General features: G+C 38.8%; 1 protein-coding gene and 1 pseudogene across 1 annotated transcript; both read right to left on the bottom strand.

Annotated features, from left to right (window-relative positions):
• Positions 1-36,340: 36,340 nt before the first annotated feature.
• LOC107789852 (uncharacterized) lies at positions 36,341-42,248 on the bottom strand (annotated as a pseudogene).
• A 21,640-nt stretch (positions 42,249-63,888) lies between these two features.
• LOC107762191 (CBL-interacting serine/threonine-protein kinase 11-like) lies at positions 63,889-65,615 on the bottom strand. Its single transcript, XM_016580528.2, has one exon. It carries the CDS (start codon positions 65,420-65,422, stop codon positions 64,178-64,180), a length of 1,245 nt encoding a protein of 414 aa, XP_016436014.2. The 5' UTR covers positions 65,423-65,615; the 3' UTR covers positions 63,889-64,177.
• Between the last annotated feature and the right edge of the window lie 6,474 nt (positions 65,616-72,089).

Genomic DNA, 72,089 nt, shown 5'->3' with positions numbered 1-72,089 from the left:
TGTCCATGCCATTATAAAATAACGATAAACAATACAATTTATCCAAACATTATATATATCAAAATAATACAATATAATATAATATTATACGATATGATATATTATAAAACGATACCTAGCAATCATCCATACAAGCTATTAGAGGTAGTACCGTAGTAGTAGTTGTTAAACTTGGTTCCCTTTCTCCATCAAACTTAGAAAATAACAATGACACGTTTTGGTTTCACATTCAACCAGTCAACTATTGTCTTAAATAATTTTGTATTCCATGTTAACAGTAACAACTTTTGTAGTTGGTTAATATCAAGTAAAAATTACGCGACACGACAAACATATACACTATATTTATTATTCATAATTATATTTTTAGAAAATTATCATTTGTAGCTATATTTGAATTTTATAAAAAATTCCTTCTAGTACTGACATAAGATATTACTCCCTCCATTCAAATTTATGTGAATCTATTTGACTAGGCATAGAGCTTAAGAAAAAATGAAGACTTTGGAAATTTATGGTCTTAAACAAGTCAAAAAGGGGCCCCAGAGTATTTGTATGATTATAAAAGTTTCTCGTTAAGGATAGAATTGTAAGTTTAAACTAAATTGTTTTCAAATTTAGAAAGGGGTCATTCTTTTTTAAACGGACTAAAAAGGAAATAGGTTCACGTAAACTAGAACAGATGGAGTAATTGTTTTGAGCTGACACAAAAGAGCAACAAGCTTTCTTACTTCAATTAGTTAAAGTACCCACTTTGTAAGTGAATATCTTGAGCTCGACTCTCAATGAGAGCATTTTATTTCTTAATTTTTTATATTTTGGTATTTCGCCTTGTCGATATAGATTGTATTCTTTGTACACACCCTTGTATTTCGCTTTGGTTATATTTGTTGCGCTGAACAATAGCTATGAATGGTATTAGGCAAATTATAGTTTAATTGAAATTTGGCTATGTGAACGGAATACCATGAAGAACTTTAAATAAGCTATTTTATGTATAATTGTTTAAATAGTTTTTGGCCAAAAGGTATGCAGCGGCTTTATTTTCAGATATCCAATTAATATTCTTTTCATAATGAATTATCTTAATTTAAAGCTCGGATGTGAGAAATAGTGGAGTCGTTTGTCTACTCAAAATATAAATGGAAGATACTCTTCAAGTCTTAAGTTGGCACGTCCATGCAACATGCCTCCCTGTTTTATTCTTTCTTTTCCTATTCTTTTTCTTTTTTTTTTTGTTGGGGTAAGGGAACGAATTTTTTTTATTTTTTTATTTTGGTTGGGGCAGGAGAAAAGAAGAAATATATTTGTATTAATGTTTATGCTAATTAATGAATACATAAAATGTAGCTCTATATATAGAGAGAGAGTTGTTACTAAATCGAAATTAATTAATAAAATATTTACTTTAATTTATTATTTAACCATAATAAACTAATTTAACTTTATAAACATTAAATGCTAATAATTTTTTTATTGAAAGAAAAAAACTCGTCCACTACCCAAAATCACCACACACGTAGGGGCGGCGGCTAACAAAAGTGATATGGTTGGATCTTAGTGGGATCCGACTTATTTATGGTTTGAATATTAGTTAGTGCTAAATGTAAGGAAAATGAAAATAGTGGTCCACTTTGCTTACCATTTGTAAAACCCGATTGACAATTTTCGGGGCAAAGAGAAGCAAGTAGGGAGCATAATATTAAATTGTGTCCGATGTTTGTTTGCGAGTGACAAGCTCTATACGATTGTACTTTGGGCATTAACTGCTTTTCCTTTATACTCCTTCCACTTTAACCTTGAATGTGGAAGATTGTTGGAATTGGGATTTTAGAGAAAGAGACTCTAACCACTCTCTATAACTAGGACTAACATACTCACATACACTCCCAGGTAGGACCTCATTATCATCCAATGCCACCGGAACCCTCCAGATAAGCCCTCTACCACAGGGGATCTAGTGATATAGGATTTAATCCTCCCCCCCCCCCAAACAATCCTTCAAGGAGGCACTAGAGGACAGGAGACTAGCTTCCACAAGCAGTCGCAGCCCTGATTATCTCCCAAATGACACATTACCGGAACCACCAATGGTTAACGATCACATTGCTCTAACTGAAGAAGATAAAGCAAGATTGCACCACCCCTGGCGTTTCTCGGTCATTGTTAAACAATTCGCTAGATGGATCCTGCACCTCATCCTCAAAGCTAAACTGAACAAGTTGTGGAAACCAGAGGAAAATCTCATCCTAATTGACCTAGGATAGGATTTCTTCACTATTAAATTCAATTTAGAAGAAAGCATGACCAAGGCTCTTCATGGTGGGCAATGGTTCATTTTTGGGCAATTCTCAACAATGCGCAAATGGGAACCAAACTTCGTCCCTCGCACAACTATCCTTACCTCCACTGCTATTTGGATACGATTCCCCCAACTACCAATGGAATTTTAGACTATGATATCTTAGAAAGAATAGGGGCAAGAGCTGGTAGACTCCTTAAAGTGAACTCCTACACCTCATCCATCTTAAAAGGTAGGTATGCTAGATTTTGCATATAAGTTCCACTGGAATCACCAGTCATCAAGTTTGTCATAATTGGATCCTACACACAACTAATTGTTTATGAAGGCGAAGGCATCATGTATATAGGTTGTGGGATAATTATTTATACCAACAGCAGATGCAACTACCAAACAATTCCACTCACTAACCAATCGACTGAACCCCCATTGAACCAACTAAAAAAGGATGAAGATGAGTGGTGAACGGTAAGATTCCACAAAAACAATAAAGGACAACAACTGACCACCAACTCACATGCCAAGAACCAAACACAGATGATAAAGGAATCCAGGTAAAAATATTTAATGGTGCAATAGGTAAGTTCCTAAACACCTAAATTTTTCATTACCGTGGGAAACCCACGCCTTCTATAGAAAAGGGAATGAAGAACCAACAAGGTAAATAAAAGTTTGACAATTTGCACACCCCCTCCTCTAATTTTTGACTTAGCCCACTAACACATACCAAAATAAAAAAGATTTTAACCCCTATCCTACCCATAGATTTAACTACCCGCCCCAAGAAAGAGAGACCCACTGTTGATACCCAATTTTTTCATAATATTTTTCAAAACTATGCTTGGGCATCAATTAGTATTTTTCATACAATTTTTGCAATTTTTAAAATATTTTAACTAATTTCTCCCAACATTTATTTTATGAAAAAATCATTAAATTGCATCACAAAATAGTTTTAATAATTTTGTGATTTAATTTTATCATTTACATTTGTACTAAGTTTAAATTGTTGCACAAATAACTACATTTACATTTTTAGGATGCAATTGCAATTACTTTGCAATTATAGCCTATACATGCATTATAACATTATTTTGCTGAAAAATAGTCTTTTATATTTTTAAAATATTAAGCAATTACTTTAAAACATTCCTATGCATTAAAATCATTTTTTTATAATTTATTAGCCATTTTTAAAATTGTTTTAGCAATTAATTCTATATTTAACAAATAGCCCCTTTTCATTTAAAATTTAGCTTATCAACTAGCCCAATTTTAACCCTTTTGAACCAGCGCAAAAACCCCAGGCCCAATACCCATCTGCCCCAACCCAATACCCGACCAAATCCTTGCCGTTGATCATTTTGATCAATGGTCCAGGTTCCCCCTTTCCATAATTAAACTCACCTATACCCCAAAACCCTAATTCATTTCCCACCTTATACCGCCATCACCTAATCATCTCTGCTCTCAAATGCTCTCAACATAAACCCTAATCTCCAAACGTCGTCACTCATCTATGGACATCTCCGATGACCTCACACCACCTCTCAGGCCTCCAATGGCCTCTCTCACGTTATTCTTGCCATCTCCAAGGCCCTCAAGGGGCCATAGCTAGTGACTTGCATCTGTAGTTCCTCTCTCACCTATTTCAGGCCATTCCAGTGTGATTACGAGTGAGATCGTCCTATATTGGCTACGATCTATGATTTTCTAAGCAGGTTCCTTCACCTCTCTATGGTTCTCTTCGAAACCCTAATTTCTTTTCTAAACCTCTTAGATCTGTACAGATCTAAGATGATTTGGGTTTGTTTCATATGAGTTTTACAACGGCCTTAAGATTCTTTGCAAGAATCGTACGATTTTTCAAGTGATTTTCATCTTTTCCTAAAACTAGAGTTTCCAAAATTTCTTTTTAAAAAGTGTTTGATGATTTTCTGTGTTTAACCTTCTGCTTCTCATATATTTTGATTGATTTTATGAGTCTACTACAACCTTAACTTGCTTACACTGAAAACCCTAATATTGGGATTCTTCGCTTGTTTTCTGAGTACTGGTACATTTGGTTATGTTCCTGCTTTGAGTTCTTGTGATTTCTCGTGATTTTCTTTTCCTAGTATGCTTCTACTGAATTTCTTAGTTCAATCCTTTCACTAATTCTATATGCTTGTGTTTGTCCGACTATTCATGTTCCACCTTATTTTATATGCCAAATATGCTGACTCTTTTATAAACTTTCTGAACCCCTGATTATTCTGAATCCCTTATTTCCTGGTTTAATTTGAATATTTTCCCTTAAACTTTTGATTCTTACCTCTCTATTCGATTTGACTGAATTTCTTGCCTTAATTATTTTTCCCTTACCTTGTTTGTATTCCGCTGATTATTACTGATTTGTTTCCTTAATTAAACTACTGTTCATTTACCCCTAATTACCTATTTTATACTTAAACCTTACTTGATTCTTTTCCTTAAATACTTAGAATGATTTTACCATTGATTTAATTGTTCCATGATTAAGGGAAGAACTTGTTGATTTACATGTGACTTCCATGATTTGCTACTTGATTGATCCCTTACCTTATATGTTAAGTTTTTGATTACTATATAACCCCCCCCCCCCCCCTTATTTTAAGTTTAAAAAAAAACACGATTTCATCTACACTACTATACTCCCAAAAACTCTCTACTATCTTCTGTTCCTTGCAATTCTTACTAGTTCAGCCAGTTGTAAGCCAAGGTTGGCTACTGGCATCATCTCTTCTCTGTATTCTGTATAATCTCCTTAACTGTTATGTTCTGATTCAATTCACATTCCAAACTATGTGTTTCCTATGTTGCTGCAGTTCATCAATTTGTGATTTCTAGTTCTATGTGCTATTCTACTTAATATGCACTCAGTCTGCCTAGATTATTGTATCACAAAGCATGTTGTTGATACCGAATTTTTTCCTGTATATTTTTATATGCAAAATACTTCCAAAATAGTAGGTATATGTATATATAAGTATGTCCCAAGGTTTACTATTTTTCTCTTAATTTTTATAGATTTTTAAATCTATTTATTGCCCTATTTTATCAAGAAAAACTCAATAATTATTCCCAAAATTATCATTTTTGGTGATTCACTTATTGGATTCTCATATTTATATTAAAATATAGCTGAAATAATATTTTCATATTTTTACAAATTTGTTTAGTATTTTTAAAGCTAAACTGCGTATAATTGCGATATTAGCCTATTTTAAGATTTAATTGTTTTCATAATTATAAAATTGACTAAATTATTTTTAATTTGATAATTACTTATTATTAATCATTCTAGTACCTTTAATTTATTTCCAGAATTATTTTACTATTTTTTATAAAATAAATAAGGGAAAATGGCTATTTAAATGTTAGCCCCGTTTATTTCAATTTTAGCCTTATTTGAACCTCCAATTGAGCCCAATTTTAAACCCAATTACCCTGGCCTAATCCCTGTTTGAACTGACCCAAACCCAACACTGTTAAACCGCCCCACCTACTCAATTAATCCAGGCCGTTGATCAAAACGATCAACGGCCACCAAATACCCTTTCCTTTTTTAATCCCGACCTATTACCTAACCCTAACCATTTCACAACCCCAGCTGCCTCTAAAACCCTGCACTCTCTCAAACTCTCTCGATTCTTCTCAGAACCCTAGCTGCCTCTCACCGCTTCCACCGTGAAAGCCACTGGAATCCATGGCTTCCAGGGCTATGGGAGTCTTATACCTACCTCCTATTGCTCTTACACGCCTGATATCTGAAGATTCAAGGCCTGACCTCGAAGGTTTGCACCCAGACCTCTGCCGATTCAAGGTTCCAGAGTCATCGTCGGCCTAGCTCCGGTGTACCATGGTGTTTTGAGCCTGGTTCTGACCTCTCCAACTCAGATCGGTGACGTTTTTAAAGCCTTTCTCATTTCTAGGGTTCTTCTGAAACCCTAAACCTTCGAGGTTTTCTCCCGTCTCTTTAGATCTGTTGTGTATCTATGCTCTCTTTGAGTTTTCAAACGATCTCCCTAACTTTTCTTTCGAAAATTACTTTTCAAAGTCTTTCTTTTACGATTTAGGGTTTTCTGAAAATGCTTAAGTGTTTCTCTAACTTTCTTTTCCTTTTATTTTGTATGTATTTGCCTCTACTGTGTTCTATGTTTTCCTTCTACCATGTATGTTCTTCTACTGTGCTTTCTATATTCCGTTCTTGTATGTTCTTCTATTGTGCTTTCTATACTATGCTCTTATATGCTTTTCTACTATGTCCTACTATTTTCTTCTAATATGTTCTGGTATGTTTCACCTACTGTATTCTTCTACCGTGTTCTTAAGTGTTCTTACTATTTTTCTTCTATTGAACTTTGTTTAAGTTTCTTTTAAAAGGATCTTCTTAAGCATGCTTTCTTCTACTGTTCTTATCAGTCTTTTCTCATCATGTTTCGAATTAGTTTCTTTACTTTGTTTGCCTTGAACCCCTCTACTGTATTTACATGCTATTCATGAGTTCTGTTGCTCTAAGAAGCATGTTAGAAGTTTCAGTTCTTTTCTGAAACCTCTAAACATATTTCAATTCGACTACTTGCCTCCTCATCTCTGCACTTGATTCAAGGTGGAAACCCTAGAATTTGGGGGTTCTGCCGAGGTTTGATTGAACTAGGATTTTATTTTAGAACCCTTAACTCCTCCAGACTAACTTTGAGTCTCTGAACTGAGTTTGGACATCTTTGTTTTCATACAATGCTGAACTTTCTGCTAAACTCTTCTACACTGGTTTTTTCTACTGATTTACACGACAGTCTTCTTTCATGCTCACATGCTCCTTATATATGATGAATTTTCCTCTAAATGGTTTTCAAATTTGCAATTAGTGTAAACTTCCTTCTGAATATGGCTCGATTGATTTCTTTCCATTGTTTGCTGATTCTCCCTGTTACTCGGCCTAAGTTAAAATCCTTCTTCATCTTTTCTGACTCGATTCATTCATGCAAAATCTCGGACTCTTTTGATTTACTGTTTGTTAATTGATTTGCTTACCTTATTTGCACAAACTGTGTATTTCAAAACCTTGTCCTTAAATAACTTTTTATGTATTTGCCCCTGATTGCATGATGTACACAAAGTGCTTACTCAATTTCTTTCCTTAAATAGTTTTCACCTGTTTGAATCTGAATCCCTTAATTAAGGGAAGCCTTATGTAATTGATTGACAATCAGTTCCTTAACTATTTTTCTTGCCTTATTTCTGCCTAATTTTTTACACTATAAAAGGCACGACCCTCTTCACACACTACAACATCAGAATCCTTCTAAACTCACACTATCTCTTAATAATATTCTCTTCTTGACTGCACTGTGGCCTGTTTTACAAGACTTACTGCTTTCCTCTACTTGTTTCCCTGAAAACTGGTATGTCCTGATTTAATTCTTAGCACCACAACAATGCGTAATTACTACTTTTGTTCATCTGCTATTTCTGTATATCTCAGCACTTAAATTAGCATGTTGATTTCCTTATGTGTGTTTAGTTATGAACCCTCATTCCTCTATCACCCCTATGTGTTTTGAGTGGTGACTTAAGACATGGCAATGTAAGTTGTTGTCCATGAATTAAGTTTGAACCATTGGGGTCTTGACCTCTAAGCAAACAGGCCAGAGGGTGTGCCAGCATATCCCATTGCTGGGTATGCCTTTCAGCCCGCTTTTCTGTTGCCTCTTGCAACTTCCCATTCCCCTATACCCTTATGTGTAATGATGTGAGCTACTTCCCTTTTCTCTTTTCCCCTTTCAGAATCCTACTTCTGTACTTGCACTCTCTCTTAGTCCCTAAGTTCTGCCCTCCTCTTGTGAGCCTTGCCTTGGGACCTCGAGCTCCCTCTGAACTTGGACACCTGAGGGCTGGCCCTTCCACACTGCACCATGGCTTAATCCGTGATACATTTGGGTGTAAGCACTGCCCAGAGTTCATATGAGACTCTTAAGGAACTCTGACACAGCCCAAATAGGAGAAAGGCTTTGAATATGATCTCTTGGAGTTGATTTACTTCATACTTCAGACAGGAAGTCTGAATCAGGCTCTCCTTGGTTGTATTTTTTAATTTCTGATGTATTTTTTTACTTTACTTTTTCTGGGTTATAATAATTTTATAATAAAACTCTCTGGGATAGTTAGTGAAAAAGGGGGGATAACTATGTATGTAAAAGGGGTAGATATCCTGCTCATAGGGAATTTCTTATTTCTGCATATCACATAGATATCCTGCCTATAGGAATTCTGCACTTTCATATGAAGATACTATGCCTATAAGGAATTCTGTACCCATATAGATATCCTGCTCATAGGGAATTTCTGATTTCTGCATATCACATAGATATCCTGCCTATAGGAATTCTGCACTTTCATATGTATATACTATGCCTATAAGGAATTCTACACCCATATAGATATCCTGCTTATAGGTTTCTGAAATTCTGCATTCATATGGATATCCTGCCTATAGTTAAATTTCTGCGTCTCTCATATAGATATCATGCTCATAGTTAACTAGAAATCTGAATCCTTCATATACATCTGTCACTAGGCAAACTTGTTTATAGGGCTTAAATAACTAACTGCATTTAGATATCATGTTCATAGGCTTAAACGAAGTACAACATTTAGATGTCATGTCTATAGGATTCCTGCACTCTTGCTATGTCTGTAAAAAGGTTTAAAATCAACAACACCTAGGAAGCATGCCTATAATAATTAATAACCAAGTCACTTGCCTACAAATCTAAAATCATTGTCTAACGTCTATAGAATTTATGATCTTTTGTCAAAACTCGTCTTTCCTAAATAACTGACAACATTTTTCTAAAATCAGTATACTTCATCTTTTCTGAAATCAGTAGATATCATGCCTATAGGTTTTCGTCTAACACTTAGGCAAGCCATAGGACAGTTTATGAACTGAATCAAACTTTTATCAGCTACAACCAGCAGGCAGGCCTGATTCGGACTTCTTATCTGAACTATGTAATAAATCAATCTGCCTCCACCGTTTAAGTTTTAATCAGACCCTAAACAGTACATGAAAGTCATGCTACATTATGTGCTTTCTTTGGTTTAAAAGAGGTCTGTTTGAGCCCTTATATTTGTTTATATGCTTCCCCAAACTTGTTATATGTGTTTTGTTTGTCTCCTTATTGTTTTATCTTTTGAAACCACAAATAAGCCCAATACGTCCTCCCTCTAGTATTGTAGTCCCAAGTGCCTCTGGGGCTGATAGGATTGGGGTGGGTAATAGCATGCAATAAGTAAACGAGACCATTCCGCGCTTTAATACCTTAACGGGGTGGGAAAGGGTAGACATGGATATGATGACCACGTGATAACATCATGTGTAGCCCCTCACTGAGGAGTGATTACTGGATATTGTGTGGGGTGATCCATATTATTAATAAACCTAGGACCCCCCTTCCCTTTGTTTTCTTTGTTTCTTTTAAATCTTTTTAAACCATTTCTTTTAAGAAAATCAACTCTTTTTAGTTCATTTTTCTTACTTTTGATTATTTGCAACCATTATGTGAAAATCCCCTCTTATTCGAAGCCTTTATTTGCCTATGTGTTATTTGCACTTAAGTCACAACAATAATTTGGTCGGTAACCACACTAGTGGATCCTGAGGGGTGCCTAGCACCTTCCCCTTGGGATAATTTTAAGCCCTTACCCAATCTCTGGTTACTCAAAACAAACACCTCTTAGTGTCCTAATGCACTTTAATCATTAGGTGGCGACTCTTCAATTCAAAACCTAATTCCCGAACGGGAACAAGTTGTCTCCCAAATGCCATAAACCCAATTTCGCGAGAAAAAGGTGGCGTAACACATGTTTTCTATTAAAAGCTATAGCTATTATACTATTTGGCATACCAATCTTGCTTTAAATAATTAGCTCACCATCGTGTCCCAAGTTGCATTGTGCGTTTATGATTTTACCCAGCATGACCAAATCTTGCATGTTCTGTATATGATTAGTGTTTTCTAAAAACCTTGAGTGTCTCATGAAGTGTTTGCCTAGTCCAGTTTGTTCTATCTCACTAATGAGATCCTATTTGTGTCTTAAACCTATGTGTTCTCAAGTTAACTTTGCAACTACAATCTGTGTATTTGTTTGCCACCACTAAGGTGCATTCTAGGTGTTCCCCCTACCCTTTCCCTTGGATGAAGTCTGTGTGTTCTATGACTTGCTCTCTGATTTGTTAAAAGATGTTCTTCATGTTTTATCATATTGTTTCTACTCTAGCTATGTTTTGATTTTCATAAAGTTCCTTCTTTTAGTAAAACCTTCTTTCTATTGTTTACCAAACTCTTTCAAAGTCATATACACTCTCACATTACTCCTAGAATGTTAGGTTCTGCCCCTCTGGCATGTGTACTGCCTTGAGATCCTGGAGATCTCTCTGAACTCTGGCATGTCAGAGCTGGCTTTTCCACACTGCACCTAAATCAATTATTATTTGAGAAAAGGTCTAGGTGTGACCAGTGCCTGGGATCCTTGAGGTCCTTAGGGAACTCTGACACACCTAGACATAATACTATCAATGGAACTTTGGCAATTTGAGGCTGTTGGAGGCTTGGAAGTCACTTGGGGATGCTTCAGGCTCCCTATAGTTAACTTCTTCTTTTTCTTTATTTGTTTATGTAATTCAGTTGGTTTGTAATAATTATTGTAAACAACATTGGGTGATTAGTGAAAAGGGGTGGGTAGTTACATATTTGTTGGGTAAATTGGGTAGATGCCATGCCTATTGGATTGTGTTAATGCATTTGCTATGTTTGCTTTACTTCCACAATATTAGAAACCATGCATATAGGATCTAAATGTCTTTAATAATAGAAACCATGCCTATAAGGATTAAAATCAGCTCTAATAGAAATCATGCCTATAGAACTTAAAATCGGTCTAGTTAAATAAATCAGTTTGATTCATTGTTTGTTCATTCTGAATTGGTTAATTAATCTGTCTGTTGCTTAACAAGTTTTCAAATGTTGTCTTAAGATAATACCGTTAGAAAGCATGTCTATAAGATCTCAAGTTGTCCATTTTAAAAATTGTTCACTGTTTTACTGCTTCCTAATCAATATAGATACCATGCTCTTAGGACACCACTATTATGCATTTAGGCAAGCCTCTAGGGAAATTCAAATTCTGTAACTATAAAACTGTGCTTTGTTATTTAAAACTGTTCAGATTTAACAGGTTTAAATCAGTAGGCGAGCTAAATAGGTTTTTGACACTTCGTCCTAATTCAATACTGCATAATCCCTGCTCACCTAGATATCATGTTCTAGGATTTTCTCTTGAATACCTGACTGTTGTTTGAAGACATGCGTTTATTTGTTATATTTGTGGAGGTGACTGTGAGCATATAATTTGTTCTCTTTAAATGTAGTCCTAATTATTCTTGATTGACGCCGAGACTTTTATCCTTTAAAACCTTAGGAAGGTCTAGAACTGTCCAAAAGTAGAGGTCCTAAATCCCTCCAGGGCCACAAGGAAGGGACGGGTAATGCACGCATAGGAAATACATCAAGGTTATTAGAACGCTTTAGGCTATGACCAAGGGGAGGGAATTGGGTAGTAAGGATATGATGACTACGCGCTAATATCACGTGTAGCCCCTCATTGAGGAGTGTTTACTGGACATTGTGTGGGGTGATCCTGTAGGCCAACCAACCTAAGACCCCTCTTTCCCAATTCCCAATGTTTAAACTGTACTTTTCTCTATATATGCAACTTGTTCAAGTCTTTTCCCTTTGTCTCATTACTTGAGTCCTACAAAACATGCCTTTATTTGCAAGTATGTGTTTAAACTATTTATTTGTTAAAAGGACTAATTCATAAGTATAAGTTCGGCCGGGACCCACCGTTGTAGACCGAGAGGGGTGCCTATCACCTTTCCCTCAAAATTATTTTGAGCCCTTACCCTAAATCTCTAGTAATGCAAACTAGTTTAAGAGTTAATTACTCTAGGTGCCCTAATGCACCATAATCCGTTAGGTGGCAACTCTTCAAATACCCAAATTCCTAAAAGGAAATGAGTTATTACGCCCCATGAATGTCGGAGCCCGAACTTCTCTCTCTCTGCAGAGGGAAAGGAAAAAAGGGGGCGCGACAGCATGGCGACTCTGCTAGGGATACCTTTAGGCTTTTACCATAACGAACTTATCTTTTGTGAATTCGTCCAAGCATACTCCATCCTACATACCCTTTTCCCCTTATTTGAATTTAATTGTCTATTTTCAAGCATTTATTATTTCTTTATTCCTGAAACTGACTTGTTTCCTTGTTTTCTTTTTCTGTAACTGTCTTTTAATTATTTAAATACTGCATTTATTATTCTTACGTGCAAATATTTGACTACATGCTATTTATTGCTGCATAAATTGTGCTCCACATCATATTCCACTCGTGCGTATCAAATCCTATAGCAACACTTGATGAGTGGTTACGCTTTTCCTATTTATTACCCTTAAATTTGGAAAGGCTTATTTGCAGTAAAACTAGTCGATCAGCGGTGCAATCGACAGTTCCGTGCCTTTTCCCCTCAAGTTGTCTGCTTGAGGGTACCAGTCTAGACTCTCATAGTAACCTTACTTCGAATATAATTGTGCATGCATCATGGTCAAACCTAGTCGGATTAATATACTGTCCACATAATAATCATTTAAGACAAGCCTTATCCAAAAGTCCATCGGGGTTTCCATAATCCTAACGGACACAACCAAGTTCTGTGCATTAATTTGGAGAACTAAATGCCAATATGCTAATCATGAGTGTATAAATAGTCGAGTCTGGTGGGGGAAAAGGGCCTAACCCTTTTGTTTTGCAGAAAATGAGGAACGAGGTCCCCATCTTTTGTATGGTTAGCACACCCTCACTCTTGTTAGGCTGGTGGAGGAATCTTCCATCAAGTGACCAAATCAATGAATGGAAAGAGAGGGCTGTCAAATCTAGCAAAAAGCTGGAATATCTGGAATACAATCTGATGGAATTAGAATGAAAAGTGAGGAAGAGAGTCACCGAGTGCCAAAACGCTGAGGGAGACGAAGGAGGACATTTGGCAAAGGCATTCTTGCTGATGAACCTGCGCAAACTAGAGGATTTGATCGACAAGAGAATTCAGCCTGAGGAAGGTCCTTCTGGGACCAAATAGGCTATATTTATTTGCTTTCCTCAAATGCAATAAGGCCAAGTGTCAATAGTGACTTACTTTTCTATTATCTTAGTGTCGTTTTAGAATTCGTCTATTTTTATATTATGAAATGAAGTATTTACTGGCATCTAAAGTTCTCCAAATCTACTTGTCGCTAGGCCTACCTCGGGTACAACGAGGCTCCCCAAATTAGGACACGAATTTACATTTCCGCAATCTGTGTTTAAATACTGCAAACATTTCAGAACCCTCACTGACTTGTTACCTTTGTTTTTCCTTATTTTGATTATTCATATCACATTTGGTTGGTTCGCTCATACTGGCCTCATCAACATATCACACCAGATCTAGAGGCCCACCACCACCTCCTCCTCCAAGCAATACAAAAGGTAGAGGAAAAGCAAAAATGGACGACTTAAGTGGTATCCGAAAGGAGAATATTGAGAACACAGAAACTTCAGATGGCCGTAGTACTCCGGCCCCAAATGATCTAGTCTTGAGATTGGAACAAAAGATATTGGAATTCCAAGGAGAACTTGAGCAGGTTTGCAACTTGGCAAACTTGTCACTCACCTTAAAGGTCCCCGACATCCACCAACAAAACACAAAGAACCCAGTACCTCCCCAAAACACACAAAACCAAAATTCTCCTGCACCAAATCATTACGCAACCCCACCCCAAAATCTCAATCCTTTACCAGTACCAACTCCGTCATAACATCACCATCAGCCAATTCAATACCCACCAACCAGCACTTAGCACACTCCCGAAAACACACCACAACCCATTCCCGATCTCCAAAACTCAACTAATGACCATCATTACACCCAAGTCCCTGGCACCCATCAAAGCAACCCTATATATATAGAAACTGTACCTCACTCTATCCAACTAATCTCCTATAAACCAAAATCCTCCGAGAAGGACCTGCTCATTAAAAACATGGCTGAAGAACTTAAGAAGCTCACAAGCCGAGTTCAAGGTGTTGAAGGCGGTAAAGGAATAGAAGGGTTGAACTATAAAGACCTATGCATACATCCAGATGTAGAACTGCCAGAGGGATACAAACCTCCCAAGTTTGAGATGTTTGACGGCATGGGTGATCCTAGGGTCCATATGAGGACCTATTGCGACAAGCTTGTCGGGGTCGGGAAATACGAAAAGATCCGAATGAAACTCTTTATGATGAGTCTTACTGGGGATGCTTTGTCTTGGTACATCAGCCAAGATCCCAAGAAATGGTCCAATTGGGTAGGTATGGCGTCAGATTTCATGGACCGGTTCAGGTTTAATATAGAGAATGCACCGGATGTTTTCTACATTCATAATCTTAAGAAGAAACCTACTGAGACTTACCGTGAGTATGCTACTCATTGGAGGTCGGAAGCAACCAAGGTCAGGTCATTTTTGGACGAGGAACAAATGAAGAAGTTCTTCACTAGAGCACATGATCCACAATATTACGAAAGGTTGATGGTTATCGAAAATCATAAATTCTCTAATATCATCAAACTCGGGGAAAGAATTGAGGAAAGTATCAAAAGCGAGATGGTAACAAATTTTGAGGCACTACAGACCACAAATAAGGCGTTACAATCAGGCAGCATATCAAAAAAGAGAAACGTTGGGGCAGTAATGGTGGCCCAGGGCCCGAAATCTCCACTTACCTATCAAACACCTCCACCCACATATCAAACGCCTCCACCCATATATCAAACACCTCCACCCATATACCAAGAATCTCCACCTACATATCAACCCTCATCTCCCAGATATTCCCAACTAGCCAGTGTCCATCACACCTACAACTCCCAACCATCCCATTTCCAGTCACCTCCAACTCGTCAAAACTTTCCAAGACCACGACCAAACTTTGACTGCAAGCCACCAGACAATATACTGCCATTGCTGAACCCATCGACCAACTGTATGAAAGGTTGAAAACCTGGGGTTACGTCACTCATGTTCCTACTGTGGCATTAGAAAATCCATCTCAATGGGTCAATCCATACAAAACTTGTGCAAACCACTCCGGTATGAAGGGGCACACCACTGATGAGTGCCGAACATTAAAGGATAAGATCCAGACGCTAATTGACAACAAGGTCATACAGACAAAGGAAGATGCACCCAATATCCGCAACAACCCCCTCCCTGATCATAGAGGTGGTGGAGTACATGTGATAGAGACGAATGAAGAATGGGACCCTGAGGGGTCGATTGGGCTTATTCAAGAAGGCGATGACTTTATGTTACAGTCACGCTTACTCCTATTGTTGTACAGACTCCGTCACCAATCGAGGTCGAGTAGCTGTATTGGTTCCATTTGAGGTTGAGGTAGCTCCACCTACGGCCACCCCCGCTCCATTTGAAGTAGAAGTGATCACATCTTTCACAGTGATAGTGTCAACCACACCTTATTTCGATTCAAAAGCAATACCCTGGGATTACGTTGCCGAAGCTCGGCGAAAAGGGAAGGCAAAGGTAGAGGAATCTGATGCTGCACAAGGAATGACTAGGACTGGAAGAGTCTATACACCTGAACACTTGGGAGGATCAAGTAAGGATGCCACTACCAGGTAGCCTATCATTAAGACGGGTCTAGATGACCTGTGGAGGAAAGTAAAAGTAAAGGAGTATTCCATCATTGACCATTTAAACAAAACCCCAGCTCAGATATCCATCATGTCACTACTACAAAATTCAGAGGCACATAAGAATGCTTTAATGAAGGTGTTGAGCTAGGCTTATGTACCCAATAACATCACCAGCGAAGAAATGGCCAATATGGTAGGGCAAGTACTGGAAATTCATAAGATCATCTTCTACGAAGATGAGCTACCACCTAAAGGATTGAATCATAACTGAGCATTGCATATTACAGTATAATTTGAAGACAAATTCATTGCCAGGGTCTTGGTTGACAGAGGTTCAAGCCTCAATATTTGTCCGTTGGATACTCTGAAAAGGTTGGACAAAGGTCTTCATAAAATATGGGTAGGAAGCATGAACGTGAAAGCTTTCGATGGGTCCTAAAGGGCCACAATCGGGGAAATCAACCTTTGCTTGTAGATGGGGCCAACTTGGTTCGACGTCGAATTTCAGGTGCTCGACATACCGGCCTCATATAATCTTCTGTTGGGCCGACCATGGATCCATGTAGCTGGAGTCGTGCCTTCCATACTACGTCAAACCATGAAGTTTGAATGGAATCGTCAGGAGGTGATCATTCACGGAGATAGAAGTAACCCCATTTACACCAGTCAAACAATCCCGGCTATTGGACATAGAAGAAGGCTAGGAGGGAAAACCTATCATCACATTGAACGTGTCAATGCTGTCGAGAAGGATAAATGGTGGAGCAATAAAATAGAAAGCATATTGGCCTAGTCTGGATACGAACCCGGCAAAGGGTTGGGAAAGAACCTCCAAGGTATCACTAAACTGATACGGCTGAAAGGTCATAGTACCACCTTTTGGCTCGGATATCAGTACATATTGCAAGAATACAATGATTGGTCACCTCCATGGCGCAGACCATATTACCCTCTCGAGCAACCAGTGCCATGCTTAGAACAAGCTTTTCACCTAGCTGATACAATATGGGGGACTGCAGAAGAGGAAGCGCTAGCTGGGTTGAAGAATTTGTTCTTGGAGGATGAAGACATGGAATGCAGTGTTATAATTGAGGAGGAGGAGGAAGAAGGCCTCACTATTCAGACTGTAAAGAAGGGAGCTGTTCTCAGGAATTGGACCGCCATACCGTCCCGGGCCCGCCGAGTCCCTGGGTAGCTTGGCAGATATTACTTCTATAGCCATTATAGGCATTTAATATTTCTAGTAATTTAGTTTTAAGATTTACTTGTTTCAAAATAAATGCTTGATTCATCGAGTTGTACTTGTCTAGATGATTTTTCGGTTTTAATCAAATGCATTTGCTCTTTATTATTCATTACTATTTTTACTTTTTTCCTCTCTACATCGCTATTAATACTTTTCCTGATGAACCAGTGACTGTGACATGTAATGAAGCAATGCAACATGAGGATAGTGATGAAGAAGATGAGATACCCGAGGAAGTTGTCAGGGAAGTTGAAACCTTTGAGAATAAGCCCAAGTCCAATCTGGACGAAACTGAAGTAGTAAATTTGGGGGACGCCGAGACCGTCAAGGAGACTCGCATCAGCATTCACTGGTCACCAACAGATAAGGAAGAATACATCCGTTTTCTAAAGGAATATGAGGATATTTTTGCATGGTCATATGATGACATGACCGGTTTGAACACGTCCATAATGGCTCACAAGTTGCCCTCTAATCCCATATGTCCTCCAATGAAGCGAAAACTTCGAAAATTCAAACCAGACATGAGCCTAAAATTCAAGGAGGAAGTTACCAAGCAGATCAAAGCCAAAGTTCTCAGGGTGGTTGAGTACCCAACCTGGTTAGCTAACATTGTGCCAGTTCCAAAGAAAGATGGGAAAGTCAGAGTATGTGTTGACTATCGGGACTTAAAAAGAGCAAGTCCCAAGGACGACTTCCCACTGCCAAATATACACATCCTGATCGATAATTGCGTCAAGCATGAATTCCAATCTTTTGTAGATTGCTTCGCAGGTTATCACCAGATCTGGATAGACGAAGAAGACATGGAGAAGACAACTTTTATTACACATTGGGGTGTATACTATTACAAGATGGTGCCATTCGGTCTGAAAATGTTGGGGCTACTTACATGAAAGCCATGACAACCATCTTCCATGATATGATACACAAGAAAATAGAGGTGTATGTGAACGACATTATTATCAAATCCAAGAGGGCAGCAGATCACATAGAGGACTTGAGAAAGTTCTTTGACAAGCTAAGGAGGTACAACTTGAAACTAAACCCTGCAAAGTGTGCATTCGGGGTTCCCGCAGGAAAATTATTGGGATTCATTATCAGTCGTCGAGGGATCGAGCTAGCTCCGTCTAAAGTCAAGGTTATTCGGGAATTGCCACCACCTAGGAGCAAAAAGGACGTGATGAGCTTCCTAGGACGTCTCAACTATATCAGTTGCTTCATAGCACAGTCCACAGTCATATGCGAACCTATCTTCAAGATGCTGAGGAAAGATACCGAGACAAGCTGGACCGAGGATTGTCAAAAAGCCTTCGACAAAATCAAGGAGTACATGTCCGTACCACCAGTTCTGGTTCCGCCAGAACTAGGACGACCTTTACTGCTCTATCTATCTGTATTGGATGGAGCCTTCAGATGTGTTTTGGGACAACATGACGAGATAGGAAAAAATGAGTAGGCCATATACTACCTGGGTAAGAAGTTCACACCTTACGAAGCACGATACTCTCTGCTGGAACGCACTTGTTGTGCTTTGACCTGGACAACTCAGAAATTGAGGCACTACTTATGTGCCTACACTACTTACCTCATATCCGGATGGACCCTTTGAAGTATATATTTCAGAAACCTATGCCGACTAGAAAGTTGGCCAAATGGCATATACTGTTAATTGAATTTGATATCGTCTACGTAACTCAAAAGGCGGTCAAAGGAAAAGCATTGGTAGATTACCTTGCTGAAAATCCGGTGGGAGGAGCATACGAACCTTTGAAAACATATTTTGCTAATGAAGAAGTGTTGTTCGTAGGGGAAGACATTACTGAAGCATAAGATGGTTGGAGTATGTTCTTTGACGGAGTTGCAAATTTCAAAAGAGTGGGTATTGGAGCAGTTTTGGTATTAGAAACGGGTCAACATTATCCGGTATCTGCTAAACTCAGATTTCCTTGCACTAACAACATGGCGAAATATGAAGCCTGCATACTAGGGCTCAACATAGCAATTGACATGAACATTCAAAAGTTGTTAGTGATCGGTGATTCAGATTTGCTTGTGCACCATGTACAAGGAGAGTGGGCCACCAAAAATTCCAAGATATTGCCATATCTGTACCATGTGCAGGATATGAGAATAAGGTTCACAAAGTTAGAATTTCAACATGTGCCCAGAATTCAAAATGAGTTTGCCGGTGTATTGGCCACCTTGTCATCTATGATACAACATCAAGATAAGAATTATATTGATCCCATTCCGGTGAGGATCCATAATCATCCGGCATATTGTGCTCATGTTGAAGAAGAAACAGATAGAAAACCTTGGTTCCATGACATCAAGGAGTATTTGTCAAAAGGAGAATATCCGGATCATGCAAACCACACTCAGAAACGCACACTCTGGAGATTGTCCAACCACTTCTTCCACAGTAGAGGAAATCCGTATAGAAGAACTCCTGATTTGGGATTGCTAAGATGTGTCGACGTAAGAAAAGCTTCTAAACTGCTTGAGGATGTGCATGCTGGAACCTGTGGCCCGCACATGAATGGTTTCACCTTGGCTAAGAAGATACTTAGGGCCAGGTACTTTTGGATGACCATGGAGACAGATTGCATCCAGTATGTCCGCAAATGCTTTCAATGCCAAGTGCATGCTAACATGATAAAGGTACCACCAAATGAGCTCAATGTAACAAGCTCACCTTGAACGTTCGCCGCCTGGGGAATGGATGTTATTGGTCCGATTAAGCCCACTACTTCAAACGGACACAGGTTTATTCTGGTAGCTATTGATTACTTCACAAAATGGGTAGAGGCTGCATCCTACAAAGTTGTAACCAAGAAAGTCGTCACAGATTTTGTCAAAGATCCTATTGTTTGCCAATTCGAAGTTCCCGAGTCCATTATTACTAATAATGTCGGCGATCTCAATAGTGATTTGATGAAAGCCATGTGTGAAACTTTCAAAATCAAGCACAAGAATTCCACAGCCTATAGACCTTAGATGAATAGAGCCGTAGAAACCGCCAACAAAAACATCAAGAAGATACTAAGGAAGATGGTAGAGAACTACAAACAATGACACAAGAAGCTACCTTTTGCTTTATTGGGATACCGCACTACGGTTCGCATATCGACCGAGAAAACTCCCTAGATATTGGTTTATGGTACTGAGGCTATCATTCCAGTCGAGGTAGACACATGAAGCTGAACTCAGCGATGCAGAGTGGATAAGGAGTCGCTATGAACAATTGGCCCTTATCGATGGAAAGAGGATGAATGTAGTATGTCACGGCCAACTTTATTAGAACAGAATGTCCAGATCTTTCAACAAAAGGGTCAACCAAGGCAATTTACACCAGGACAGTTGGTGTTGAATAAGATATTCCCACATCAAGATGAAGCCAAAGGAAAATTCTCTCCCAACTGGCAAGGTCAGTACATGGTTCACAGGGTGCTGATAGGAGGAGCACTCATACTTGCAGAAATGGATGGAGAAATCTGGCCAAAATCAATCAATTCAGATGCAGTTAAAAGATAATATGCTTAGATTATTTACATTTCCTCATCTGATGTAATTGAACTACGCTTGGCATGATTCCCATTTAAGAGGGGATACGTAGGCAGCCCTGTGGGTTCGGTCATATCATAATGAAATTTCCATTTCCTCCCAATATCAGAAATTGGGGTAAAATTTTGAGGAGGACCCTCAAAATTCCGGAGCAAGTCCAGCCAACACCGAAATATGTTAGACGGTCAAAAATCGGTTGAGAAACTAGGACAGAATTTTGAGAAGGATTCTCAAAATTCCAAAGAAGGTTCAACAAAGCATATTATCCGCAAGCGGTCAAAGGATCATCTACCAAACTGGGGTAGAATTTTGAGGAGGACCCTCAAAATTCTTACATAAAAAAAGTTGCAGTGTCTCTGAAATATGTTACAGTCACTAGTTCATCTAAAAATCACTTGATATATCAAAACATTTCTAAAATGACTCTATTTTTATCAATAATTGCATATTTTCGAAAACTCTATTTCTGTGACAGTCAAGTGTTACCTAGGTAAACTCGAAAAGGCCTCTAGAACGGAGCAAATCCAGGCTAGCAAACGAAGGCACGAACCAACCTCCCCTCACAAAACTTACAATTTTCTTTGAACGCAGGCACATCTGACGTAACGATAGCATCCGCAAATATATACACGTAACAAATTCGTTATCAGGATATCAAACACCGAATATATCTCCATCTAAGACATATACTACTCTTATTTTGTACTTGCTCTCTGCATGAGGCTAATACTTGCCTCCATATTTGCATGAGGCTAATCCTTGCCTCCATTATTGCATGAGGCTAATCCTTGCCTCCCTATCTTGCATAAGGCTAATCCCTGCCTCCACATTTTCATGAGGCTAATCCTTGCCTCCCTATTTTCATGAGACTAATCCTTGCCTCCATATCTGCATGAGGCTAATCCTTGCCTCCATATTTGCATGAGGCTAATCCCTGCCTCCATACTTGCATGAGGCTAATCCTTGCCTCCACACCTGAATAAGGCTAATCCTTTCCTCCATACTTGCATGAGGCTAATCCTCGCCTCCCTATCTTGCATGAGGTTAATCCCTGCCTTCATATTTTCACGAGGCTAATCCCTGCCTCCCTATTTTCATGAGGCTAATCCTGGCCTCCATATCTGCATAAGGCTAATCTTTGCCTCCATGTTTGCATGAGGCTAATCCCTACCTCCATACTTGCATGAGGCTAATCCCTGCCTCCACACCTGCATGAGGCTAATCCCTGCCTCCCTATCTTGCATAAGGATAATCCCTGCCTCCACATTTGCACGAGGCTAATCCCTGCCTCCCTATTTGCATGACGCTAATCCTTGCCTCCATATTTGCATGAGGCCAATCCTTGCCTTCATTCCTGTATGAGGCTAATCCTTGTCTCCCTATCTTGCATAAGGCTAATTCCTGCCTCCACATTTGCAAGAGGCTAATCCCTGTCTCCCTATTTGCATGAGGCTAATTCTTGCCTCCATATCTGCATGAGGCTAATCCTTGCCTCCATATTTGCATGAGGCTAATCCCCGCCTCCATACTTGCATAAGGCTAATCCCTGCCTCCCCATCTGCATGAGGCTAATCTTTGCCTCCTTATCTTGCATGAGGCTAATCCCTGCCTCCACATTTTCATGAGGCTAATCCTTGCCTCCCTATTTGCATGAGGCTAATCCTTGCCTCTATATCTGCATGACGCTAATCCTTCCTCTATATTTGCATGAGGCTAATCCCTACCTCCATACTTGCATGAGGCTAATCCCTACCTCCACACCTGCATGAGGCTAATATTTGCCCCCATATCTACATGAGGCTAATCCTTGCCTCCATATATGTATGAGGATAATCCCCGTCTCCCTATTTGCATGAGGCTAATCCCTGCCTCCATACCTGCATGAGGCTAATCCTTGCCTCCCTATTTGAGTGAGGCTAAGCCTTTCCTCCCCACATGCATGGGACTAAGCATTGTCCTTATTTGCACAAATATTGCTCTATTTCTAGTACTATCTATTAGCTTTTCAATCGGGTTAAGCTCTGCCCTCCATTTCACAAGACTAAGCCTTGTCTTGTTAACATCATTCTATTGCATATCATTGGCTGAAATATTGTCAATCCATCCAAAGGCGTCATAGTCTAAAAGGCATCATCCTCATAGCTAAAAGATACCATGCCATGGTCTGATGATCCCTCAAATTTGCATATCATTATTCAAAGGCATCATGGTTCAGAGGCACCATTTTTCATGGCCAGAGAACATCATTTCATGGTCTGCGAATCCCTCACTAAATAATTCATGGCCTAGGACGTCATGGTCCAAAGACGTCATCTTTAACCATCCAAAGACAACCTTCACGGTCCAAAAGGGAATCTGCATCATGTTTAAATTTTCGCATAAATACATGTTCGTAGCATTTGTTTCTCTGCATGTAACTAGTAAGCAACCGCTATCCCAACAAGAGCAACCTCACTCCAGTTCCTTCAAATGTTTCAAACCTTAACCGCTCACCATAGCCGCTTCCACATCTCGTGTTCGTTCTTGCAATGACTTAATCGGTATATTCCGCCAATGAATCCAGAACTACACATGGCCTGATTCCTGTAAAACCAGGGATATGTAGGCAACTCGAAAACCAGAGTCTGGCCTATGTCTTTCAAAACATCCCATCCAGTTAAAATTGGCCATCATTTCTTTACCCGAAAAATCTTTCATCCTTCCCGGGTAAAGAGGGGCAGCTGTTGATACCCAATTTTTTCCATAATATTTTTCAAAACTATGTCTGGGCATCAATTAGTATTTTTCATACAATTTCTGCAATTTTTCAAAAATTTTAACTAATTTCTCCAGCATTTATTTAATGAAACAATCATTAAATTGCATCACAAAATAGTTTTAATAATTTTGTGATTTAATTTTATTATTTACATTTGTACTAAGTTTCAATTATTGCACAAATAGCCAAATTTACATTTTTAGGATACAATTGCAATTACTTTGCAATTATAGCCTATGCATGCATTATCACATTATTTTGCCGGAAAATAGTCTTTTATATTTTTAAAATATTAAGTAATTACTTTAAAACATCCCTATGCATTAAAATCATTTTTTATAATTTATTCGCCATTTTTAAAATTATTTTAGTAATTCATTCTGTATTTAACAAATAGCCCCTTTTCATTTAAAATTTAGCCTATCAACTAGCCCAATTTTAACCCGTTTGAACCAGCCCAGAAACCCCAGGCCCAATACCCATCTGCCCCAATCCAATACTCGGCCAAATCCTAGTCGTTGATCGTTTCGATCAACGGTCTAGGTTCCCCCTTCCATAATTAAACTAACCTATAACCCCTCTAACCTAATTCATTTCCCACCTTATAACAACGTCACCTAATCCCCTCTGCTCTCAAATTCTCTCAACCTAAACCCTAATCTCCAAACGTCATCACTCGTCTATGGCCATCTCCGATGACCTCTCACTACCTCTCAGGCCTCCAATGGCCTATCTCACATTATTCTTGCCATCTCCAAGGCCCTCAAGGGCCAAGGCCAGTGACTTGTATATATGGTTCCTTTCTCGCTTGTTTCAGGCCATTCCGGTGTGGTTCCGAGTGAGATCGTCCTATATTGGCTATGATCTATGGTTTTCTAAGCAGGTTCCTTCACCTCTCTATGGTTCTCTTCGAAACCCTAATTTCTTTTCTAAACCTCTTAGATCTTTATAGATCTAAGATGATTTGGGTTTGTTTCATGTGAGTTTTACAACGGCCTTAAGATTCTTTACAAAAATTTTATGATTTTCAAGTGATTTTCATCATTTCCTAAAACTAGGGTTTCCGTAATTTCTTTTTAAAAAGTATTTGATGATTTTCTGTGTATAACCTTCTGCTTCTCGTATATTTTGATTGATTTTATGAGTATGCGACAACCTTAACTTGCTTGTACTGAAAACCCTAATTTTGGGATTCTTCGTTTGTTTTCTAAGTACTGGTACATCTGGTTATGTTCCTGCTTTGGGTTCTTGTGATTTTCTTGTCCTAGTATGCTTCTACTGAATTTCTTAGTTCAATCCTTTCACTAATTCTATATGCTTGTGTTCGTCTGACTATTCATGTTCCACCTTATTTTATATGCTAAACATGCTGACTCTTTCATAAACTTTCTGAATCTCTTATTTCCTAGTTTAATTTGAATACTTTCCCTTAAACTTTTGATTCTTACCTCTCTATTCAATTTGACTAAATTGCTTGCCTTAATTATTTTTCTCTTGCCTTGTTTGTATTCCGCTGATTATTACTGATTTGTTTCCTTAATTAAATTGTTGTTCATTTACCCCTAATTACCTATTCTATACCTAAACCTTACTTGATTCTTTTCCTTAAATACTTAGCATGATTTTACCGTTGATTTAATTGTCCCTTGATTAAAGAAAGAACTTATTGATTTACATGTGACTTCCATGATTTGCTACTTGATTTATCCCTTACCTTATATGTTAAGTTTTTGGTTACTATATAAACCCCCCCCCCCCTTATTTTAAGTTAAAAAAACACGAGTTCATCTACACTACTATACTCCCAAAAGCTCTCTACTATCTTCTGTTCCTTGCAATTCTTATTAGTTCAGCCGGCTGTAAGCCAAGGCTGGCTACTGGCATCATCTCTACTCTGTATTCTGTATACTCTCCTTAACTGGTATGTTCTGATTCAATTCACACTCCAAACTATGTGTTTCATGTGTTGCTGTAGTTCATCAATTTGTAATTTCCAGTTCTATGTGCTATTCAACTTAATATGCACTCAGACTACCTAGATTACTGTATCACAAAGCTTGTTTTCTATTAAAGGCTATAGTTATTATATTGTTTGGCATACCGATCTTGCTTTAAATAATTAGCTCACCATCGTGTCCCAAGTTGCATTGTGTGTTTATGATTTTACCCAGCATGACCAAATCTTGCATGTTCTGTATATGATTAGTGTTTTCTAAAAACCTTGAATGTCTCATGAAGTGTTTGCCTTGTCCAGTTTATTCTATCTCACTAATGAGATCCTATTTGTGTCTTAAACCTATATGTTCTCAACTTAACTTTGCAACTACAATCTGTGTATTTGTTAGCCACCACTAAGGTGCATTCTAGGTGTTCCCTTTACCCTTTCCCTTGGATGAAGTGTGTGTGTTCTATGACTTGCTCTCTGATTTTTTAAAAGATATTTTTCATGTTTTCTCAAACTGTTTCTACTCTAACTATGTTCTGATTTTCATAAAGTTCCTTCTATTAGTAAAACCTTCTTTCTATTGTTTACCAAACTCTTTCAAAGTCATCATATACTCTCACATTACTCCTAGAATGTTAGGTTCTGCCCCTCTGGCATGTGTACTGCCTTGAGATCCTGGAGATCTCTCTGAACTCTAGCATGTCAGAGCTGGCATTTCCACACTACACCTAAATCAATTATTGTTTGAGAAAAGGTCTAGGTGTGAGCACTGCCCGGGATCCTTGAGGTCCTTAAGGAACTCTGACACACCTAGACATAATACTATCAATGGAACTTTGGCAGTTTGAGGCTGTTGGAGGCTTGGAAGTCACTTGGGCATGCTTCAGGCTCCCTATAGTTAACTTCTTCTTTTTCTTTATTTGTTTATGTAATTTAGTTGGTTTGTACTAATTATTGTAAACAACATTGGGGTGATTAGTGAAAAGAGGTGGGTAGTTACATATCTGTTGCGTAAATCGGGTAGATGTCATGCCTATAGGATTGTGTTAATGCATTTGCTATGTTTGCTTTACTTCCACAATATTAGAAACCATGCCTATAGTATCTAAATGTCTTTAATAATAGAAATCATGCCTATAAGGATTAAAATCAGCTTTAATAGAAATCATGCCTATAGTACTTAAAATCAGTCTAGTTAAATAAATCAGTTTGATTCATTGTTTGTTCATTTTGAATTAGTTAATTAATCTGTCCGTTTCTTAACAAGTTTTCAAATACTGCCTTAAGATAATACCATTAGAAAGCATGTCTATAGGATCTCGAGTTATCCGTTTTAAAAATTGTTCACTATTTTACTGCTTCCTAATCAATATAGATACCATGCTCTTAGGACACCACTGTTATGCATTTAGGCAAGCCTCTAGGGCGATTCAAATTCTATAACTATTAAACTATGCTTAGTTATTTAAAACTATTCAGATTTAATAGGTCTAAATCAGTAGGCGAGCTAAATAGGTTTTTAACACTTCGTCCTAATTCAATACTGCATAATCCATGCTCACCTAGATACCATGTTCTAGGATTTTCTCTTAAATACCTGACTGTTGTTTGAAGACGTATGTTTATTTGTTATATTTGTTGAGGTGACTGTGAGCCTATAATTTGTTCTCTTTAAATGAAGTTCTAATTGTTCTTGATTGACACCTAGACTTTTATCCTTTGAAACCTTAGGAAGGTCTAGAACTGTCCAAAAGTAGAGGTCCTAAATCCCTCCAGGGCCACAAGGAAGGGACGGGTAGTGCACATATAGAACATTTATAAAAGTTATTAGAATGCTTTAGGCTATGACCAAGGGGGGAATTGGGTAGTAAGGATATGATGACTACGCGCTAATGTCACGTGTAGCCCCTCATTGAGAAGTGTTTACTGGACAATGTGTGGGGTGATCCAGTAGGCCAACCAACCTAGGACCCCTCTTTCCCAATTTCCAATATTTAAAATGTACTTTTCTCCATATATGCAACTTGTTCAAGTCTTTTCCCTTTGTCTCATTACTTGAGTCCTACAAAACATGCCTTTATTTGCAAGTATGTGTTTAAACTATTTATTTGTTAAAAGGACTAATTCATAAGTATAAGTTCGGTCGATACCCATCGTTGTGGACCGAGAGGGGTGCCTAACACCTTCCCCTCAAGGTTATTTCGAGCCCTTACCCTAAATCTCTGGTAATGCAAACTACTTTAAGAGTTAATGACTCTAGGTGCCCTAACGCACCATAATCCGTTAGGTGGCGACTCTTCAAATACCCAAATTCCCAAAAGGAAATGAGTTATTACCCCCCATGAATGTCGGAGCTCGGACTTCTCTCTCTCCGCAAAGGGAAAGGAAAAAAGGGGGGGGGGGGCGACACCCACTACCCAAACCCAAATTCTAGTTGTGGAGCCCACAAAAGATAATTGGCCCAAAAATAGCCCCCCAGAGGCCACACAAGCAGACACACGCCCACACACGAACATCACACCTTCACTCATCACCCCCTTCCAAACTCCTTCCTTTCCCCTTACTGTCTCTACCAAATCCATTCCTGGGTTTAGCCCAAAATCTTTACCAAATCGGCTAACTACGACAGGTAATCATCATACTACATTAGACGAAGTGACACCTTCCGTCTCATCAAGCAGATCCATGCATTAGAAGAAATCCTCCATCACCAATGCAATCAAGGAAAAGTCCCCTTTTATTATCACTTTGTGCAATAACCTTCCCACCTTAATAGCCCTCAATTTCGATACCAACAATGATTCAACCATCAACGCCAAACTAAGCAAAAATAGAGGAGGAGCCCATACCTCCATTGACACTAGTATCGACACCTCTCCCACCAAATCACACGTCGAGATCGTGGCTAAAGCTCGCTATGTTAGGACAAAGCCAAATCTTCAACCTGAAGATTGACTCAGTCCTAGTAGCTATTAGTGTGCAAGACCCACTCTTCTTAGCCCAATCTAAAATGACAAGTCTGAACCACAGCCTAGAAATCTTTGGCCACCAACTCTGGCTAACTACCCTTCTCCAAGCCCAGTACTTGACCGGGACAAGAAATCTGTTAATAGACGAATTCAACATGATGATGAGCCAAGTGTGTCAGACCATCGGCCCCAACGAAGGGCACAACATTAGTGCTTCATCAGACACTAGACTTCCTCAAGGAGTTAAACGTGGAACTGGAGGAAACACTAGAAAACCTAGAGGTGCAAAAAATAATAGTGATACTATTGGAAAAAAGAGCCAGGTGATAGAGTTCAATGAGCGACTCAGCGAAATGCTTATTGCGCTCTACCCAAAAAAGTTGCCAAGCTACAGCCTCGAACTCTAGATGCCCTCATTTCCAAGCTTAGAACACTCCATAGCACTTCTACGACCATCACTAGAGAGGGAGAGCTAGAGAGCACTGGCCAATGGGAAGGAGAAGGGTGTCAAGAGGAAGACACCACACCAACAGAAGCTTCTAATGAATTTTATCATATGGAATGTCAGGGGTGCCAATAATGCCGAGTTTAGGAGATAGGGCTCCTCCATGGTCAAACTCCACAATCCTTCGGTTTTAGTGATTTTTAAGACCCGTATAGATGACCACAAACATCTTACCAATGAACTGCAGTTTAGTGCCCAGTTCCGATCTCCTACCAATGGACAATCTGGTGGTATAGTGGCCATGTGAATGGATGACATCATCAAGCTTGAATATGTATCCACAACCCCTCAGGATGTTCATGTCATGGTCAAGGTACATTCCCCTCCCAACTTCTGCCTTTTTAGTGCAATATATGCTAGCAATACCTTTAGTGATAGGGTTAAACTCTGGGATTACTTGGTAGGCATAGCATCTGTATTTAAGGGCAGCTGGCTAGTAGGGGTGACTTCAATGAAGTGCTAAAATCTAGGGATAAGTTTGGTGGAAATAACAGTAATGCTAATAAGAGCAAACCACTTTTGGAACTGTATCAATAAGTGTAATTTGATTGACCTAGGATTCAAAGGTAGTAAATACACTTAGAGTAACAAAAGATACTCTAGAAGACATAGACTCATCCTGGAGAGATTAGATAGATACTTAGCCACTAGTGATTGGATTGAACTGTACACTAATACCAGTGTCACCTATCTCCCCAAGACTCACTCTGACCACTGCCCTTTGCTACTCTCTCTCTCTACAATTCCCAAACTATCTACAATAGGCCTTTTAGATTTGAAACAGTATGGTTGGACACCCTGACCTACCCCTGATTATCCACCAAAGCTTCTCTAGCTTTGACACTCTGACCCAGGATACCTAAAAATTCTAACACAATGCCCTGAAATGGAATAATGAAGTTTTTGGGAATATATTTCATAGGAAAAAACACATAAATGTCAGGCTGACTGGCATCCAGAAATTCCCTCAATTTTCCTTCAGTAGATTCCAAAACCTAGATACACATCTCCAAAAAGATTACTCAAACATCCTCAGATGTGAGGAGGACTTTTGAAAACAAAAAGCAAGAATTAATTGGCTTTGTAATGGAGATGTTAATATTAGGTTCTTCCACACCTACACCATGAACAGAAGGAGGAGGAATAAAATTATATCCCTTAAAAATGAGGTGGGTAATTGGACCCATGACCAGGAGGGCATTAAGGACATGGTCCAAACTTATTTCAAAGGCATTTACACCATTGACCATACCCACACTACTCTTTATGGAATCCAAACAATGCCTGGCTTAACCACCCTCTCTATTGAAGTATCTCTTAGACTCAAGGAATTGAGACCAAGTGAGATTACTAATGCCCTCAACTCCTTCAAGGCATCTAAAGCCCATGGTCCTTGGGCTATACCCTATCTTCTACCAGAAGTACTGGAACCTTGTTTCTCACCATGTCATTGCTTTCTGCACCATTGTCTTCTCTACAAATGAAATGCCCCCTGAAGTGAACTCGACCTATCTTTGTCTTATCCCTAAATGTTTGAATGCTACCATGCTTAGAAATTTCATACCTATAGGATCTATAAAACTATGTACAGGCTAATCACCAAAATCCTTGTCAACAGGCTCAAATCTTACCTCAGCACCATCATTGGCCCCTGTCAGGAAAGTTTCCTCTCTAATAGGAGAGCTTATGATAATGTCATTATTGTCTAAGAATACATCTTCCACTTCAACAATATGAAAGGGAAAGGCATTAATATGATTCTTAAATTGATCCGGAAAAGGCTTTTGCCAGGTTAGAATAGTATTTCATTGAAAACACCCTCATCTTCTATAATCTACCTGAATGCATGATCAAGCTCATCATGTCATGCATCACTTCAGCCTCCATTCTCCTAAATGGAAATAGGACACAACTCGTCCTTCCTTCTAGAGGTATTAGGCAGGAGGACCCTCTATCCCCTTACATCTTCATAATGTGCATGAAGATGCTTTTTAGAAAAATTGATTATTAAGTGGACCTAACAAATTGGACCCCAATATCCACCTGTAGAAATGGCCCTAGGATTTCCCACCTCTTCTTTGTTGATGATCTCACACTATTTTCCAGAGCCAACAGAAAGAATTATGAATCCATCATCAGAAATTTGAACTCTTTCAACTTGGTCTCGAGCCAGAAAGTCAACATGATTAAGTCTAAGGTAATTTAATCTAAGAACACATCCAAAGAGAACATGGACTTATATACCAACATCATTGGCATCAAATCTTGTACCAACTTTAGAAAATACATTGGATTCCCCATTTTCCATAACAAAATCCACCATGCTCTCCAAACTGGAAAAACTAGATTCCTAAACATGGCAGGGCGCACAACACTAGCAAAACCTAGAATTACAAGCATCCCAAGCCATATCATGCACTAAATCAAGCTACCCATATCCACTTGCAAAAAAATCAATAAAATCCAAAAAGATTTTATCTAGGGTACCACAACTGAGAAAAAGAAGAAGTGTCTGCTGAGATGGGATGACATAACTAAACCCAAGCCCCATGGTGGACTGGACATCCAAAAAACTGAGCTAAAAAATAAGGCTTGCCACTCAGGCTTAGCCTGAAGGCTCTTTCATAAGCCTGACTCATTATGGGCCAAAACAATCATTGCCAAGCACTGTACCCAGAGTAGAAATTGGAGGAAACCTGCTTCCAGAACCTAGCAATGCATCTTAGAGGGCTGGAAAATCTGCAACAAAGCCTCTAGGTGGATTGTCAACAATGGTAATGGGGTGAGCTTCCTAACTGAGTGTCGGATTCCTAACATGGGTCCCATTGACTCCTTCATCAGTGGCCCTAAAATTATTAGGGAAGATAACATCAAAGTTTCCTCTATATACAATAATGGGAACTAGAACTTAAACTCTCTCTCCTTCCCCTAACTGGCTTTTACCATCACCAACTCTATTCTTAGCCCGAACCCAGTGAAAGAAGACAAACTCATCTGGGGACCCACTAGCAATAGACTTTTCTCGTCCAAATCAGCTTACTCCACACTTAACCCCTAGTGGAGCACACACTCTGAGCATAGTCCATCTTTCAACTGGATTTGGAAACTGGAAACACCTAACAAGATAAGATTCTTCACTTGGCTTCTAGCACACAAGAGACTATCCACCAATAAGTCTCTACACAACATTGGCCTCCAAGTCAATCCTAGTTGTCAAGTGTGCAATGGCACTGAGCAAACCATAGACCACATCTTCTTTCTCTGTCCCAATGCAAATCTTTTTGGAACAACATCTACAGTAGTGCTACTGACCAATCTATGCACATAGGATTCACTCCTGATTCTTGGAATACAACATGGAACAAGCTTAATGATAAGAAGTTTAATGACTTCATAAATTGGCATTTTCTTTTAACCATCTGTTTTTGGAACATTTGGCTTACAAGGAACAATAACATGTTCAACCATAAGAAGGAACAAATCCAAACCAAAATTGTCATTGCACAGGCCATAGAATACCATATACTTGCCAAGAAAAAACCTCACAAGGAATGGGCCACCGTCAGTGTTAAATGGGAACCTCCTAATAAAGGCCACTTCAAACTTAACATTGATGACTCCTCTTTTAATAGCCCAGGAACATGAGGCATAGGGGGGTATTTAAGAATAACTCGGGTGGCTGGGTTTTGGGTTATATGAAGGGCTTCCTAACCATAAGAAATAATCTGGCATAACTTCTTGCACTACTAGAAGGCTTAAAACTAGCAAGAGAGCACAATCTGACTACCGCTGTGATCAACACTGACTCACGGGAGATCATTAGAATGTTAAAACATGGTCATATTCCTTACGACAACTTTGTTTGTGAATGCAGGTCCTTGATGACACTGTTAGGGAACCTAACCATCAGCCATAGCTTTAGAGTGCAGAACCGGGTGGCAGATCTACTAGCTAAGGAAGGAGCAAAGAAAAGGCTTTTTGACAAAACTAGGATTTTAGCAGTTCCTCCGGTGTTTGCCAATGATGCATTATGGCAGACATCCTAGGAACTACTTTCAATAGGAAAACTTTGGTCTGTAATTAATTACTCCTATTTCAAATAATGTTGACCACCTGGGCAGCCTCTCTAACTCGCCACCCCTGTAATTATTAGTTTGTTAATTAAGTATCTGGTTTATCAACAACAAAAAAACCTTAAATGTAAATCATTCACATCGCAAGATTATTAAATTATTTAACATTTTTCGTTCTATATATTTAGAATCCTGTAACAATAATGTATTTCTCATAAACTTACGTAACATATGTAGAGAGCATACAAATTTTTACACTTTCAGTATAACTTAATCTATAATAGTAAGTTAATATTATTTTTATAAAATTGTCAATTAATATTTCTTACAAAAATTTATCAATCAAAATCTTGTAAGTGATATAATTATGTAAATACTTTTACAGGTCCCGTGCATAAAACTTTATACAAGTATCATACAATCACTTTTACAACCACAGCAGACCTGTCTTATATTTCACCCAAAAATTTACTTGTTGGTCTAGTTTGTTTTCCTCTTCTCTTCACATCTTCAACTCTCAATTTTTTTTATACGTAAAATGATTCCATTATTATTAATTACAGCAGCGTGGCGAAATGCACTTTAGCACGAGCCTTAACTTCCACAGAAGAGAAATATTAAACTAAAACCACGAACACAAAAACAAAGTTTGGTAAACAACGCTTCCTAAGCATTATAGTGCCAATGACCAAAGGGGAAAGCCAATTCTGAAAAAATTACAAGTTGAAACATCGCATAAACTACGCAGTGAGCACTCATAAGTAATTTCCTCTGTCAAGGTGCCAAATTTTCGGTGTTTTCCTGAAAAATATTTTCTTGAAATATAAATGTTGTTCTTACTTATTTTTTGGAGTTTGGTTTGATAACAGTAAATATTTTTTAAAAAATATATAATTTAGACAAACACTATGAGAGACGAAATGGGTAAGGAGGGGAAAAAGGGTGGTAGATCGTGGTCTAGGGGCCGGGATGGCAAGGATAGGGGGTGGGGTGATACAAGTGTGGAGGGGGTGGAAGAGGAGGGGGTGGTGGAGAGGTGGGGTTGGGGGTTAGGAGTGGGGGCTAGAGGAGGTGAGCGAGGGGTGGAGGTTGGGGTGGAGAGTGGGGTTGAAGGTTGAAAACGAGTTTTTAAAAATATTGTTCCTCCTTGTAGCAGGGAAGTCATTTTCCTTCAATTGAAAAAATAAGAGTTCACGAGGCCAACCAAACATGAAAAATTTTAAACATCATACCAAACACACCCATCGAATATTAAACAAATGAAAGTACTCTTATCACAAGTTAAGGCATACTAGTCAAAGGATCTCTTATTCAGCTGTTACAACAAAATCTCAATATTGTCAACAACGTATCCCATGTGTGTTCGCTTAGCAATGAATCCAGGCATTTTATAATTTGAACAATTCAACCAACTCCAATGTCAATGGATTTCCATAGCTACAGAGAACCTAACAATCATTTAAGTCAAAGAAAACTGGTGGAGAAACACTGCATTTTCAGTGACCACACACTTTACTTTTTTCCTAACCAAGAAAAGCCTGCCCCCACTATCTTTAGGATACTGAATATAAGTAACATCAGAATTCAAACATATTAAATGATTCCAGTAGACTACCCATTCAAAGGGCAGAACTGAGCAACAACTCAGATTAAAAAATGGAAGAATTTAACAAGATGAAGCTCTCCGACAGGACCAAGTTGAAGATCGTGCAGATAAATAACGTCAGGAATGAAAAATTGCAATAGCCACCATCTTTTACAAACATTCTTCACCAATCAAGAGAAAACTACATATTTAGTTTATACCCATCCTTGGATATATTGCTTTCTAGTTGATAGTGGCAGGTGATCTGCACTGAAGCCAAGCTGAAAAGGACATGGACTAGTTCAGTAGTTACATCTCATAATATCAGCACCAATTCACAAACTGAAGGAAACATAAATATATATTTCATTGAAACGGGCAAATGCATGTAGTAAAAGTTGACGAAACGATTCTCCTGTGGACACCCCCCAAAAAAACACAAAAAAATAAAAAAGAGAGAATGGAGCAAATGTGATGAAACCGCCTACGGAGTTAAGTAGCCAAAACCAATTAGACAATGAATATAATGGCCAGAAAAGATAAAGAGGTAATTAATCCACCAAATGAAAGCAGGAGAAAGTATTGGTCAAAGAGTTCCGTCAAACAACTCAAAGCTGCACCGCATCTGAGAGGAAGAGGAGCGTGAGGTCCCCTCTCCCCACTACCAAGTTAGTAACGACACAGAACCAAACAAAACAACTAGACAGGTTAGAAAATTAAGAAAGGGATCTACACCGAATGACTAGATCTAAATCAACACAACAAGGACCTCCCTTTTATCCACTGGCACTGTCATTACACTTTTCAGTTTACCCCGAATTGAACAATGTGACCTGGGTAGACATTCAGAGCTTTGCAGCTGATATGATAGAAAATATCACCAAATCGGCAAATATTATGCTCTCTGAAATATTTCCTTGATCTAGGCGCAAAAATGCTAGGTAATTAAACCTATACATTCCATCCATACAGCATTCATCTCATTAGCTCAGAGGCAAGTAAGACTTGTTTCTTTTCAAGATTGTCATTATTTAACTGAGTTAAAAATCTAGGATAGGCTAATACTATATTTCAGTTGTACCTCAGAACATTGAGGCAACACAAGCAAAAAGGAAAGATATTGATGGGAAGGAGACCAGAAAAATTCAAATCTACAGAACACTAGCTATTCAAGTTACGCGCCAACTTGTAACAGAAGACTGCAGCCAGGTTATGTTAAATAAGAGTTGGGCTAAAACTTGACTATCTCCATCTCAAGAGGCACCACACACGAATTTAGCATACACTTTTTATAATTCTTAGGTTTCTTGCCAATCTAAATTCTACTAGCTATTCAAGAAATAAGCCAAACTTAGAAGACTGAAGCCATGTTGAAATGCAATCAGAATCGAGCTAAAGCTCCGATCTCTGTCTCAAGAGGCATCACACTAGAATTTAGCATACGCGTGTGTTGAAAACTCATGAAACACTATCCTAGACTACAGCTTATGGCAGGGATTTGCTTTCAAGTTATAATAATACATCAACTATGCTACATGAAAGGGACATCACCAAAGGCAGAGGATTACCATTTATGGTTTCACGAACCGAGCGATCTTAGAAAGCACTGTTCTTAAACTTCGGATACCCGCTCCAGATTTTGAGCTTACCATCACCTGAAGGAAAGCCAAAACAAAGTATTATTGTTTTCTAACCAAAAATGCACCAAAACTCAATTTAAAGCTAAGAAATCTGCCCTTAGTACCACAGGTTGAACTACCGACTTGTATGTCTTGAGGTTCTGCAAGATAGTGCATGTACAAAATCAGTACTTACATGATACAAGAAAAGGTTAGATAAAGAGGACACAAGATTTTTCTAAGTTCACCTCTTCAATTTGCATGGCTCGTCGTGCCACATCTATTGGGAAAACCGTGTCTGTCTTGGTTAAAATAATCTGGTATTTTGTTTGAGCTCTGAACATTAAGACAGAAAATTGAAAACTCAAGTCATCAGCAAGCTAACAATCACGCAAGCAAGAAGTCCATCATATCTGCAAACACATTATTTTCCCCTTTTTGGTACAGGTTTCCCTTTTTCTTCCATGTGGAAGGGAGTAAGACTGAAGAATTAATTGATTTATCTAGACAAATTTTAGTTTCTCTTGGAGCCGAATAAGTCATATCAGACTACTGGCTTTCTTAGTTCATCATTTTGAAGACTTTCATAGACATGGGCTGATGTAATGCACCATATAAGGTAGAATATACGCAACATTTTATCTAGCTAACTTCAACATTGGACAGATAACTTTTTTATCATTTTCATAGGTAGGAGAGACAATTTATTTAAAATTATCCTTGTACCTCTCCATTAAATCAATGAGCTCATGATCCCTTGGTTTCATGCCCCACTTTGTATCAATCAGAAGGCAGACTCTCTTTAGACCAAGACGTGTAGAAACATACTCTTTCACCTGCAAATTGGAGCATTCAAAGAGGGTGCATTTACAAAACTAATACAAAGAAACCTGAACCTTTTGGCAGTACCAACAAATCCAACAAGTAACACAAATAAAGATCAGAAAGGTCAAAGCTAATCGTATACTCACAAGCTCCTCCCAAGCTTCTTTTACTTCTTCTTTTGCATAAGCAAAACCATATCCAGGCAAGTCAACCAAGCACATTTTTGAACCAAGGTTGAAGAAATTAATACTCTGCAAATGTGCATATTGTTATCTCTCATGTATAGTCTCTCAGGAAACAAACTTCAGTTTAGGAAGACAGTATCACCTGAGTGAGTCCAGGCTTATCTGATGTCCGTACAACACCCCATTGCCTGGTCAATGCATTTAGTAAAGATGACTTTCCCACGTTTGACCTTCCTATTTCAAGGTAACAAAATTATATAGGCGGCACCCAAATTTACACTCACTTGAATTCTTTATGTTTAAGTTGTAATCAATTCACTCTAGCATGCCAAAGATTTGTATAGCCACCAGTCAAATGGAAAGAATGTGACATCAAAGGGGATAAGATGAGAATCTAACATCAGATAACTTGGACAGTAGAAATCAGTGTGCCTGGTCATTTTAATTACTGTTATGTTTCTTAAACCAACACATCAAGGTGCATCATTATGGTAGTTTTACTTCAAGACTCCAAAATGTGTATTCTTTGACAGGTATCGCGTAGAACATGCATTATTATTTATAAAGGCATACTTGTAAAATGGTATGACCATATAGTAACGGGCCCATAAATGCAGCTTTCAAGAGGATGAAAAGTTAAGGTAAATGGGATGTCAATAACAATAATAAAATTCATATTACATTGAACTTTCCGGAGTTAACTTCTCTACCACAGTGAAGGGATACATTACTAAAAAAATTATTTCTGAACTGATGGACTTCAATGTCAACCAATTATGCATAAAGACAAGAAGATAGTGTGTCATTTTTCACAAAACACAAGCTCGTGTTAAAGCCATCAAAAAGAAGGAGAAAAGGAAAGTCAAGTATTCAAGCCAAGCATAAAGGAAAAGAAAATTCAAAACAGAAAGGGGACTGATCAGTAAACCTGCAAAAGCAATTTCTGGAAGATCTGCAGGGGGAAATGACGAGGAAACCTTAGCTGCAGCAAAAAATTCCAACTTATTCCTGAATACCTACAGAAACAGTAGCTATGAAAATAAGTGGAGTAGAATGAAAAGAGAACATCAGCATCATATGTGGCTTCATACTATAGTGAAACTTTGAGCTAAAGACATGCCAAGGATTTGATATCATCTAAAATATACTATTAATTATTGTACCGGCTCTTCAATCCGCTCCCTTTCTGAGCTTGTTGAGAAAGGAATGTTATCTAAGGGAGCAGAGAGTTCAATGTTATAGCCTGCCCTCTTTAACTGAATATCGCGTCTACGACCCAACAACTGCAGTATAAATTCGAAGAATTTAGACTCTAGATAGAAATGATGAACACTGAGATGTCTGCACTAACAATATTGGCAATCAAACATACAAATCCTGGAAAGAGTGATTACATTGTCTTCCACAAAAGAAAGGATAGATGGACTAGGGCGTATTGCACGAAACTGTGCATTCTTCTACAGTTCAACAGTTTTATCTTTCGCTGAATCTTCTTGCTTTTCCTTATTGTTATCTGAAAGCGACAAAATGAGTTCAGACAGAAAAAGCTTAATCTACTTTACTTGCAGATGAACATCAACTAGCATCACATGACATGAAACAGCTAGGATAACTAAACTAATAAACATGAGGCTTATTAGTGTCTCTATACTGGAGAAAGGAGTTAAAAACTAGTAGAGGAAGCTTTTTCTACTTTGAACCACTAGGCACTCCTGTTAAAAGGAAAAAAATAGTTTCAGTAAAGTTAATTTCTTTGGAACATAGTTGCTCCAGGTCAATAAAATAATAAAGCCTCTACCACTTATTAAAAAACTAAGTAGTCAAGAATCATAGCTCATGTTCTTACAGACCTACCAGTTAATTTTGTTAAATAAAAGTACTCCATTTCAATTTATGTGTCTTAGTTTGGTTACGCACGAAGTTTAAAAATGCAAAGTATAACATACCAAAAACACCCTCTTGATCATGTGGTCTTAATCATGCCATGTTATTCCTATAAGAGAGTGTCATTAAGGGTAAAATGGAAATGTTGTTAATAACTTGCTAAATATAGAAAGAGTGACATTAATATTGGAATAAACCAAGAAGGAAAGTAAGACATATGAATTAAAGTGGAGTATGTTATTTAATTCTTTGAACATCATTTTACACTCTAAAGCTTTGTAAAAGAAATCCATTTATACTGTAAAGTCACGCATCAATAAAAAGGTAGAGATGTTTCAACTCCACCTAAGTGAGCTTACTCACATTTCCGGTCTAAGCCTGGATAAAGCATGAGGGTTGTGGTAGGTTGACAACTAGTGTAAAGCTAGTCAATTCGTGATGAACTATACTGGAGTAAGACAGGCTTAAATGGAACGACATGGAGAGTGAGAATTCATATAGTAGAAACCAACGTGCTTAGGAATGACGCATAAGGCCATCTCCAACCTTGCCCCCATCCCCCATAATGGGGGAAATTTTTGGGGGAATTTAGCTCCAACCCTCCCCCATTTTTGTCCCCAAAATGGGGGATGAATAGTGTTCCCTCAAATATGGGGGTACACTATTCATCTCCCCCATTAGTATTCATCAATTTTTTATTATTAATTTATTATTTAATCTTTTAATTTATCTCTTTATATATACCTAATTATGTTTATGTAATGTCTTTATAATATTAATATTATATCTTAACTTTGGTGTATAATTTTGATAAATTAATTTTCGTGCATTTATTATTTTTATGTAAAATTATAAGTTAATTTTATTGTAGAATTGTTTTAATTATGGAAATTACAAATTAATAAAAATAAAAGATGGAACTTGTTTAATGGAAATTAACAAATGAAATTGAAATGAAAAATAATAATATAATATAGAAGAGAGAGAAGAATATAAAAAAGTTTGGGGAAAAAAATGGGGGAATGGTTGGAGTAAGTTATCCCAAAATGGGGAAATCTCCATTTTGGGGACCAAAAATGGGGTAAAGGTTGGAGATGCCCTAACTAGTAGCAGTTCTTGTTGTTTAAATGATTCTACCACACTTTTATTCATGTTAATCACTGACGAAAGCGCAACAGATTCTAGGTTGTCATGGCTGGTTTAGAATAAGAAATAGCACAAGCATGGTATTATCTTTCAAGCGAGTGAAGAAAGATTTTATTTAAATCTAAATCTACAAATTTCAACTTCAAAAGGCTCAAAAATTACACATTGTTATTTTTTTAAAATTTTGATCCACTTGAAATTCTTTAACTTCAGCTATTCCTGCAAAGGAGCCAAATCATGACAATGACAGGAGGAAACAACTGCAGTTTTTTCCCTTCATAATGGAGGGCTCATATGGCTGGATGTGTTGGCTGAAAGCTGAACAGAACATGATACCGATAGGGGGAATAGCAGATATAATGCAGTGGAACTAGATGATTCAGATACTGACCTTTACTAGGCAGTCCATCATCAAGCCTCTTGTTCGAGGTATCATGAGGATCTATTCGAATGTCTTGCTTTTTCTTCTTTGGCCTTTGGTCATATACATCTGAATCCGCACCCAAGCTCTTCTTTTCTTGAACCTTCTTTCTCAAAAATCTACTAGGAGATTCAGCTATTTGCTTGCTCCTATTCTGGTCCAATGCCTCTCTTTCTTTGGATTTTCTTTTACCATTTTCTTCTTCCCCATAGCCATCCACCTTAACATATTTCACTTCCCTTATCTCCTTCACCTTCCTAGAATTCCTCTCGTTAGCCAACTCACAATTGTTAGACCTTCTACCTTCACCATATAAAGTCTTCTTTTTAGATTCTCTTGAATCGAAGAACTTTTCTTGCCTCTCCAAATTCATTTTACGTGTGCTCTGTTCTGACAACTTACTATTGTTAGACCTTCTAGCTTCACCATATAAGGTCTTCTTTCTAGATTCTCTCGGATCAGAAAACTTGTCTTGCGTCTCCAAATCCAATTTTCGTGTTCTATATGATTTGAGTGAGGACCTTCTACGAGAACTTCCAGCACTGTCCTCTAAAGTTCCTTGTTTGTCCATATCTCGATGAGCATAAACTCTCTTCCTTTTCCCACCAGAAATCCCCGATTTCCCCTTCAATGCTCCCTCATAAACTTCCTCCGCAGCATTCGACATCACCGTGCTTTTCACACGGATTCCTTTCTTACTCGATACATTACCACCAGAATGAGAAACCCCATAACTTTCAGTTTCCCTATTTTGTGCTCTTTTACTTCTTCGAACTCCTTTTCCATTAGAATCTAGGTTTATACAACTCTTTTTATCATCTTTGGATATACCATTTGCAATTTTTAGTTTCTTCCTAAGCTTTATGTTTCCTGAACCCGTTGGAGCAGGCATCTAAAAGAAATTTTCACTTCTAGGCCCTTATTCAGACAGAAATAGTAAGCAGCAAATTTAGCCCAATCTGTAATCGAAATTAAAACAAATATTAGGAATAAATCAACTCCATGATAATGAAGCACAAGAGTATTATAATAAGAACAAATTCAACTCTATAATTATGTAGCACAAGAGTATTGAAATTAATATAGAGAAACTGCACTAATAAAGCCAATTACCAAATAAAATGACACAGACACAAAACAGCCCCTGAACCCTATAACATTTGCACAATATATTGTGATAAAGCTACTAAAAGTCGGAAAATAGCAAAATGAAGAGGAAATGGTACATAACCTTATTCTTGGTATATAAGTGTTCCCCTTCTGTTTGTTTACAACCTGCAGCTATGTAGCCGTTGCTTAATTGCCGCCTTTTATTTGGTTTATATTGCTGAGTTTCTTCGCCCTACTACTCTTCTTCCCAGTTTCTACTCAACACAGGGGCGTTCTTGTTCTCTTTTTCTCCTCTTTTTCTGGCGGACTGGGCTTTATTATATATTTGATCTTATTTGGGCTTTATTTTGTAGGTTAGTAGGGTGAAATTCAAAAATAGCCAGATTTACAGGTGATAATTGGAAAGTCGTCATATTTTTTAAAGTAATCAAATTTAGTCAGTTTTCATGTAAAAATAAATTTAAATGAAAATACTGTTCAAAATTCGAAATATATTTCAGCATACTATATAGGAGTTCGAATTTTTTACATGTGAACTTCTACCATAATATACTAGAGTTACAATATACTATAGTGGAGTTCCAGCATAATATGCTGAAAGTTCATACAGCCGTCTATATTGAAAGAAAATCCCTATTAATTAAAGTGTAAAGTAGTTATGTTTGAATTGTGGATTTAAGTGGATGTGAACCATTTAGTTTTTTAGCTTTCTATCTCTTTGTGTTAATGTTTCACTGATTCAATTAATTTTTGTCCAGATATGTTTGTGATTTGGAGTCTGTTCTAAAAATGTTACTAGTTCTAGTTTCGCCTTTTGCACTATAAGAATCTTGAAAATAGGCGTTTGATCCTTAACAACACATGAACATAATTCATAAAATGCTTGCGGTTTTGATCTTTTATAGCCAAGGATGTTGTAACTCACATTCACATATAGAATTTAAATCATGAAAGTGTTACTTAATAGTTGATATACTGGAAGAATATCTTTTAAGATATGCTACTTGTTAAGAAAAGAAATAATCAGTTTTAAATCTATTATATTAAACTGTCTAAACTGAATGATAAGTTAGTTTCTGTTAAGTTCACCTACTGCAAGTCAGTAATGCATATGTTAATTTAATTTTTGTTCTTATCACCTTCCAATAGCAAACTCGAGTTTCCCGAAGAAGATGGAGCGCTTGGTCACCTTCTGGAGTTCGGTGGCTGAGACTCAGATTGATTGTGTACTCTGTAGGAAGTCCGATAGAGGTCTTTGCACAGATTGAAAGGTCATCCCAAGTGAGAACCTCTCGACCTTTCATAGGCTCCTGGTCATGGACCTTGACATCATAAGGAAGAGGGCGATGTATAGCCAACATAGGATAAAGTGGGGAGCCTTGACGGAAGCTAAAGCGCAGGAGTTGGGGGTCAAGCTGGTGACTATGGGGGCTTGGAGGAGTAGTAAGGACGCAAGCACTATGTGGACCATGACTGCGCAGTACATTAGAGAAGCCGCGTGAAAGGTATTAGGGGTCTCAAAGGGTTATTCTAGTGGTCACAAGGGAGATTGGTGGTGGAATAAAGAGGTGTAAGGAAAAGTGGATACCAAGAAAGCAGCGTATCTAAAGCTGGTGGAAAGTGTAGACGAGGAGGAGAAAAAGGTGAATCGGGAGCATTATAAGTTGGCTAAGAAAGAGGATAAGCTAGCAGTTACGGCGGCCAAGACTGCAACTTTTAGTCGTCTGTATAAGGAACTCGAGGGCCAAGGTGGGGATAAGAGGTTGTTCAGGTTAGCCAAGGCGCAAGAAAGGAAGACGTGTGACTTGGACCAAGTGAAATGCATCAAGGATGAAGAAGGTATAGTTTTATTAGATGAGGGACTTATCCGTCAGAGATGGCAGACCTACTTACATAGTCTCTTGAACGAGGAGGGGGAAATGAGCATTGTACTAAGTGATTTGGAACTCTCCGGGAGTCATTGTGACTTTGGGTATTGTAGGCGGATTAGAGTTAATGAAGTTGAGGGTGCTAAGATGAGCAGGGGCAAAGCGACCGGGCCAAATAAAATTTCGGTAGAGTTTTGGAAGAGTATGGGCAAGGAGGGCTTGGAGTCGCTCACTAGGTTATTTAATGTCATTTTTAGAACGAAGAAGATGCCCGAAGAGTGGAGGTGGAGCACGATGATTCTTGTATACAAGAATAAGGGTGATATCCAAAATTGCAATAATTATCGGGGTATCAAGCTGCTTAGTCATACTATGAAAGTCTGGGAGAGAGTGATAGAGCTAAGGGTGAGAAGGAGTGTGACTATTTTCGAGAACCAATTTGGGTTTATGTCGGGGCATTCGACTACAGAAGTCATCCACCTTGTTAGGAGATTGATGGAGCAGTATAGGGTGAGAAAGAAGGACTTGCATATGGTGTTCATCGACTTAGAAAAGGCGTACGATAGGGCTACGAGAGAGGTTTTGTGGAGATGTTTGGAGGCTAGATGTGTACTTGTTGCCTATGTTAGGTTGATTAAGGACATGTATGATGGAGTAAAGACTCGAGTGAGGACGGCGGATAGGAGGACTTGGACCATTTTTCGGTTATGATGGGGATGCATCAGGGGTCCGCACTCATCCCATTTTTGTTTGCTCTAGTGATGGATGTACTGACGCGTCATATCCAACGGGAGGTGCCGTGGTGCATGCTATTTGCAGATGATATTATATTGATTGACGAAACGCGAGACAGTATGAACGCATAATTAGAGATATGGATCCAGACCCTGGAATCTAAAGGTTTCAAGTTTAGAAGGACCAAGACAGAATACTTAGAGTGTAAGTTCAGTTGCGAGATTCTAGGATGGGAAGGGGAAGTGAGACTGGACTCGCAGGTCATCCCTAGGAGAGTGAGTTTTAAGTACCTCGGGTCTTAATGAAGATTGATAAAGATGTCGCACATCGTATTGGGGTGGGATGGATGAGATGGAGACTCGCTTATGGTGTTTTGTATGACAAGAAGATGCCACCGAATCTTAAGGGCAAGTTCTACAGAGTGGTGGTACCAATGATATTGTATGGGGTTGAGTGTTGGCCAGTCAAGATTACTCATGTCCAGAAGATGAAGGTAGTAGAGATGAGGATGTTGATATGGATGTGCGGGCACACCAGGTTAGGTAGGCTAAAAAATGAGGTTATTCGCGATAAGGCGGGTGTGGCCTCTATTGAGGACAAGATGCGGGAAGCGTGACTTAGGTGGTTTGGTTATTTGAGAAGGAGGAGTACAGATACCCCGGTTAGGAGGTATAAAAGGTTGACATTGGAGGGTCTACAAAGAGGTAGAGGTAGGTCAAAGAAGAGGTGGGGAGAGGTGATTAGGCAAGACATGGCGCAACTTCAGCTGACCGAGGACATGGCCCTTGATAGGAAGGTATGGAGGTCAAGAATTAGGTTAGTAGAGTAGGTAGTGTAGAGTGTTCATAACATTAGTATTGACACGTAGTCTCGTTTTTTGTTGGTAGTAGGTTTTTATGACTAACTGTTATTCTCTTTCATTATTGATCACTTTATTGTCTTGTTGTTTATTTTGTTTTTATATGACTTTTTGGTATTGTCCTTTCTTGTCTATATTTTCATTAATGTGGTACTTATACTATCCTGAGCTTAGGGTCTATTGGAAACAGTCTCTCTATTCTCACAAGGTAGGGGTAAGGTCTGCGTACCCACGATCCTCCCCAGACCTTACAGTGTGGGATAATACTGGGTATATTATTGTTGTTGTTGTTTTCTTATGTATCACATATCATATTTATAGGTTCTGTCGTGTTTTGAATTGAAAACAAGAATTCTGTCTCATGTCCAAAATGCCAAACCGAAGTCTCACTTTATGAATTAGAAGTTAGAATCTTGAGAAAAATTCTTATTTAACTGAATTACATGAGAAGTAAGAGAACATAAGTTTTATTTTAATAAAAATCCTTCTAATTCAGTTATTCATAACGGAATCAACCTCAATTATCTCTTATCTTGTCTGCTTCTTCCTCGTTTCTTAGTTCACTAAGAATTTATTCTTTTTTACTAATGTATGCTTCTTCCTCGTTTCTTAATTCACTAAGAATTTATTCTTTTTTACTAATGTTTTTTTAGCTCTTACAATAACTGCAGAAAAGAAAAAAATATATTTTGAATACCATGGTCATTCCTAGAAATAAAAGATGGATGTATTGTGATAAAGTTAGTAAAGAATACTTGAACGGAGTAGAGGATTTTATAAACCATGCTTTTTAAAAAAAAAACAAGATGGAGAAAAAATTGTCCTTGTATAGAATATTTGCTTATCCATCAAGTAAATCGGGCTACAACATATGATCATCTTGTGGTTAATGGTATTATGCCGTCATACTTGTTTTCTCATGAGGAGTCTCTAAAGGAATAAAATAATACTCAAATAACTAATTGCAGCCAGTCAACTTTAAGGAGCGATGAGATGAGAGGAATGATACATGATGTATATGGAGGTTTTACACAGTTCATGGAGAGACGTTAGTGAAAGGGGTGAGACAAAACCAAACCTGTGCTCATCCATCTATAAATCAACCTCAAACAGAGGTGGATAAGTTTGAACAACTCATGAATGAGGCAAATGAAGAACTATATCCCAGTTGCAAGAACTTTAGCAAACTGTCCTTTTTGCTACATATCTAACGTACAAAATGCATGTTTAAATGGGTAAATGAATCTTTTAATGCTTTACTTGGATTATTGAAGGATGCATTGCTTGAAGGAGAAACATTGCCTTTTTTTTTCTACGAGACTAAAAAGATAGTTGAACGCTTGGGCTTAAAGTATGAAAAGATTCATGCTTGTCCCAACGATTGCATGCTTTTTAGGAAAGAGTTTGCTAATAAGGATGTCAATAAATACAAAATTTGTGGGGCTTCTAGATGGAAAAATAATGTTAAAAAAATTCCAGCCAAGGTCCTAAGGTATTTTCCTTTAAAGCCAAGGATGCAGAGATTGTTTATGTCTTCAGAAACTTTTAGAGCAATGTGATGGCATCATGAAGAGCGCAACAAAGATGGAGTTCTACGACATCCTGCAGATTCTGAAGCTTGAAAAAGTTTTGATAGTAAATATCCCGAATTTGCTAGAGATCCTCGTAATGTCTGCCTAGGACTAGCTTCTGTTGGTTTTAATCCATTTGGTACATTGCGAACTGTTCACAATACATGGCCAGTAATTTTAATGCCATATAATCTTCTACCATAGATGTGCATGAAGCAAGAGTTCTTCATTCTGTCCTTACTTATTCCTGGACCGAAAGCACATGGAAATAATATTGATGTCTTTTTGCAACCTTTAATAGAAGAATTAAATGAATTACAGGATGGCGGGGTAGAAACGTACGATGCCTCTACTAAGGAGATATTTCAAATGCGAGCAGCTCTCATGTGGACTATAAATGATTTTTCAGCATATGGCACTCTCTCTGGATGGTGCATTTATGGTCGGTTTTCATGCCCTTCTTGTAGCATAAACACTCAGTCTAGAAGGCTTAGACATGGCAAAAAGTTTTGATACATGGGGCATCGACGCTTCTTGAATTTGGGACATAAATATTTGAATGATGCAAAATCGTTTGATGGGACTAAAGAAACAAGACCTGCACCGTGTCTGATATCTAGGTCACTAGTTTTGAATCAAGTTAAAGATATAAATTTACTCTTGGTCAATGAGTGAAGGGGTAAGTGGAGTGATGAAAAACACATGGAAAAAGAGGAGCATTTTTTTCGATCTTCCTTATTGGGAGTCTAACTTAGTGCCCATAATCTTGATGTGATGCACATAGAAAAAAATATGTGTGATAACTTATTATACACTATTGGATCTTGGTAAAAAATCTAAAGATAACTTAGAAGCTCGATTGGACTTGAAGGAGATAAACATAAGACCAAGATTATGGCGTCAATATCAAGCTAGTGGGAGAGCATATCTTCCTCCTACTTTGTTTACAATGTCTCCAAAGGAAAAAGAGTTATTTTATAAATTACTACAAAATGCTAAGTTTCCACATGGCTATATGTCTAATATTTTACGTTTTATTCGCAAACGAAAGATATCTGGGCTAAAAACTCATGATTGCCATGTTATAATGCAAGGACTTTTTTCTCTTACCTTGCGGAGGTCAATAGATAAAAAATCCAGTTCAGTTCTAATTGAACTATGCACATTCTTTCGTGTTATGTGCAGCAAAAAGCTAAAACTAGATGAGTTAAAGTTACTTTAAGAAAAAATTCCAGAAACATTGTCTACGATGAGAAAACTCTTTCTCTCAGGATTTTTTACTATTATGGTACACTTGGTTATTCACTTGGAAACTGAGGCTAGACAGGCAGGACCAGTACATTATCGGTGGATGTATCTAATTGAGAGGTATGAAGAATCAATGAATCTTTATTATATATCTTTAGTAGTTAAATATTTTAATATCAAACTAATAATATTACTTTATTTCATAAGTACTTGGATACGTTAAAATTATATGTTCGTAATTGTGCATGCCCATAAGGTTCAATAGCAGAAGCATATATAGCAAATGAATGCTTGGCATTTTGCTCACGATATTTGGAGGGTGGAGATTCAAGGTTTTATAGAAAATGCGTTGACAAGATTGAGCATGATGCTAGTAAAGAAGAATGCCTTTTTCCTACTGTTGGGGAGTCGTTAGGTGGAATTTACTTGAGGTTTGTGTATTACCAAGTGTGAGTAAGTGATCAAGATATTCCTAAAACTGCTTTTAGAATTCGGTATGGTCATCATGAATTTTTGGTGATGCCATTTGGGTTGACAAATGCTCCTACGATATTCATGGATCTAATGAATAGTGTATTCAAGTCTTATCTTGATCAATTTGTGGTGGTATTTATTGATGATATTTTAGTATATTCAAATAATAGTGAAGATCATGATAAATATCTTCGGATTATTTTGCAAATTTTGGAGGAGAAAAATCTCTATGCCAAGCTTTCCAAATATGAATTTTGTCTTAGTGAAGTTGCTTTTCTGGTGCATGTTAGAAGGTGTGAAAGTTGATCCTAGTAAGATTCGAGCTATTGTTGAATGGAAACCACCTAAAAATCCAACTGAAATAAGAAGTTTCTTGGGCTTAGCGGAATACTATAGAAGGTTTGTCAAATGCTTCACCATTATATCCTCTCCTTTGACTAAACTTTTGAGGAAGGACGTCAAGTTCGCGTGGGATGACTAATGTCAAGAGAGCTTTCAAAAGCTCAAATCTTCATTGACTAAAGCTCCTATACTTACTCTACCGACTGAAGGGAAAGAATATGTGATATAAAGTGATGCTTATCATCATGGTTTGGGTTGTGTTCTGATACAAAAAAGGGAAAGTGGTTGTGTATGCCTCTTAAAAATTAAAACCACACAAGTTAAATTATCCTACTCACGACCTTGAGCTTGCTTTCATAGAGTTTGCTTTGAAAATTTGGAGACATTACTTATATGAAAAAATGTATCATATATTCACTAATTACAAGAGTTTGAAGTACTTGGGTATACAGAACGAGTTATTTGAGACAGCATAGATGGCTTGAGCTTATCAAAGATTATGAGCGCACAATTGACTATCATCTGGGTAAAGCTAATGTTGTTGCTGATGTTCTAAGTCGCAAATCCTTTGCCGGTTTATCTCTAAGTCCTTTGACTTTGTTTCTTGAATTAAGAGCCATAAATTCTTTTCTTGCATTTAAAGCTGATGGTTCTATTGTTGCAAGTTTGCAAGTTAAGCCAGTTCTATTTGATCAGGTAAAAGAAGCACAAATTGATGAGTTGCTTGTGAAAATGATCAAAAAAGTTTGAAATGGAGAAAAAACTTGATTTTAATTTGAGGGAAGATGGTGTCGTATCCAAAATAGGTTACGTGCTCCGACGAATGACAAATTGAAAAGAAATTCTGAGTGAAGCACATACTTCACTATATGCAATGCATCCTGGAGGCACTAAAATGTACCAAACCATCAAAGAACACTACTGATGGAATGGTACGAAGAAAGAAATTGTAGAGTTTATCTCTAAATGCTTGATTTGTGAACAAATAACGGTCGAGCATCAAGTCCCGGCTGCTTTGCTACACCCCTTGTCCGTACCATAGTGGAAAAGGAACACAATAATGATTGACTTTATTTCTAGGCTTCCACGCATTAAAAGAGATCATGATGCAATTTTGGTTATAGTTGATAGTCTAACCAAGATTGCTCATTTCTTGGCAATCAGAGCGAACTACACACTTGAACATTTAGCAGAATTGTACGTTAATGAGATTGTGAGGCTATATGGGGTTCCTGTTCTATTGTATCTGACCGAGGCCCGAGGTTTACATCTAGATTCTGGACTACTTTGCAAGAAGCTTTGGGTACTAGGTTGAATTTTAGTACTTCTTTTCATCCTCAGACAGACGGCCAGTCCGAGAGGGTAATACAAATCTTAGAAGATATGCTCCGAGCCTGTATTATTGAGTTTGAAGGTAGTTGGGACAAACACTTAGCCTTGATAGAATTTGCTTACAATAATATCTACCAATCAAGTATATGCATGCCTCCTTATGAAGCTTTATATGAGAGAAATATAGAACTCCTCTTTATTGGAACGAGGTTGGTGAAAGAAAATTGATGGGTCCTGAGATCATGCAACAAACTGAAGATAAGGTAAAAATCATCAAGGATCGCTGAAAAATTGCTTTAGATAGACAAAAGTCTAATGCTAATCTTAAGAGGTGTGAAACTAAGCATTAAGTCAGGAATAAGGTATTTTTAAAGATTTCTCCATGGAAAAAGATGAGATTCGGTCAAAAAGAGAAACCTAGTCCTTGATTTATTAGACCTTATGAAGTGCTGGAAAAAATTGGCCCAGTTGCATATAAACTAGCTTTTCTACCAGAGTTAGACACGATCCACAATGTCTTCTATGTTTCTATGCTTAGAAGATACCACTCAGATCCATCTCATGTCCATCTTGTTGAATCTATTGAGGTCAATCCTAATTTAACATATGAAGAACAACCAATCCAAATATTAGCGCGTGAGATAGAAGAGCTTAGAAATAAGAGGGTCACCTTTGTGAAAGTCCTTTGGAGAAATCATTCTGGCAAGGAAGCTACTTGGGAGCGAGAAGAGGATATGCAAGTTCGATATCCATATTTATTTCGGGACTAGTATAAGGTAAATTTTGGGACGAAATTTATTTAAAGGGAGAGAGTTGTAATACCCCAAAGTTTTTAGACTAATATTTACATTCTCAATTGACCATCTATCTATATAATAAGGATAGATTTTACTTCGCACTTCCTAAACTAAAATTTGACGATATTTGAAAATTGTTTATTTTACATTGCGGTCATATTTATAAGGAGTTGACATGGTTTTGTTATGTAGAACACACTTATTATCATTTTTGTTAAATTAGTAAGAAGTAGAATAGGAAGTATTTTGGGTTAGCCCACTTCTTGATCCTTATCTAAGTAATATATACCTTTTTTGGACACAACTTTTCACAAGCACCTCTCATTTCATTCCTTCGTGACAAAGAAAACCTTAGTCCTCTATTCTTATTACCTTTAGAAATATTACACCAAAACCTCTAGGTTTTTCGACTAAGCCAACCATCAAGTATTGTTCTTGTTAAACCACAAGTTGCTCCTCTCTTTTGTGGTAAGTTACTAAATCCGTTTCTATACTAGACAATTGTTAGTGTTTTCATCATATCTCCTTGTATAGAACTTGTCACGACCCGAATTTCTCGCCCTCAGGAGTCGTGATGGCGCCTACTAGTGAAAGCTAGGCAAGCCAACCGTTTGAGCAAATTACCCTTTTTCCCATTTTTAATCCTTTAAAAATTGTGAACCAACAGTTTAAAAACAACGAAATTTAAACAAGCGAAAGAGACAAATAAAACCATTTAAATATTTCCAATACAATTTCTTAAACAAAGGCTTCCTAGAACTGGCGTCACAACTTCACAGATGATCTAGGAATACTACAAATAAGGTCCAAAAAATAAATGCGACATTGTTTCTGAAATACATAAATGAAATAGGACGAAAGGATAGAGGGAGACGCTAGGGCTTGCGAACGCCTACCGGACTACCTTGGGTCTCCGAATGGACTAAAGGCAGCCACCCCAAGTTAAGGTCCAAAAGTTGTTGCGCCAGGATCTGCACATAGTGCAGAGTGTAGTATCAGCACAACCGATCCCATGTGCTGGTAAGTGCCTAGCCTAACCTCGGTGAAGTAGTGACGAGGCTAGGACCAGACTACCAAATAAACCTGTGCAGTTAAATCATATACATCAGAAAAATAAAAGCAAGAATATACAATTAAGAATGGGAGGGGGAAACATGCTGCGGGGATACATCAAATGATAACAGAAAGACAGCAGGTAAATATAAGGAACACCATAACTCAATTATCAACAAGAATCAAAAATAAAACAAGTGCACAGCATCACCCTTCATACTTTTACTCTCGTCCTCACCGTAAAAATCAATATAACCTGCACGGAATTGTTCATCGTGCGGCACGATATCACCCTTCGTGCTTTACACTCTTCCTCACAAAATCATACACGGCATCACCCTTCGTGCTTTAACACTCTGTCACCAAAACAATACACGGCATCACCCTTCGTGCTTTAATACTCTTCCTCACCCAAACAACAATCACAAGCAATAGGGCAAGGAAATAAATAAATTACAATAAAATCCCGGTAAGGGAACAATAACTCAACAATCAAATCCCGGCAAGGGAACAATATCAAAAGCATCAACATCTCGGCAAGGGAGATAGCATTTAAAGCAACAACATCCTGGTAAGGGAGACAATATAATAATTCTCTTCCTTTTTTCACTTTTACTTCACAACTCACTTCACAACTTGAGCCAATGCTCTATAAGGTTCAATTGCCAATTATACTTCCACAATTCATTATACAACTTGAGCCAACGCTTTTCAATGTTCAAATATCACTATTACTTCCACAAGCTTTGCTCAATAATAGAAATCATCACATAAGGCATGAAAAATACAAACGGAGTCACATTGTTCATAGAATAAAACTCACGGGCATGCTTGACACCAACGTATAGATACTCGTCACCATGCCTATACTCGTACTCAACAAATAACACATAGCAAATAGGACACAACTCCTAATCCCTCAAGCTAAGGTTAGACCAAATACTTACCTCGATGCCACGGACACAATCCAAGTCTCAACTATCGCTTTACCTCTTGATTCCACTCTTTTGGTGGTTTGTCAATTTTAATCTATTTTCTTTATGCTACCGAAAGACGGAAAGGGGAACCGACTCGTTCCTTCCTTGCGGAGGACGAATCAAGGCCTGAAGTTGGTTCGTCGAGCAAGAGGAGAGAAGGAAAGCTGTCAAACAACTTACATGTTCGAAAGAAATTAGATTCCCTAGAAGTTTTGTCTGGTTGGGAAAGCCAGAACTCTTGTAAACCAGCTTGATAAAGGGTAGTGGTAGGGACAGTCCAACAATTCACTCGTATCTAACCACAATTTACTTAACTATATGAATAAATGCTAAATGAATCCATTTCAATGCATGAAAATAGGTTTTTCTAAAGTTTTTCCCAAAAAGTCAAAAATCGCCCCCAGGCCCACATGGTCAAAACCCGAGGTTCGAACCAAAACCCGATTACCCATTCCCCCATAAACCCAAATATATAATTTGTTTTGAAATCGGACCTCAAATCAAGGTCCAAATCCCCAAAATTTGAAAAATCTAGATTCTACCCAAAACACCTAATTTCTCCCATAAAAACCTTTGATTTAGAGTTGAAATCATGAGAAAAGATGTTAAAGATTAATAAAAATAAGTTAGAAATGATTTACAATTGGTTTGGAAGAGTACTTGTCTTTAAAAAATCGCCCAAGAGTGTTTTGGTTTTGAAAGGGTTTGAAAAATGAAAGATTTTCGACTAAGTTATGAATTTGCAGGTCGCAGATGTTGCAATTGCGAACCCTTCTGAAGTCTGATATTGTCGCATTTAAGACTAATAATCGCAATTGCAAAGTCACTTTTGCAATGGGATTGTCGCATTTGCGACGAGGGGAATTTCTGGGCCTCTTCGCATTTGCGAAGAAGTGATCGCATTTGCGATCAGGCCTGCCCAAGCCTTCTCTCGCATTTGCGATGGTCTACTCGCATTTGCGAGCCAGGCTTCGCATTTCAGACCTACAACATACCAGCTAAAAACCTGCAACATCCTAAGTTAAATTCCACTCCGTGGCCTATCCAAAACTCACCCGAGCCCTCGGGGCTCCAAATCAAACATGCACACCAACCTAAAAACATCATACGGACTTGCTCGTGCAACTAAATCATGAAAATAACATATAAAACTATGAATTAAACCTCAAAACTCATCATTTTCATCAAGAACACTTTAAAGTTCATAACTCTTTGACCGGAGGTCCAAATCACGTCAAATAAACTCCATTTTCACCAAATTTCACAGTTATCATTTAAATACTTTAACAAGTTTGTACCGGGCCCCGGAACCAAAATACGGGCCCGATACCAATTGTTTCAAACATTAATTCTTTTCTTTATTTCATAAATAACTCAGCAAAAAAAATTCTTTCAAAAATTAATTTCTAAGGTTTGGGACCTCGAAATTCATTTTCGATCATACGCCCAAGTACCATATTTTATTGCGGATCTTCCAGGATTGTCGGAACACAGATCCGGGTCCGTTTGCTCAAAATATTGACCAAAGTCAACCATAATCAAATTTTAACTCTAGAAATTTCTATTTCTCATATTTTTACAAAAAAATTTTCTGGATATAGGTCCGGACCATGCCACAAATTGAAGTAAGGTAAAAAAGAAGTTTTAAGGGCTCGGAACACATAATTGTTTCTAGAACAAGTGATGACCTTTCGGGTCATCACAGAACTTTGTTTTAAGTGAGATAAACTTTTCTGGATAGCTATTTCATAGTTATATAACTTTTGTTCATTCTCCAAAACTTGGTTTTGCTTGTGTTTACCCAAAAAGAGGCAATAAATTGCAGGGCAAGTGCTGCCCGGATTTTCTATTTTACAAAATTCACATGTATTACTGTTAGTATTTTGAGCATAACTCTTTGTAAAAAGGATATGGGGGTGATTCAAGACTCTTTGGAACCCTAAGACATATATCTACAACTTTAATGAAGATCAAAAAATTTAATTTTTCCGTTTACATCTTCAAAACTTAGCCACAACACAAGACAATGATACTGCCATGACCCTAAATTCCCACCTTAGGATGTTGTGATGGAATCTAGTCTCTAAGACTAAGTAAGCCTAACATACACTGAGAATTAGCAGAAATAACAACCTAGATATCAAATTAAACTGTTAAACTATCATGGTAAAGCCCATACGGTACAACTATCAAATATCTTCCAAAATTGGTGAAACTGAGTCATAAGCTCTAAGAAGTACATTAGAAGTCTCAAAATACAACACTGTTTGATGCGAAAATAAATAGTAGAAAAGGCAGGGGTAGAAGGTGACTCCAAGGCCTACGAGTGTCAAACAGGTATACCTTGAAGTCTCTAGAATAGCTAGTCCAAATCACTGGCATCCGACACGAGCGGAAGTACCTGGATCTGCACAAAAATGTGCAGAAGCGTATCATGAGTATACCACAACAATACCCGATAAGTATCAAGCCTAACCTCGGTAGGATAATGACGAGGCCAGGTCAAGACACCTATTAAACAAATGAAACTTGAACAAAATATAATATTATCTAATAACGGAAGAGAAAGGAAATTAAAAGATAATAAAGCAATTTACCAATGCAGGTCTAACAACCAAAATAAAGCAAACAAAGAGTACATGTGATAAGACAACAAGTAACCAATTACAATCAAAACACTAATGGGAAGAAATAAGGGAACAAGAACAATAATTGTCAAATCATCAAGCCTTTCCAACATAGAATGTACAACAAGAATCATACCGAGGTACCACGCCTCATATTCACATTTCACAAGTCATAATCACAATCTTTCTTATATCGTCGTGTGAGCCTTGCATTTAATTTAAAAACGTTTATTCTGAAATAGCTACACGCGCTTTAGCTCCCTTATCTCACCGTGTGACTTCAAGTAATTCCCTTACTAGTAACACGCGTATAAATCCCGCCTTATCTCATTGCATGCACATCAACCCCTATCCTTATACCTTCGCGTGCGCATCAATATCACAACACAATAATCAACTCGCACCACACGTGCCGATATGCCTCAATATCTCCAAAATAAACACGTCACCACAATATATAGCCCAAGGCTCAATCACAAAATGTACAAAAATCTTAATAGCAACAAAAGGGATGAGAAACAACTCAACAAGAAAATATATATCATGAAACAACAACTTCTAATTCAAGTACATGACATAAGCTTAACAATGAAAGAGATAGTATGAAATAATGACATAGTCTAAATTCATGAGAATAACTCAACAATAGAAGAAATGGCATGTAACAACTACTACCAGTAAATGCACATAAGAGTAACTTTGACGATGGAAACTAGAGCATGTAATGACAATTTAATTAAAGCATGTGAGCATAAAATAAACAACGAAAGATAGAGAAATAATAATAACTTCAATTAAGTGCTTATAAGTAACCTATGAATCTAAACCGATCAAATACAGTATATAAGCCCGTATACACGCTCGTCACCTCATGTACACGTCGTTCGCATAATTCGAATAGTACAAACAACCCAAATCCTAAGGGGTAGTTTCCCCCCACAAAGTTAGACAGGATAATTAGCTCAAACAAGCTAAATCAATCCACTAATAAGCCTTTCCCGCGCAAATCCAACTCTGGACGGATCAAATATAGCCAAAATAACTTAATATCATAAATAAAAGCCATAGGAAGCAATTTCGGATAATAAAGATTCGATTTTTAATGAAACTCAAAAGTTAACTCAAAGAGTCAACCTTGATCCCGCGCCTCGGAACTTGACCAAACCCACAAATTTCGAACGCCTATTCCGATATGGACTATACCAAAACCATCCGATTCCCACTTCAAATCGACCTTCAAATCCTCATTTTATACTTTAGTAAAAATTTTACTAAAATCCTCAATTTCTCCAATTCAAATCACTAATTAAATTATAAAAATAAAGATGGAATCATGTATAATGGACAAATCGGAATAAAAAATATTTACCCTGATCAAATCGTGAAAATTCTCTCCAAAATCGCCGAAAACCGAGCTCTCTAACTCAAAATATGGTAAATAAAATAAAACCCTCGATCTAGCCTATTTCTACCCAGGCATTCCGCAACTGTGGGCTAACAGTTAAGTACTATTACTTTAAAATTACTAGAGTATGTGTGACACAACTCAAAAGACGTTGATTGCGTTAAGATAAGTGTTGTTTATATATCATACATAATACGGAAAATGTCCAAATATAGCTCTGTATTGTGAGAGAAGGTTTAAATATACCCCTCGTTATACTTTGGGTCCAAATATATCCCTATCGTTATACTACTGGTTCAAAGATACCCCTCTTCCGTTAAGTTTGGCCAAGGTGGACATCCAATCCTACGTGACACTGACATTTAATAAAGTGGATATTACGTGGCATGCCATTTCAGTACCCCTACCCATTTTACCCCTCCCTTCTATTTTTTTTCCCACTAAAATTCTCCTCCCCTCCATCATCATTGTCACCATTACCGCCACCATAAACAATATTGAATTTATACAAAACCACTCATCAGTCTCACAATCCTCGTCTGGAAGGCTACAAGCAACACTCCAAGTTCAGCTATATGTCCACCAGAAATACCAGCAGTGCAATAAACAAGGACGAAAATCATGCCCCCAAATGCCCATGCAATTCCAAGAATTCCAATACCACCACATTCTTCACCGTTATGGTCAGTGTCAATTTGGCTCTTGTATCCGTCACAGTGAGGACAGTGATGTATAGACATATATATTAAAGTGGCTATGATTCAGCTATTATTGCTCTATAAAATGACCATTTTCCTAGTTCCTCAAGGTCAATTTATAAGGGTGCGGGGGGTGGGTCTTGGTAGTCTTTTGGGGCGTATTCTGTGCCAACTTCAATATCCATAAAGAAAAAACAAATGGTGGCCTCAGTGACTATGAATATAGTTGTTTGCCCTTCTCTCTGACTAATCAGTAGATGTAGATTGTCTTACTGTAGTGGTTACATAATTTTTTCACCATTCACTTGCAGAACATCAGTAAGTATGCTGTCGAGGCTCGGTGTTCACATGGTATCAAAACCTTAGATTTCTGGAGGATAACCATGGTTTGAATTGAGTTATTTTTGGTGTAAAGAAGTTTTACATTAAGATTCACCACCACCACCACAAGCCCCATACTCTTCTAAGAGCAAACATATTGGGAATATTGCCAATGGTGTTGGTAATGGTGCAATAGTGGTGGAGAAGAAGAGAATTTTAATGGTGAAAAAAAGAAGGAGGGTACAATGGGTTAGGGGCGCTGAGGTGGTATGCTACGTGACATCCACCTCATCAAATATCAGTGTCATATAGGATTGAATGTCCATTTTGGCCAAACGTAACGGAAGAGGGGTATAATTGAACCAATAATATAACGACAGAGGTATATTTGAACCCAAAATATAACCGGGGATATATTTAAAATATTTTTTTGTAGTACAAGAATATATTTGGACCTTTTCCGTACATAATATCGATCCAACCACGCTTATTGTCATGGGCTGCTTTCCAGACATGCCCCATGACCCCTTGGCCGCGCCCCATGGCGGCCTAACAAGCCTCACAATGCCTAGCGCCATGGTCGGCCCCGTGGTCTTGGCTGCGCCAAGTGACAAGCGCGCATGTGCCTCTGTCGCCCCACCGATGCCTCTCGCCAGCGCCCAAGGGCTGGCCAATGACAACAGCGCCGCGCGCCCTGACAATGCCGCGCGCGCAGATCCTGATGCCTCGCCAGCGCCCAGCTGCAGGCCCATTCCAGCAGCGCCTCGCGCACAGACCCTGATGCCAAGCACCAGTGCCCAGCCTCAGGCCAGCACATCAAGTGTCGCGCGCGCCCACAGCAACGCGCGCGCAGACCCGCAAGACAAAGATGCTGCCATCGGACTTAGTTTTTCCTTGTAATAATCTAAGTCCTTTTCATTGTAATTATAAGCTAGTTTTCATCATTTTCATTTCAGTGTGCTTCTACAGCTCTATTAGGACTAGTCTTGTAATGTTGGTTTATTTTTTTAAGCATTATTAAGGGGGACCAAACAATCAAACATTTCAATCAGCATTTTCTGGTGTCTCTCCCCCTCGACACCACATCATTGTAATCATCATTTTCAGTCATCAATAAAATCATCATCATCATTCAAAACCCAATTCTCTCTCAAGCTTCCGCAATTGCCCACGACATTGGTTTTCCCGCACGGCACTGACAATCTAGTCTAGCGTGCGGTGAGGACCTCATTGGCGGACAGCAACCGCACTGACATCGGTTGCTTAGCCTTACGTTGCCCTTCCAAAGATCATCAGGAAGGCATTGCGTAACAGTTGGTATCAGAGCCTAGGCTCAACATCGGACGAGGGAACATTTTCCATCATCACCATTTCTGACCATGGTGAATCATGGGGAGCGTCTAGCATCCCTAGAAGAGACGGTTGACCGATTACGACCCATCGTAGAAACGGTGCCTGATCAAAACAACAACCTAGTGCAAAGGTTGGACGACCTGGACCGCCGAATGCGGCAGGCCGAAAATGACATTGCAAACATCAGTCGTGACTCCGACGAGGACCGACAAACGGCAGCCATTGAAACTGCCAATATTCATGGCAAATTTGAGGACCTCCAACAGGAGCGTGCCGACGATTTAGCCCATCAGCAACATGAGGCAGACAGACTAACTGCCATGCAGCAAACCATAAACGACTTGACTGACAAGCTCAACGTTGTCAATGCTGCCTTACAGAGCCTACTTCGAGAAGGCGATCATCACATCAGGGGTGCAGCAAACCTCACCCCCATTCCACAAAAGCTTAAGATACCGGAGCCAAAGCCATACGACGGATCCCGGGATGCTAAAGAAGTGGAAAACTTCATCTTCGACATCGAACAATACTTCGATGCCGTGGGCCATTTGGAGGAATCCAAAAAGGTAGCGACTGCTGCCATGTATCTTCAGGGCGATGCCAAACTTTGGTGGCGGGTCAAACACGAAGCCATCAAGGCCGGTGAAGATACTCTTCAGACATGGGACGAATTGAAGGTAGCCATACGCCTGCAGTTCTTTCCCGAAAATGTGGAATACAACGCAAGGAGAAAGCTACGGGACCTCCGCCACACCAGATCAGTGAGGGAGTACGTGCGCGAATTCTCCGCACTCATGCTAAACATACGCGACATGGGGGACAAAGACAAACTCTTCGCATTCATAGAAGGTTTGAAACCTCATGCCCGTATGGAACTACAGCGACAACGGGTAGACACCCTGCCCAAGGCCATTCAAGCTGCAGAATGCCTTGGCGACTATCATTTGGGAACTCAGAACGACAGGCCCCAGCCGTTTGTCCGAGGGGGATTCAACGGGCACCATCCCAGCAATGGTGGCCCAAGCAAAAGTGGGGGAGATCGGAGTGCATCCAAAACTAAGACTCCTCCCTCCAACAGCAACAGTGCTGCATCCATCAACAACAATCAGGGGAGAAAGCCTCCCTCAGAATGCCGTCATTGCGGCGGGGCACATTGGAACAATGAATGCCCAAACATCAAGGTCAATGCTCATCAGACTGTCGAGGATGAGACAGATGCATCAGACACATCTGAAGACAACCAGGTAGGCGCCTTCAATGCAATTGTTGGCTCTATCCCACATGCCTTAGCGGGGACCAGTGCATGTCCTCCTAAGAAAACATCAGTCCCTATCACCAAGAAAGGGAAAGAAAAGATGGACGAGAGGCCTCCTAAACAAGCGAGGACCCTAATGTTCGTCGAATTGAAAGTGAACGACAAGCCCCTTCACGCATTGATAGACACGGGCGCCACCCATAACTACTTGTCATCAACGCAAGTAGAGCGCCTAGGTCTTGTGGTACAAAAGAGCAAAGGCCGCGTCAAGGCTATCAACTCACCACCTCAGACATTGGGTGGAACAGCTACAAATGTCCCAGTGAAACTTGGCCCATACAAAGGAAGCATCGACCTGCGCATCGCAATCATAGATGACTTCGACATCATAGTGGGTTTAGAGTTCATGAGGCAAACCAACACCATTCCGGTACCATTTGCCAACATGCTCCTGATGATGGGAGAAAACGGGGCCAAGCCCTGCACCATACCATGCTTTCCCATAAAGATGGCCGCTGAAAACATCTCGGCCATGCAGTTGGAGAAGGTAGTCAACAGACATGAACCCCAGGTTCAGGCTACCCTTCGCAGCAACAATCAGCCATCATGTCATCGGCCTCAAAAGACTGGTGACGCTCATCATCGTGTGAAGACTTGTCAGCCATGCCACAAGGACAAGTCAGATCACTCATCACAGCCGGGACCCTCGCAGCCATCACATGTCCCTCAGAGACCATGGGAAAGTGTTTCCCTCAGATTCATCACGGGATTGCCCCAAGTCGGCAATCTTGCATCCATCATGGTTGTCATAGATCAGTTCTCAGACTATGCAACTTTCATAGCAGCCCCGCAAAACATCTCAGCAGAAGATACAACTCGACTCTTCTTCTCGCACATTGTCAAACATTGGGGCCTGCCCAAAAACATTGTTAGTAGGCGCGACTCACGCTTCACTAGCAACTTTTGGACCCATCTCTTCAGGTGCTTTGGGTCAACATTGAGTCACAACACAGACATCCATCCACCATTGGATGGCCAGACAGACCGGTTCGATGACATGCTGGAGGAATATCTCCGCAACTTCGCAACCGGATCACAGAAACATTGGGTGAAGCTCCTGGATGCTGCTCAACTGTGTTTCAATTCTCAAAAGAGCCATCATACAAACAAAAGCCCTTTTGAAATTGTTACCGGACAGCAACCGCTTCTCCCGCAGACGGTGAATGCATCAACCATGCCGAAATCTCCTCGAGCTGCCAACTTCTCGAGCGAATGGGAGCGCAACATGGAGATAGTGCGGAGCTATCTCACCAGGGCCCAAGAGCGGGCAAAAAGGTTCACCGAACAAAAGCGTTGCTTTTCCCAACATCAACCAGGGGACAAAGTAATGCTACGCATCCCAAAGCAGTACTTGTTTGCAGAAAGGACCCATGACCCTCGCCTGCAACAAAAATACATCGGGCCCCTGTCCATTGAAAAACGCATTGGGGAGTCCACATACCAGGTAAAAACTCCATCCTGGTGGAAGATCCATCCAGTCTTCCATGTCAGCCGCATGAAATCATTGCTTCGCTACAACAGCAAGCTCAAACAACAGAGGGGCGCAGACCTCCCATCCAACAACCATCAGAATCATCATCATCATAAGGCTCCGAGGACGGCGCCAACTCAGGTGGGGGAGAATGTCATGGGCTGCTTTCCAGACATGCCCCATGACCCCTTGGCCGCGCCCCATGGCGGCCTAACAAGCCTCACAATGCCTAGCGCCATGGTCGGCCCCGTGGTCTTGGCTGCGCCAAGTGACAAGCGCGCATGTGCCTCTGTCGCCCCACCGATGCCTCTCGCCAGCGCCCAAGGGCTGGCCAATGACAACAGCGCCGCGCGCCCTGACAATGCCGCGCGCGCAGATCCTGATGCCTCGCCAGCGCCCAGCTGCAGGCCCATTCCAGCAGCGCCTCGCGCACAGACCCTGATGCCAAGCACCAGTGCCCAGCCTCAGGCCAGCACATCAAGTGTCGCGCGTGCCCACAGCAACGCGCGCGCAGACCCGCAAGACAAAGATGCTGCCATCGGACTTAGTTTTTCCTTGTAATAATCTAAGTCCTTTTCATTGTAATTATAAGCTAGTTTTCATCATTTTCATTTCAGTGTGCTTCTACAGCTCTATTAGGACTAGTCTTGTAATGTTGGTTTATTTTTTTTAAGCATTATTAAGGGGGACCAAACAATCAAACATTTCAATCAGCATTTTCTGGTGTCTCTCCCCCACGACACCACATCATTGTAATCATCATTTTCAGTCATCAATAAAATCATCATCATCATTCAAAACCCAATTCTCTCTCAAGCTTCCGCAATTGCCCACGACATTGGTTTTCCCGCACGGCACTGACAATCTAGTCTAGCGTGCGGCGAGGACCTCATTGGCGGACAACAACCGCACTGACATCGGTTGCTTAGCCTTACGTTGCCCTTCCAAAGATCATCAGGAAGGCGTTGCGTAACATTATGCATGCTGATGCACTTTCTTGCTGTAGAGGGTCCTTCCCATAATTCTGACCTACAAAAGAAAAACCGAGTAATTTTTATCTAGATATGTGTCCTCTTTGCTTTTTATAAGAATTAACGGGGGAAAAAAAAGTTAGCTTTGATTTGCAGGAAACTTTATTGGGAAGCTGGGTACCAACACAGCTGGCCGGCCCGCATCCATTCTGTGCAATGAAATTTGCTGTTCTGGACAATTATTCTCTTTTATCCTTATATAAATTTATATATAATATATGTATAATTTTGTATGACTAATGTATAATATATGTATATGGACTAGAAAAAGTAAGTATATATTGAATCTTGCTTACCACATGCGAAACCGTTTCTTTTAAACGATAAAAGAATAACGGACGTGCTTTATCAAATAGGCAGCTACCATCTGTTAACTTTGTGGTTTAAATCAAAAATTTATTAGTGGATCACCTGACAAACTTTAACTTAAAGAAATCAAGAGGGACACAGCGAAAAAGAACCAAAAACAAAGAAAGGCATTATTAATGCCGTATTATTCCTTGGTTGATGAAACTTCCCAGCCACATATAGAAAAAAAAAAGATTAATGTATTAACTAGCAGTATGGGAATTTGTTGACCTTCCCATGCCGATGTGTAATATATTTTTGTAATTTACAACGCACACTAACGTATATTTTTCTTTTTCAATTAATAGTGAGCCAATTGCCGGCGGTGAAATTTAGCTACCGGAAACCGGTACTTGACCTAGTATTACCGGCTTAATTTTATTCCTCCATAACTCTCTATAGTCTATACAAAGCAGCATCTCCATATGTTCTTTCAACTTCCACAACTGTCAAACGATCTGTTAAACTGTAAACATCAAGAGACATGCTGAATTTACCATTTTGCACTTTGATCTCCATTCCCCATTCTTTCTTCCTCTTCACTTTAATATTATTATTCTCCTTCTTTGCCAACTCCTCCACTCTCTCCATTATTTTCTCCGGTATCCCTTCGACCACTGCCTTTTCTGAATTTTCCATCGGATTACCTGACTCGTTGAATAATCCCGAAAGGTTCAATCCCGACGAAAATGAAATTAAATCGAACGCGTTCATTGATGTTTTCTTAATATCATCATCATCTTCCAGCTGCTCCTTGGCCTCATTTGCAATATCCTCGTGGAAAAATTTAGTACGTTTAAGACTTTTTCTGAACCAGGGATCTTTAATGATTTCATCAATTGAAATTCTTTTCATTGGATTAGTATCTAAAAGACGAGATAAAAACCGTTTGAGATCGGTTGACATCCATTTAGGACATCGAAACTCGCCTTTGTAAATCTTTTTGTACATGACCATTAGGTTTGGATCGTTGAATGGAAGGTAACCAGCGTTTAACACGAAGAGAATGATCCCACATGACCAAATATCCACTTTTTCTCCATCATATCCTTTTTTTGTTAGAATCTCTGGTGCTACGTATGCTGGCGTTCCACAAAGCGTGTATAAAAGTCCATTTTGTTGTACTTGGTCCGTCAAAGCACTGAGCCCAAAATCAGACACTTTGAGATCCCCATTTTCGTCAACAAGGAGATTTTCTGGTTTCAAATCACGATGGTACACCCCACGAGAATGACAATATCGTACGGCTGATATGAGTTGCTGGAAATATTTGCGGCTCAGATCTTCGCTGAACCGACCCAGCTTGGAAATTTTGCTGAATAATTCACCTCCTTTGACAAACTCCATGATGAAATAGATCTTTGTTTTTGTCGCAAGAACTTCGAAGAGTTTGACTATTTGGGGGTGACTTAATCGACGCATAATAGATATTTCACGTTTGACGTTTGTCATCAAAGTCGGATTGGCAATTCTCTTCTTGTTGATAACTTTGACTGCAACGCTTTGGCCATTTCTAATGTCTCTAGCGTGGTACACTTTGGCAAATGCACCACAGCCAAGTAACTTTCCGAGCTCATATTTACCAAATAGGCAATTCTCTGAAGGGGCCATGGCCCTGGAAAATTGTTCGATTTCAGGCATCGGTCTAGAGCGATCGATGCCTTGCAATCGAACAGGATAGTTTGTGATTTGATTTGTGATAGAATAACAAGTAAAAGGAGCGATAAGCTCGAAATTGGGAAATGCGAAGGGGTTGCCTATTTATTTGTAGATGTTGTGAAAATGCTTGAATAAGAAAGTTGTAATCCTACGACTTTAGCGGCTTTGTTGGTTTTATATATAGGGGTCTTTTGTTTTTAACATCTTTTTCTTTGTTAAATAAGTAACTAACTAATTACAGAATAATTTGCCTCCACACAAGTCGTTCCTTCTCTCTTTCTTCTCTCCTTTCCTACTAGTGGATGAGAATTTTTTAGTTTTTTCAATTTATTTTTAGGTCAACCAACTGGAAAGTTCTAATTTGCTATTGTTTAAACGTGTCAACCGCTTATTTCATCCATATATAATTCTGAGCGAAAATGTTCCTCGTATTTAATTTGTTTTCTCTTTTTCCTTTTTTTCACTCGGGGAATAATTAGTTGCTTTTATTTGATTGTATTACGACCCAAAGTTTCAGTCACGAGATCGTGATGGCGCCTAACATCTTCTTGCTAGGCAAGCCAACATGTCATGACCCGAAATCCCAATCACGGGATCGTAATGGCGCCTAACATCAGCTTGCTAGTCAAGCCAATTCTAATTAATCACTTAATCAATTTTTCACAATTTAAAAGCAAATGATTAAGAATACAAGCCTGAAATACTCATAACATATTCATCTAAAACCATCACAGTCACATTGTCTAGTCCACATTCAGAAACTGGTGTCATAAGTACATGACCTGCTAAAAATGCTACAAACAAGGTCCAAAATAAAATACAATTGTCCGAATGAAATAAAAAGTATCAAAGATAAGAAGGGGACTTCAGGGCCTGCAAACGTTGTGCAGCTCTCCGTCACGTTTTCGGATAAATGACATTCCGAGCAAGCCTCCACTAAACACTGCTGGGACAAACACCAAAATCTGTACAAGAGGTGCAAAAGTGTAGTATGAATACAACCGACTCCATATCCTCCGTAAGTACCGAGTCTAACCTCGACGAAGTAGTGACGATGCTATAACTAGGCACTCACTATAAACTTGTACGAGTACAATAAAAAATAATAGCAGAATAGAGAAACAACGATTAACATGAAAACCAGAACAAAAATATATAACAGAGGGCCCCAAAATATCATATATGCTCAAATTCACAATACAACTCGAATACGAAACCAACAGTCAAGATCAGTTATAATATAACTTCTCTGTTATGGCGCACAACCCGATCCATACATATACATATACCAATACCGTTGCGGCGTGCAACCCGATCCCATATAAAATATCAATACTGTTGTGGCGTGCAACCCGATCCCAAATATCATATCACTGTTCCCAAACATCATTTTAATATTCATTGCGATGTGCAACCCGATCCCCCTATATATATATATATATATATATATATATATATATATTAGTAGGCAGGTCGGGTCCCTCTCTCGACTACAGTAAAGCTATCAGTAGAGGCTTGTAGACATATCATGTCAGTTAGTACGATATGTTGGCTTTGTAGGACTTGTATGTAAATTCTTTTGGTTTGTCAGCTGTAGTAATTATGATGGTCTTGCCGGCCCATCTTTGTATAGATGTTCAGTTTGAGCTAATCTCCGTTCAATTTTATATTTTATTTCAGAAATTGTCCTATGTTGTGGCCTTGCCAGCCAAAGTACCATATTGTATGTTCAGAGCCCCTTAGTCTCAGGTTGGCACGCTCGGTCAAGTGACGCGCCAGTTGTCAGTCTCGTCTCCCCAGGTTTGGGACATGACATTAATGAGCATAATGACAAAATAATCCAGATAAGGCAGGAACACACTATTTATCAAATGCATGAAAGCTGCTAGGGCATTAGTCAAACCAAAAGACATCACAAAAAACTCATAATGGCAATAACGAGTACTAAAACATGTCTTAGGGATGTCTGAAGACCTAATCTTCTACTGGTGATACCCCCACGTCAAGTCAATCTTTGAGAACACCTTAGATCCCTGAAGCTTATCAAATAAATCATTAATGCATGACCGTAGATATTTGTTCTTGATGGTAACCATGTTCAACTGACTATAGTCACTACACATTCTCATTGACCTATCCTTCTTCTTTACAAACAACATCGGTGCACTCCAAGATGATACACTAGACCTGATGAACCCCTTATCTTGCAACTCTTGTAGTTTCTCCTTCAATTCCTTCAACTTAGTAGGAGCCATGAGATACAGTGAAATAGAGATAGGTTGAGTACCTGGTGCCAAATCAATACCGAAATCAATATCCCTATCGGGTGGCATGCCCGTTAGGTCTGCAGGAAACACATATGGATACTTTCTCACTACTATAACTGATTCAATAGTAGGAGTATCAGCACTGACATCTTTTACAAAAGCTAGATACGCCAAAAATCTCTTCTCAACCATCCATTGAGCCTTTAAAAATGAGATCACTCTGCTAGGAGTGCAGCCAAGAGAACTATTCCATTCCAACCTCGGCAAGCACAGCATAGCCAATGTCATAGTCTTAGAATGACAATGAAGAATAGCATGGTATAGAGGCAAATAATCCATAACTAAGATCACATCAAAGTCTACCATATATAATAATAAAAAGTCTGCACTCATCTCAAAATCACATATAGTGACCACACAAGACTGACAAACTTGATCCACCATAATAGAATCCCCAACCGGTGTAGATACATGAACATGGGTAGCAAGAGAATCACCTAACATATCTAGAAAAGAAACAAAGTATGATGATATACATGAATAAGTATAGCTCGGATAGAACAATACCGAAATATCTCTGTGGCACAAAAAATAGTACATGTAATAACATCATCATAAGCGACAACCTCGATCCTCCCTGGAAATGCATAGCATCTAGCCTAACCTCCAATAGACTGAGCTCTCCCTCTAGAACTGCCACGTCATGGATGACCTCCACCCGTGCTGGCTGAGCGGGTAGTGTAGTAATCGACACAAGAATCATAGTCTGACCTCTCTATGCTCAAATTAGGGATAACCAAATCAGCACGACAGAGAATGAATGAAAGAGAACTTTTCCTAACAGCCATATAACCTCTCAAAGATAAGTGCTGATCCGCATGACTTTACTTAACTTGCTCATGACTCGTGATACCTAGACAACTTAGTGCTCTGATACCAACTTGTCACAATCCAAAATCCCATTAAGATCGTGATGACAGCTAACACCGCTTTCTTGGAAAACCAACATCCAATATGACGATAATAACATCATGATAATGGCAAAATGAAAAACAACTCAAGTAACATCAGGTTCAACATTATCACATTAAGAGAACAAATCATCATGCTTTTCAAGTACATCAACCAAGGCATTAATTTTTTCACATAAATCACCTAAACATGGATTTATCAAATTAAACTGCGATCCCAAGCTCTAAACATCAATAGAGACATCATGTACCAATTAACATGAGGAAAATATAATAAGATGCCTACATGACAAGTATACATACTAAAATCAACAACATCACAATTTAATCATCAAGTATAAAAATCTCAGCACATTCAAAGTGCTTGGAACAAGTACCCCTCAATTATACTCTCAGCACACTCATGCTGCCTGGAAAAACTCCCATGAATCCTCATATGCACGCACACATACTCAACACTGTACGGGTGTCGGGCATAATCCCCTCACTAAGCACATATCAACTGCATGCGCTCACAAGATTATTATATGAATCCATGTCATGCCCCAAACCTAGGGAGGCGTGGCTGGCACCTAGTGCCCTGGCTTGAGCGAACCACTCTGTAACTCATAATCGTTTAACAAAAACTAGAACATACATAGGCCGACTTGGTAGAACTCATTCTTTATGTAACTATCATAGGTCAACATGGCCACAACTTGTATTGTATAAGTATAACTGAGAAAACGTTATATCAATGAGCCAACATACATAAAATATAAATACACACGGGCCGTCAAGGCCTCTAACATACTGTACATAATGAACCTATGTTTATAAAGCCTCTAAGAGTATTTGACATCGAAACATTGTCGGGACAGGTCCCTAGCCTACCCATAAGTCTGTAGCAAAACTCTAACATGATAACTTATAGACTCGGCTACATTCCCAATGAAGTGGAGTCTTACTGATCCTTCGTTGAACGCTAACCTCATCTACTATGAGGGTTCGTCAAGCTGATTACCTAAACCTACAGGCATAAAAGGCAGCATCCACAATAAAAAGAACTTTGGTACGAATAATGTATTGAGTATGTAAGGCAGAACTAAAATATAACAATAAGTCAACATCAATTAGAGAGATATAAGAATCAACCCGAACCTCTGAAGTGCCACTAAGGGACATGATATGCATACTAATTATACTTATATATTTGATGCCTATTTTTGGGACTATTATCCATATCATAACATGATTGCCCAACTGATCTGGGGTAAGTGCTCAATCGGCCATAGCGCGGTGCTAAATACATGACTGCATGATCGGTCATAGCTCGATGGTAAATGCGTAACTGCCCAACAACCCATAGATCAGTGGTAAATGCATGACTGCCCAATCGGTTATACCTCGGTGGTAAATAAAGATGCATAACTTTGCCTAACCGGTCGTAGCTCGGTGGTAAATTAAGATGCACATAACATTACATTATGAACATTAGCATCTTTATTGTATGCCTCAATAGAGACTTAGGAACATACTTAGACATGCTTTGAGTTACATTTTATAGGAATGAATAACGTAGACATCCTTAATGTCACGACTCAACTCCTATCGGAGCTGCGACGGCGCCTAACACTACTTGCTAGGCAACACAACAGCCACTTAATAGCTATGAACTCAAATGAACATATTTTAATAACTAAACAACGTAAAATATCATAAAATAATTAATGAAAATAGCTAGAATACTACTGCCACCATTCCAATGATTTGGTGTCAACGAGTACATGAGCACTACTAAATATCAAAATACAAGCTAAATCCTCTGACACAACTGCCAGAATAGTAGAACAGTAAAAATAGAAATAATGAAAGAGAACTTCAAGGTTTACTGATGGTATAGCAACTACCTTGTAGTCTCCCAAAAGGTGGTAGCAACAGAACTATAGAGATCACCTCGTCCGAAAGTACCTGGATCTGCACACGAAGTGCAGAGTGTAGTATGAGTACACCTGACACCATGTATTCAATAAGTAATAAAACTAACCTTAGGTTGAAAGTAGTGACGAGCTTAAAAGAAAACAGTCAGTGATCAATGTTAATAACTAATAACAGCTCAGGATATAAAGGAAAATAGTTTAAGCATGTAGATAAATAATATCATGTTCAACTCGTTCACATATCTGGAATTTAGACATGCTTTCCATTTACGATAGTTAAATCCCAACATGGATAAAACATTTCATTTACCAGTTAGTATGAATAAAGTACATCTCTATGGCTATATCTCAAATAAAAAATAATACAGTGGCTCCATTAATCATCCTGGCATATTTGCCCATCATCAAGCATGTATATAAAATATTGTGCCTGCGCCCACTGCTGGCATGTCAGACTCTAGAGGGGCAGATCCTGCCCAAATTCTAATCAAAATCATATAGCCCAATAGTGAGTCATGGTACACGCGTCGCCCAAATCAATAACACTTAGCTCGATATGAGCCTGGCGTACGCGTCACCTCAAAATCAATACCAAACTGGCTTTATGGCCCAGGCTCATTCATCAATTAATCAAGTCTCAATTAACTGCATCTCACAGTACTCAATTCAATGATGTTACATATATGAGGCATCAATCAACATGTAAGGATTGAAATAAGAAAGTATTGACACAGATATATCAAACATGGGTGTAGCATCATGACTGAGAACATTTGTGAAAATAAGGAAAATATCTCAGAAATAGCAAGAATAACTCTATAGATCTTAGGCAAATAGTACACAACCTAGACATGGTTTCTAACATGAATCAGAATGCAAATAAACATACAGGTTTTGAAACACGGATATAACAAGGAATGATAGTCAACTAATCTCATAATAGTCTAAAAGCCACCTCAAATCATGAACACACTGGTTCCTGTCACCTAGCGCTAGTAATATATCTTGAAAATCTCTTACTATCGGAACTGAATCAACGGTAGAAGTATCAGTACTAACATCCCTCACGAATGCCAAGTATGCCAAACATCCCTTCTCAACCATCTATTGAGACTTCAAATGTGAAATTACTCTACTAGGAACATAATCTGGGGAGCCTCTCCACTCTAACCTCGGCACTCCCGGCTCGCTAACATCACGATCTTAGCGTGACGATCAAGGATGACGTGATATGGAGAAAGCCAATTCATGCCCAAATCACATTGAAATCAACCATGCTAAGCAATAAAAGATCAACTCTCGTCTCATATCCCCTAATAACCACCACACACAATTGATATACACAGCCAATAATAATAAAATCACCCACCGACGTAGACACATGAATAGGCATAGCTAAAGAATCACGAGGCATATCCAAATAACGAGCAAAGTATGATGATACATATGGATAAGTGGAACTAGGGTCAAATAATACTGAAGCATCATGTGG

This window comes from Nicotiana tabacum, chromosome 10 (genome assembly GCF_000715075.1).
Source record: "Nicotiana tabacum cultivar K326 chromosome 10, ASM71507v2, whole genome shotgun sequence".
NCBI lineage: Eukaryota > Viridiplantae > Streptophyta > Magnoliopsida > Solanales > Solanaceae > Nicotiana > Nicotiana tabacum.
Note: the sequence above shows the minus strand (reverse complement) of the source record. Positions and strands in the feature narration are given on the sequence as shown.

Excerpts from the sequence above, each read along its gene's own strand:
- LOC107762191 (XM_016580528.2), bottom strand. The coding sequence starts at position 65,422 with ATGCCTGAAATCGAACAATTTTCCAGGGCCATGGCCCCTTCAGAGAAT.